Genomic DNA, 68,370 nt, shown 5'->3' with positions numbered 1-68,370 from the left:
AGAAATATACTAAATTTTATTTTAACTACATTTTCAACCTGTTATGACAAATGAATCAACATACATACCCTCACAGGACATTTTTTCTTTTTTAGGTATTCCTCGCTTGTGCTGGCTTGGACTCTTTTTGGCGTACTTTTAAGATGCTGGAAAGATTCCTCTGAGATTTTGGTTCCTATCAACAAGACAGCATCACACAGATGCTGCAGATTTGTTGGCTGCAAAGCCATGATTTCAGTTTTTCATTCCACCACATCCCACAGGTGCTCTTTTTGACTGAGCTCTGGTGACTGTGGAGACCATTTGAATACAGTGAACTTATTGTTATGCTCAAGAAGGCAGTTTGAGATTGTTTGAGCTGCCCATTCCTTTATAGCTGTGTTTGCAAAGGGGTGGGCATTGTAGCCAGTGGCATTTTAAGTTGTACAAAGTTGTCAAAAAATATCCCTCATATCATTACACCAACACCACCATCAGTTGATACAAGACAGGATGGATTCCCGAGAACTGTCGTTCTCTGGATATTTTCTGTTTTTCAGAACATTCTGTGTAATCTCTAGAAGTGTTTGTGTGGGAAAATCCCAGTGGATCAGGAACATCACTGAGGTGCAGGTGAGGCATTCCTTTTCTTTCCGCTTCTGGCCACCTGTGTCTCAATGTTATTCCACAACTTAGATGCTTTCATTACCTACACTTTAATGACACATACATATAGGGCTTTGGGGGTGGGCATACTGAATGGCATCCAGAGTTAGGTCTCTTCATTCAGCCACATACGAGCAGGCGGAGTGAGGCACGGGGTCTTTTCACACACACTTTTGCACTCATATACCCATATGGAAAAGATATATATAAATTTTATAAACTTTGTATCTGTCTTGTGTGAAACTTGTATGAAAAGCATACAAGAGTGAAAACAGATATAAGATCCCTTGAAAAATCATATAAATGAAACTTGTGTTTTGGATACTTCCTAAAACAATATATGAAAGTAATGAGAAAGTGGCCACTTTCGTGAGTAAATCATATAAACCTTATATGATTCACTATATGAAGTAGGCCACATCTTATGCAAGTCTTTTATAAGGTTTTTCTATTTGTTTTCCATATGGGTAACTATGCACGTGACAAATAAAGAAACAAAAATCAAAACAAAAGGCAATACACAGCTGTTGTTGACACTTTTACAATCCCTTATCACTTCTTACAGTCACTGATCCCCTGGTCTCCTCCCCCACCAGAAATCACCAGTCTGACGGCGTGAATAACGTGTGAACCTGAAATGCTAAAACGAAGTGGCATCAAAGCACTGTACTAAGACAATACATCAATACATAATGAAAGAAATTCCAATACACATTTAAGCAATGGTACTGAGAGTACAAAGTTGGTACAAAGATGTCAAAAAATATCCCTCACATCATTACACCAACACCACCAGCAGCCTGAACTGTTGATACGAAACAGGATGGATTTACACTTACAACACAACAACTGAAAGAGGAAAACACAGGGCTTAAATACACCAGAGAGTAACAAGAGAATGGAAAACGGGGAAAGCACAGCTGGACCTAATCTGACATAACAAGACACAGGAAGCACAGCAGGATACACTGACATAGGACACGCACTATCAAAGTAAAACGGGAAGCACCACACAATTTACAAAGATGCAGATTAGACACTGAGATGTGGAAACATGACAGACTCTGGAACAGATGGACCATGAAGCACAGAGACAAAAGTAACTAGACGTGGAACATAGTTTTCTGTCTTTTTGTCTTCCCTAAGATGAAGCATACAACACACGGAGAACAGAAACAGAACAGAAACCTAGAAACCAGGAACAGTAAATATAATACAAAACAGAAAACCATAATTAATCAATTATTACTTAAACCAAAAATACAAAACACTGGGTCACCAACACAGGACCATGACACTGTAATGCATCATAAAATCAGCATTTTTGGATAAGTGGCCAATAGGAGGCTTCAGCAGCTACAACCTATAAACACACCTGCTTACTGCAAAGTAATATAGTTAAAAGTATGGCAGCATATAAAAAACATACCAGCAATCGATGGAAGGCTTCAAAGGAAATAATCCGCAGGTGATTTAAGAAAAACAAAAACAAAAACATGAGTACCACTAATAAAAAAATAACAATTCAGACAGCATGACTCCTATTATAGAAAGATGGAGAGGTCAGCTGACCGACGACCCGGATACATACAGCAACAGGTGAGCGAGTAACGGATTCTCAGATGGCAGCCACTATTTATGGTAGCACCATATATTGGTCACTAAACGGTGATTAACAATATGAAAGTATCAGGGCCGGTCAGAGATGTTTAAAGGGGCGGGTGCTCAAAGTTAAAAAGGGGCACATCGACCCAGGCTGAATAACAACAACACACATTCATCAAGAATCTAATATGGGATCGCATCATACTATATCACTGTTGTGAGGTGGCGACAAGGCAAAGCAAACGTAGCCTATGTTTTACTTGATGGGTACAATGTTGCTGTTGAGGGGTTTCTGCTGCTCCTGCTGCTGATAGTGCTGGAGGGCAGGGCTGTGTTGATCTGAGACTGTAGACATTAAAAAGTTCATAGGAGAGATGGTAGCTGATTAAACAAGTGTCGTGAGATAATAACAAAATGCAAAGAACATAACAAAATGCGCTTGGAACCATAAGGCAACAAAAAACTGTGAGAAATAAACTTGGCTCTGCCTGTGAATCACTCTGCTTCTCTTCTTCCTTCCATCCCCTCATCTCATATAACACTCTCCACTTGCTGTCTATCTGAGAACAAGGCACAACTTGCTTTTGCAATAAACTATAATTTAATTATCCACACCTAACAATTCTTGCACTTAATCTATAATAAAATGATGACAGAAAAATGTTATAGAAGCAAAACATTCCAGTTGTGCTTATTATTATTTTTATACTGGAATACCTCTCCAACAACTGGTACATGTGTTAATGTTACCCGTGCTCTTTGTAATCCAGCTGCTGAGGGATCCACTGCCTTTAGTAGCCTCACACAGTTCCTATTGTTTCCTCCTCATGTCCTTACCAGCCATGTCTGGACAATGTTATATCATGAGTACTAATTTAAAAAAAATCCATATAAATAAAACACACACATGCACGCACACACAGGGACATTTTAGACCTTCAGAATACTGTATATACATCATGGGCATCATGGAGCTGATCCAGAATCCTTCCCTTATTATTTATTACTAGAGCTACAATAATAAAGCAATGAGGGGAAAAAAGTAATAAATATGAAATAATGTATTTATGATGATTCCATTTGTTTCACTATCCACTCTGTGCAGGGAGAAAGCTTATTACATTTTTAAACTGTAGAGATACAATAATTTTACTGCTGCAAAATCAGCATTTTAATATATAAATCTAATATAATCTGTGTCTTAATGTATGTTCTTTAAAATACAGCGTATGTTTTTTAAATATTATAATTATAATAATTCATAATTATGTGGACATGCATATTAGATCGTTTTTAGTGAAATATAAGCCCTCCAGAAAGGCAGAAAAGCCCTGTAACTTACTTTAAAACTAAATATGTTCCCTAAAACGGTGGACAGAGCTATAGACCCATGACAGCCTTACACAGTCAGCCAGCAGCTATGACCAGCACTACTTGTGCAGTTAATAAAAGGACAGGTTTGTCGCGCTGTTACACACACAGCAAGCTCTTTTGTTTCAGTTCGTCAGTTGCAACAAGACAGCTTACCAACGTGTACGTAATAAGCTAATACTCCTGTGTGCTATACACTACAGTGAACAAAAAATGTCAAAGTTGGATACTTCATTCATTAACACCCGCTGCTACTGATTTTCCATCCAGCTTTTGTGTAATCTAGCACTCCTCAGCCTTTTCTTCCTTAAGAATGAAGTCTTAAATACACCCTTCCACTGAGACCATTTCTGTTGAGACTTCAGCGAACAGTAGATGGATCAGCTAAAGGTGCCAGATGCATCTCTCTAGTATTGTGTCAGGTCTTTCCTGGATTTGTTAAGGCTTCTTAAGGACATGACTGATTTGATTCATCGGCTGTAGTGTTTTAGGCCTGTCACTTCTTTGGTCCTCCACCTGTTCATTTTACTCAAATTGTTATGGAGACACTGCACACCATACAGACATGTGCCAAGTTATGGCCCGTCTAGGCATGGTCAGACCATAACATAAGGGTGATCCATCCCCGTCTGACCCAGGCAGCACATCACACAACTAATCCAGTTTTATGGTAGTTTGTTTACAAAGAACTGAATCGTGACAATAAAAACATTCATGACCGTTTGATTTAAGAACAAATGCTGACACATTTTTATGCATTGCTTTTGTGACTTTTTCCGTTTGGAAAAATGTTCCTGAAACAAATTCTGTGTACAAAACACACTTTTGTGCGTCAAAACAAACTCATCAGCCAGGAGTGCCGCATTAGTGAGAGATGTCACCTTTTTGTTCATTTAAATAAGTCACGATCCGATTCCTTTTTAAACTCCTCCAGCAAAATAAGAGCTTTCAACTCCTCAACGGTTTTAACTTTACATGAACAACACCATTTCTCAAACGACACATTCTTTTCTCGCTTAGCAGTTTTATTAAGATTCCTGAATTTTTGTCGATATGCTTCAGGCACACGTTCATATGCCTGCAACACAGTTTTCTTAAGAATTTCGTAATCTAAACTCTGTCCAATAGATAGGCTTGAACACACTTCTTGGGCTTTTCCCACAAGTTTACTTTGGAGTAAAAGGGACCAAAACTCGCGAAACGGGGGAAACAATATGATGTGCTTATATCAAAACTAGCAGAAGTAGAAACACTCGTGCTTGAGGATGTTGATGTACCTCTAGCTGTTCAAGAGTCAGTTCAAGAGCTCTGATACGGAGGTGCAAAGCTTGCACTTCAAGCTCCTTGTTGCGGGTCTCCACCTCTTTTATGCGGAGCGTGAGGCGCAGGTCCTCAGTAGCCGAACCTTCACTAGGTTCAGATATCTGATCAGCCTCCGTGCCAGCAGCAGATGCATCAGCTGCGTTAGCATCCGCTTCAGTTGCAGCGTCATCTGCCTCTTCTACTGGCTTTTTTTCAGCATCCCCTCATGACAGAAATACACCTTTCTCCACCAGCTTTTTAGCCAGTGTTTCATTCCACTCTGCCTTGCAAGCACTTTAAGACACTTCCACATTATAAGAGTTAGCCACAATGACCAGGTCCGCTTTCTTACATTTCTCAATTTTTTCCCATGAAGGTGCCTCCAGAAAATCTTCAAGTGAAAAATCCATTATCACACACCTCCACACAAAGAAATAAAACTGCCAACCAGAACAGGATACACCAACCGAACTTACCAAACAAAGCGAGAAAGGATCCCGGACGAGCCCCCCAATTATGTTATGGCCCAATTTCCCCTCGGGATGAATAAAGTATGATCAATCAATCAATCAATCAATCAATCAATCAATCAATCAATCAATCAATCTAGGCATGGCCAGACCATAACATAAGGGTGATCTATCCCCGTCCGACCCCAAGCAGCACATCACACAACTAATCCGGTTTTATGGTAGTTTATTTACAAAGAACGAATGTAAAATAAAGGATGGGAGCAAATTATAACCTCGGTGGACCACAGGCCAAAATAACAAACAAAGTTATTTCCTATCTCAAAGATAAATCAAGCTATTCTATTCAAAAGAATTAAACCAAACGACAACAACTAACCTTCCTAACTAACAAAAACAGGAGAAAACTGTAATCAAACAAAAAGGCAGTCCACCCCTACATGCTCCAGTAGCAACAAGCATTAGGGAACACACAGTCTGCCGGTTGCGATGGCCCGAGGATGAATGACTGGCCGCCCATGGCGGTGTCTTCTTATATGCTGCCTCCTGGTCATTAGCCAATCGGTATGATCCGTCTCCCTGGATTCACCAATCATGGAGAGGCACCTGAACACTCAGATTTACATATTAAATAAAATTACACCAACAGTCGTAACATCAGCCAACAGCACTTTGGAAATCACCTTGTTGCTGCAAAAATACTATTCTATATCTGTCAAAGTGTGTTATCTTGGGAATTTGCAGATTTTCTAAAGAAACAGTAAAAAAACAATGTGTTTTTGAGAAAGTCTGCTAGTAACAAAGTGACTAAAGATGCAATTTATATTTGGTTCTTTGCTAAGTTGGCAGTGTTGTGTCTACACTGGTTCTTTCCCTGAATTGAGCTGCCTTTTTATGCTTGAAGCATCACTGTTAGTAAGTTACTCCAAAGAAAAACTTTGACAGGCCTCTATCTCAAGACTTCTGCACGTACTGTGCAGGATAATTTTTAAATTATTCTAGCTGAATAGAACAAACACAGAAACTTTAAAATGACTAGAAAACAACAAAGACATGGTGCACTTTATGCTGGATTAGGATGTGATTACACAACAGTCAGTATTACACTTTGGAGTCTAAATAAAGTTTACAATCTTGTATGTTAACATTTTATTGAAAAAATAATGCATATCCTGCCAACAAGGAGATGGCAGCCATGGGACTCAATGTGTTTAGTTAAAAATAACAGTTTAACTTCTGATCCCACAAAGTTAAAATGGACATTGTCATAGTGGAATGTATTAGAAACATACATGTTTAGAAAAATGCATTTCGCATTTCACAAAAATTCTCAAAATGTACTAAAAAAGTTACAGGGAAACACGGCAAAACAATCAGACGATGGGCAAAACAATCGCACGACTGCTGCTGATTGGTTGAGGAAGAATAAAGTAGTCGTGGTAAACCAATCACATGACCAATTTAAAATGATATAGCAACAAGATGCTATATACCAGTTTTTAAATTGTGGCCACGTAAAAACCAGAGTCATGATAAAAAATGATATGAAAATAATAATTTAAAAATATACGCTGTGTTTTTCCCTGAATACTATCGTCACGTTTAATGTCTAAGGACAACGCTAGTAGACACTCTCTGCTTATGACAAAAAAAAGAAGAAAAGAAAAAACACCATTTTCCTATTGGTGGAAAAATGACGACCAATCAAAAAATTATATGGCAACATGCGGCATTTGGTTGTTTAGGAAGAGTTTTAGGAGTGATGGCAATGAGAGCGCTAAAGAGAGAGCAAGTTTTAAGATGTGAATGGCTTGTGACGTTTAGCGTGTTTGGAGTGTGTAGTTAGTATGTAGAGTAGTAGATTTTGTGTGTCAGAACAATGAAGCGACAGGTGAATGTCACAGGTGCTGCCAAAAAGGCACAGAAGGCAGATTGCAATCTAAATGCTGTTTCCAGGTGGAAAACAGGAGGAGTGATACATTTCCTGTTGTCAGGCCTGCTGGCATTAGGCTTGCGATGTTCTCCTTTATCTCAGACCGGACAGAAATAATTTTTTGGAGTGGCACAAATAACTCGTGTGGCACCTTTTTTGATGCAGAACACTTGATTGTTCTGCAAATAGTTTATAATAGTTATAACACAATAGTTACTTTTCCTAGTTATTAGTTACTTTTAGAATATTGTAACTCAGTTATTAACTCAGTTACTTTTTTGAAGAGGCAACTAGTAACTGTAACTAATTACTTTTTCAAACTTTTTCACTTGCCTAACACTGACCAGCATATAGTTGCAGGGATGTATAACCTACTCAAATTACTTTGGAGCACACATAAATTGATCAGTATGGGGATTAATGATGATTAATAATGTGTTATTATAATTATGTGGATGTATACTTATATAAAACTCCAAAGTATGGCATTGGCAGCTTCCTGTGACAAACAAATCACACAACTCATGTTGGGGATACTTTACACGGACACACACACACACACACACACACACACAAGGTCCGTCCTTGCCAATCCCTTATTGTTTCGCTTCTCCTGCTGCATCACACCACCAAATCGAGTGCAGGTACGTCACTGATGTGCAGTGGGGGCATTCCTTCTCTGTCCCCTTCTGGCCACCTGTGTCTCAGTTTTATTCCACAACTTAGACACTCCCATTACCTACACTCTAATGACACATACATATAGAGCTTTGGGGATAGGCACAGTGAATGGCATCCAGAGGGAGGTCTGTTCATTCAGCCTGACCTCTGGTGCCGGTGCCCAGTTCTCAGCTTTAAACTGCATACAGACATTGAGGGTTCAGGGGAGGGGCCAAGCTGACATCAGCTGTTGTCTGGATGAGGGTCATTGGCACCATACCCCCCTGAAAGCTATGCTTTCAAAGTAGCTCCGGAACATACACACACTAAGACAGTTTTGTCCACTCACTACTTTGCAACAGTAAACTAATTCATTGGTCTGAACACAAAAAATAAACATGGATAATATTGTGCTTATATTTGACATTAGAAGACTGGTTTCATTCATCTACTGAAAGCTGGAGCCATACATATCAGCGAGGCATTATTATTACTTATGGTCCAGTGTACAAATAAGATGCTGTGTCCAAATTAAATGCTGCAAACACTTCTGCTCCATGTTGACATTGACTGCATCATAATTTAGTCATTGTTTGTCAAACCTGTCAGTGTGCTCATCCACTCCATTAACACTGTTATTATGAAGCCGTCCATGGATTTAGTTTAGATCTTTACAACTTAAAATAAAAGGTTAACTGCTTTCACTTTCACCCTTAGCACTAATTATAATATATCGACCCTTATATAAATATAGCATATAAGACAAGAGTTTGTACAATTTTAATGGCCTTTAAAGTCAATACCTGGTATGACCACCTTTATTCTTCAACACAGCCTTAACTCTCTTTGGCAAGCTTTCTTGTTATTTCTTTAAATAGTCTCCAGGAAGAGTTTTCAAGGCTTCTTCAAGGACATTCAAAGCTCTTCTTTAGATGTTGGTTGTGTTTTGTTCAGTTCTCTGTCAAGATGATTCCCACACTGCTGCTGAGGTTTGGGCTCTGAGGAGACCAATACATGACTGATGGTCTTCCACTGTGTGTTTTTATATCTAGGTATGTTTTTAGAAATGTACATGTTTAAAATGACTTGAAAACATTAAATAAAACAAAGAACATTTACTCAACATTTTATTGAAGTTCATATTCTGCCAACGAGGAGATGGCAGCCATGGTACTGAATTTATTTAGTTAAAAAAACAAAGAAGTTTAACTTCAGATCCCAAAAAATTAAAATGTACATTGTCATATTGGAATGTATTAGAAACATAAATTTTTAGAAAAATACATTTTACATGTACAAAAATTCTCAAATTTTATTTAAAAAGTTAAAAGGAAACAAGAGAAATGTTTCTGTGCCTGAATGCTACTATGTTGTGACTGACATCAGACTTGTTCACCAGCAGGCTCCACACGCTATCTCTGGTTTGGCACCACATTCCTGAATCTGAGATCTGTTTGAATACATTACAAGGTAATAACAAGAGGTCAGTTGGGTTTTGTGTGGACAGATACAAACAGGTCGTCGGCTCCTCTAAAACACACATGTACTTACTCAGACACGTCTTTGCAGCTGTATGTTATCCCTCTATCTAGCACTTGCGTCAAATTCTTCAAGGATGGATCTGTACAGTTTGATCTGAAGAAGTTAGAAACAGAACAGAAGCAGTGAATATAGGATCAATATTAAAAAATTGGAGGCACATTGTGGTGACAGATTTGTGTATAAAGAGAAAACCTTACCTGGCGTTCTTCTGTATGACCATGACAACATTCAGCTTCTTGACCCTAGAGGCTTTAAACCTCGGCACCTCAATGCTTGCAAAAGCACTGAAGAGAAAAAAAGAACAGCAGCTTACAATACAAAATTCTACTAGATATTGCTATCACCACAACACACATTTTTTTTTAATCTATGTGACACTTGAGCCTATGACACACTCTTACAGAATTTCTACAGTACTAAAAGGATCAGTTGTCACCTCGGATAATTATTCTCAGTGCAGAATGCCTTATGTTGCAGTCACACTAGGGAAAGCAAGGGTTGTAGACCGTGGCATTACCGGAGGTATTGTGACTCTCTACAATGAACTTGAGCCATGAGACTGCTTTTAAAATGGCTGCTCTTAAGATAAGAACAGGTCTGTGACCGCTTCCTGCTAGCTGCCATCTTCAAAGCAGCTCTGATGTATCAACACGGCGATAAAACAGCAGTTAGACAGGATCAGTCTGCTATCAGTTTGTGATTAAATGAGGCCAATTTGGCAATTACAAGCAATGTGTTTGTGATAAATTAATGAAAATCACAAATCTCTTACCTTGTGTTGCTGTCAGCACACACAGCATTTTAGGTTAGACAAAAATCTTTATTAACTACTTATATTCAGAGTTCAGCCAGAATTTCATAGATTTGCAAAGTGATAAAAGTGACCATCAACTTTGCCTTTTTATAATCCAGAACAAAACCCTTGGGCAGCGAGTCGAGTCGAGTCCTCTACAGTAAAGAGACAGACTGACTGCAGTGTGTTCAATCTGTCTGCGTTCATAAGTTAGCTGGTACTTATTTATTGTAGGCTCTACTTTACAATATAAAGCACCTTGAGGCAACTGTTGTTGTGATTTGGCGCTATATAAAAAAAATTGAATTGATTTGAATTGAACCGAATTGAACTGAACTGAACTACTTGAATTTGGTTGCTGATTGCTAAGAAAATTCAATGCAGTCAACTCTTCAACTGCAACTTCAACTGTGCTGATTTCTTTCTTAGTTGCAAGGATGCTGCAGTCCTAGTTTTACTCTAGTGTGACTGAGACGTAAATGAAAATGAAGCAGCCCACATCAAAATGACCCAGAGTGGAAACAAACATTTAAACCTGATTTGGTTTGTAGAGGAAGAACATATTTTTCACAACAACCTTTGACCTTGTGCAACAAAGACAATGATAACTGTTTTTTAATAGCACTTCTTTTAATCTGCAATGACAACTTAACTCTCAGCACATATATCACTGTTAAATTGTTTGGTGGCTGTAAATTACCACTGAAAGAAAAACATTACTTTACTCAGTAAAAGTCATAAAACTATGGGAGAAGCAGAAGCAGTCCTACCTTGTAGGATTGAATGGCGTGTTGATGGATCCGTTTAGCATTGCTGTGACATCACCACAGGCAACATCTGCAAACTATACAGACACACAAAGGGGATTTTGAAGAAACACTCAGTCATCTTGTAAGAAAACACTAAAAAGTAACACAATATTTTCTCCCAAATTTAGACTTAGGTATTTGTGTCTTCCTGTAAAGTGAGCTTTATCAATCATGAAGAAGTCACTATTGATGTGATAATGGAACATTGGACGTTTCTAAAGTCCCTTACTCAGAGAAATGACTGCACTTCTTACTCCTCAGATCAATATTATGTGAACATCATTATATTCATAACAGGAAGTTTGAGGCTGCAACATATCACTGAGGTTTTACCATTATGATGCAATGTTGTATTTAAAATTATTTTACTGTCCAAATGTTGCAATAATTTCACAGATGTCATTTTTAATGCGACTGTGGTCGTTTTTCCATTTTTTCCATTTCTTCTAGAGATCGAGACCGACACAAAGCCTCATTGACAGACTACGAGACAGCGTGAACATTTCTTTTTTCCATCACTGTCATTTACACTCAGGGGGATTTGCTGCACTCTGCGGTCCACTTGTGTGTCATTTTAACCAATGCACGACCTGAGGACTATACTGTTTAACAGAGAGAAAGAAAAGCGAGCAAATTAATGTTGAAAACTTACAGCAGCAGAGGAACGATTCCAAAATGAGTGAACAGGGTTGTTTTCACACTTTGACCATTCGGGGCACCCAGTAGTGAAGGTATCTATGACAACAAAACGCATATTTGCTTGGGTTAGCTCCTCAAAATAAAATACAACAAAGGAAAGAAATCTCACAACATTACATAATGACACAGGACAGAAGAGAGAAAAGAAAAAACTAGGGCACACAGCCGCTTAATCAGAGGGTTGACTCCAAATCTTCTCTGAGTAGCTCAAATGTAAAATCACTTCTATAGTGTGTTTGCATCAATTACTAAAAGAATAAAACCTGAAAATGCTGCTTTACTCAAAGCAAATTTTTCATCAGTTATTTCCAAAACTAGAAACAAAGTTAAACCTTTCACACCTAATAGGGAACACATCCCTGATGACCAAGCTCATGGAGATAACGTCTTTTCACAGAAGCATAATTTCTATCTTGAAGATAAACTTATTTTTTTTTATAAATATATTTGATAAATGATGCTTGTCTACATAGGATGTGTTTGTCCAATTTGCGCTGAAACCAAAAGTTAAAAAAATCTTCATTTGGGTGTAACAACCTTGACTTTATTATTACGATTAATTGATATAGTTATTATTACATCATTGAAAGGGCACAGAATTTCAGCTCTGGTGAGCTGAGCTTAAACTATTAGGAAAAGTTTATCTTTTTAAAAAAGAGGAAGCTAAAAAGATGCTCTGCTTACATAGAAAGTATTGTAGAATTCTATGTTTCTGTTTTCTGTAGCCTGATTGTGTTTAACTTCACAAGGTTTCTTGAACATTCTCAAGTGATAGCTGTTGTGTGAAAGCTGCGATTTTCTCAGAACAAGTGAGGGTCGAACACCACAGTTAAAGGTTTATCTGATCTGTGTGTGAGTGTATTCTTCAAGTGACAAGTTTAAGAAATTCTCCTTAAATGTCAGGGCTCAAATCCTTGACATGACTTGACTTGCTGTTGGTATGTAAATGTAACAACAGGCCACACAAATAACAAATCATGTCTTGCATGACAAATTACATATATTTTTAGATTTTAGCATGACTTATATAAACTACTCTATATAAACTGTCAGTGTTCTTTTGCCAGTGTCTAGATTTTTATAGCGCTCGAATAATAAACTTTAAAACTCTTATCTGCTGCTTTGAGAGTGTTACCGTTGCTGCCTTCTTTTCCACACCAGGTCAGATTATCCAGGACAGATCCCAACAGAGTGTCCTCCAAAGTGACAAAACAATCATTTCTCTTTGCAGTTAAACCATGGACCACACCATTTGTTTGGCTCCAGAACATCGTCTAACCCACAAACATAGATAATTATGCATTGTTAAACAAATAATCCATGATTATGGCAGATGGGATGATTGAGATGGTGTAATCATTGATTATTACTTTGTTGCACTGATGTTTGAAGGGGGCTGCAGCAAGCAGGGGATCATAAGCTTCCACTGGAACTTTACATGGATCCTTGTTCACATAGGCCTGCTGAAAGGCATCCCATAGCTTTTGACAGTCATATCTGAAAAATTAATAAAGTTTGTTAATGTTTAAGTGTGTTTATATTGTTTAATGTTTACATGTATTTTGATTTAAAGAAATGCTAAGTATGTTAAATACTGTAACACATTCACATAACTCTTATATATTTAATTAAAAAAAAACTGGTGTCAACAAAACCAGATGATTAAAGATATTATTGAAAGAAATTCATGGCGGGGAACTTGCCATGGGGTTAGACTGTGGACGCTGAATGTGCACTTGGTGATATCGTGTTTTGTAACTTGTTTCTTGCAAAATTCAAATATCACAAAAATATCACTAAAGGAAACACGCAAAAACACCCGACAGACATAATGCAGTTCATATCTCCATTTACTCAATGCACATTATCATTATGTCTACGTGCTGATAATGTTAAGTTTACGTGGATTTAATGATAATGTGCAGTGGTATACATTATTATTAGATATTAACAATGTGCAAACCAGCTGGCTCGATACAGAACGTTAACAGATCAATCATTGACTGATTGAACTTCTCACACCTAGACAAAAATGTAGATTCAAATGCACTTTTGAGAGTCAGTCCCAACACCACGGCGCTGATTGCAATAAGGACAACGATGACAATTAATATTACGCAGCGCTTCCCCAGTCGACGAGACTGCTCATGTTCCATTATAAATGCGTAAAAAGTCGTAAAAATTTAGACATAACAAAAAGTGTAAATTAAAAAAGTGTTGAAATATTATCACTTACTCTGTAAACTTCTCACACCTAGAGAAAAATGTAGACTTAAAATTCCTCCGACCAACAGTCAGTCCCAATGACAAGCAGACGATTAAAGTAATAAGAGCAGTGATGCCATCCCCAATGAGTAGTTTCTTACACAACCCCATTTAAAATGTGTAAAAAGTCATAAAAATGTAGACGTCTGTAGAAGTATGGCCAACAAAACGTTCGAGCGAGCTCGGACGTCTATTTATTAAGACGCGGAATGAGCGCGCACACAAACTATTCAGGCTCTCTCCAATCAGAAGTCCTGTACAACCATGAAGGAGGTAAATGCGCAAAAGGGTGAACCGCAGCAAGTGCTCATTTAAAAGTCTGCTGGACTTATGGTACAACCTCAACCCATATATAAACTTTTATTTCATATAGTCTGCTCAAAATGTTGTTTACTGTCACTATCGTGCGAGCGCGGACATCAATTTATGGAGACACAGGATGACGGCGCTTTCTCTCTCTCTCGCGCGCGCGCTCCATATATATATACATATATATGTCAGATAAAAGTTTAAAACGTTATCTTTCATGTAATGAAACAACAGAAAGGTATTCCTCGCGTGTGCTGGCTTGGACTCATTTTGGCGTAGTTTTAAGATGCTGAAAGATTCCTCTGAGATTTTGGTTTCTATCAACAAGACAGCATCACTCAGATGCTGCAGATTTGTTGGCCGCAGAGCCATGATTTCAGTTTTTCATTCCACCACATCCCACATGTGCTCTTATTGACTGAGCTCTGGTGACTGTGGAGACCATGTGAATACAGTGAACCCATTGTTATGCTCAAGAAGGCAGATTGAGATTATTCGAGCTGCCCATTACTTTATAGCTGTGTTTGCAAAGGGGTGGGCATTGTTTGCAGCAGTTATATAGCCAGTGGCATTTTAAGTTGTACAAAGTTGTCAAAAAATATTCCTCACATCATTACACCAACACCACCATCAGTTGATACAAGACAGGATTCCTGAGCACTGTTGTTCTCTGGATATTTTCTGTTTTTCAGAACATTCTGTGTAATCTCTAGAAATGTTTGTGTGGGAAAATCCCAGTGGATCAGGAACATCACTGAGGTGCAGGTGAGGCACTCCTTTTCTATGCACTTCTGGCCACCTGTGTCTCAATGTTATTCCACAACTTAGATGCTTTCATTAGACTCTAATGACACATACATATATGGCTTTGGGGGTGGGCATACTGAATGGCATCCAGAGTTAGGTCTCTTCATTCAGCCACATACGAGCAGGCGGAGTGAGGCACAGGGTCTTTTCACACCCCTGTTCTCTCTTCATTGTCTGGGACTGGATGGAGGAGGAGCTGGCCGTCCAGTCAGTGTCTGACTGGTGCTGGTGGACTAGTCTGCTGCTGTGGGGACCATATCCTTGGTCTGGGGCAGATTGCCAGTGTTGGGGTATTGGTGCCTGGACCTGAGTGAATAGAGGGTGTATGGGAGTGTGAGTGTGTGTACAGCATTCATTTTGGTGTGTCTATGCTGGGCGACTGGGTGAGTATTTGTATATGTGTAGATGAGTGTGGGAATCATGTTTGTGTCTTGCGTATGCCCGTGTGTCTATGTTCATGTTTCAGGTCAGGCCTTAGACTCCACCTCTCTTAGAACATCTCAGGCTCTTTGAGGTGTGGGGGCCTATTTCCTCCCACCACACACCCCACCAGTGGCTGGTGTCCCCACCAGTGGATTGATGGTTCTCAGTGTCAATGGCTGGCTGCTCAGGTTTGTACTGGGTCACTCCTGGTGCCTTCCTGGTGGGGCCAATTATTTTTGGCCTTCAGACAACAATTTTATACATTGCCAAATGTCAAGAAAAAGTTACTGGTCATTGTCTGTACAGGTCAATAAACTAAAATTTTCTTTGATTATTTTCTAATTATTTACTTGAATTTGTTTGGATTTACTTAATGAATTTCACTTTCATGTTAGAAGTCTCGTCTTGTTTCAGGAGGATTCTAAAGAACAATCTCCAAGCTAAAGGCTCACTGACAAAACCCCATGTTTCTACCTGTGAGGTAAATACTTTAAAGATAATAAATTTGTCCTCAGTGCAGTTTTATTGTATTTTTACCCACTATAGCACTACTATGGTCCAAATAAGATGCTGTGTCCAAATTAAATGCTGCAAACACTTCTGCTCCATGTTGACATTGACTGCATCATTATTTAGCTATTGTTCATCAAACCTGTCAGTGTGCTCGTTCACTCCATTAACACTGTTATTATGAAGCCGTCCATGGATTTAGTTTAGATCTTTACAACTTAAAATAAAAGGTTAACTGCTTTCACTTTCACCCTTAGCACTAATTATAATATACTGACCCTTATATAAATCCATCTGATGTTAAAATATAGTATATAAGACAAGAGTTTGTACAATTTTAAAGACCTTTAACCCTTGGATGCACAACCTACTAATACCTACACTCTTCCACAAGTGGGGTCAAAAATGACCCCAAATAGAAACAATGCATTTTGCTATAAACTCGGTTGTTATTCTTCAAAATCTTTAAAACAAAGAGTTGTAATATTTTCATATTTGAGGTATTCCTCATAAAACATGTTTGTGACATGAGGCTCTTTGCATTTTTATTTATTTTTTCATTAATTTTAAGAAATTGCACTTTTTGTATCACTTGTATCACTTTTGTATCCTTGCGCAGCATATACTGCAGAAGCTGGGTCTTCCCTCTGAAAGGCACAAGTTGTTCATCCACTGTAACACAATCACTGAGGATGAATTTCTGCCCGCAGTTGACCAGGAACAGACCCCATATGTAGCAGAAAGCTGCCATGTGGTTTGTTTTCAGTCGGTAGGCTGTGGTCCTCTTGTCATCAGAGTGCAAGAAACGGCGAATATCTTTAAATCTTTGAATTGACATAGTGGCCTTTTACAATGGGTTATGCAGAGGACTCCCAAAAAACACACCGACTGGTACATCCCAGTTCTTCTCACTTCCTGCAAGAATGGTCAATCAAATGAAGGCTTGGAGCTTATGTTTGATTACATTTTTCCACTCTTTTCCCCTGTCTGTGGCGACTCTTCGTGCCTCCATGTTTATGCATGTCAGAACCTCTTCTATTATATTATCAGACATGAACATCTTCCATGCATTTACTGGGGAGACAGTACTAAACCCAGGTGCAAGTCCTGGCCGACTAATTCAGAATATTGTGGCTAAAGCAGTAAGAGGGGCTCATTCTGTTAGACTCAATATCCATTTCCTCTTCAGAGGACTCATCAGAGGACTCCTCTGTATCTGACTGGCCTTGTTCAGTGGGGGGGGACAATAGTCTGGGTCCTCTATATCTGAGATGTCAGATTCTGAGTCAGTGCCTCCGATGGGCTCTTCATCCCATCTGTCCTGGATCATTTGTAGGTCTACAGGGATCCTAGCTGGCCTCATATTCAGCCATGTTAGTTTAAATATTAAAAAAAACATCAGAAAGGACAATGTTTGAAATGCACAGGAAACTATAAACAGGGCTGCACATAAATGGTCCGCAGGTGCACATTCGATGTCAAAATAAAAGACGCTGCACCAGATAAGAAGTTGGAACGCTGTTTCCGTTACATTAGATGTTCTGGAGGAGGACAGACATTTGTTCAGAACTCTTAAAGATGTCGAATAAGCAAGCTCTGTAAGCAATTACTTTGGTGTTCCTCCACCGCAAAAGAAGCGCGTATTCTCTGAATTTCCGAGAATACTTTAATTTTGACAGCGAATGCACACCTGCGGACCACTTATGTGCAGCCCTGACTATAAATCATGTATGTTACTGTGTAAAAATTAATTCTTGATCCATCAGAAGTGTAAGTGTGACAGTCAGAGTTGCTAAGAATGAAAGTTTCATAGAAGATTCCATAGTAACTGCTTGGGGTCATTTTCGACCCCACTTGTGGAAGAGTGGGGTAGTGATACAAAATCTGCATTTTTTTTAAATTAATGAAAAAATAAATAAAAATGCAAATGGCCTCATGTTACAAACATGTTTTATGAGGAATAGCTGGAATATGAATATATTACAACTTTTCATTTTAAAGATTTTGAAGAAAAACAACCCATGGGGTCATTTTTGACCCCACGTGTGCATCTAAGGGTTAAAGTCAATACCTGGTATGACCACCTTTATTCTTCATTATAGTCTGAAGTCTCTTAGGCAAGCTTTCTTGTTATATCTTTAAATACTCTCCAAGAAGTGTTTTTAAGGCTTCTTCAAAGCTTCAAAGCTCTTCTTTGGATGTTGAGTGCGTTTTGTTCTGTTCTCTGTCAAGATGATTCCCACACTGCTTTACTAATGTTGAGGTTTGGGCTCTGGGGAGACCAGTCCATGCCTGATAGTGTTTCGCTGTGTGTGTGTGTTTTTTTTTTAATCTAGTTATGCTTTTAATGCATCAACAGAAGTGTTGGTCAGATAAAAAAAGTACTTAGTTACTAATTACTTCTCCAAGAAAGTAATCCAGTTACTTTACTGATTACATATTTTCAAAAGTAATTAGTTACTTAGTTTAGTTGCTTTTTAAAATAAACATGACACACAACCTGAATAGGTAATAAAGCAATAAACCTTTCAGCTCAATTCAATTTTTCTACATAATCCATCATATAAAATTGAATCAAATGAAAAAGTCACTTTTAAAAAATTGTTTTATTAGTTTTAATCTTTTAACTTTATGCACATGGCATTAAGCAAAAATTAAATTATATGCAACTGTCTTTGACTTTAAAATTTGTTTAACATTTGAACCTATTTTCTGAATATTCCAGCATATAAAATTAAATAATGTTTTGTGTTTACACTCACTCTTTCAAATAGATGCAATTAAAACACAGCAAAAAAATCAATAAAATCAAAGACTCAGCAGCACTGAGTCCTGTCACATTTAAATCTATTTTTCACCTGTTTAGAAGGTGTGGAGCAGGTGGAGGTTTGCCCGGTGCAGCAGCGGTCATGTCAGTGGAAGGATCTGAGGGATTCTCTGTGAATTTCACATTCCCGTGGCAGCATGCTTGGTGCTTGCTCAGATTTGAAGTTTCATTTTTTTCTGTAGAAAGAAGTTTTCTTCCCACGCAGTGAACAGTGGACACTGACGTTTTTGTCACTTTTTACAGAATCAAACTCAAAGTAATGTCAGTACTTCCAAGCTTTAAATGCTACATGGTTGTACTCTCTCCCTCACTCCATAATATCCATTGTTGATCTACACATGTCTGCTGCTACCACGCCTGTACGTCATTGTCATGAGACACTCTCACAAACAAAATCAAGGTTTAATAACCCAGTAAAGCAGCATGCTTATAGGAAAGTAACAGTAATCTAATTACTTTTTTTGCAATAGTTTCGCAGATGATGTGGTCCTGTAGGCTTCATCAGGTGATGGCCTCCAGCTCACCTTGGAAAGGTTCGCAGTCGAGTGTTTAGCGGTGGGAATGAGAATCAGTGCCTCCAAATCTGAGTCCATGGTCAGCCGGAAAAGGGTGGAGTGCCCACTTCCGGTCGGGGATGAGTTCCTGCCCCAAGTGGAGGAGTTTAAGTGTCTCTCGGTCTTGTTCACGAGTGATGGGAGAAGGGGGCGGGAGATCGAGAGATGGATTGGTGCAGCGGCTGCAGTGATGCGGATGCTGTACCGGTCTGTTGTGGTGAAGAGAGAGCTGAGTGTAAAAGCGAAACTCTCAATTTATCGGTCGATCTACGCCCCTACCCTCACCTATGGTCACGAGCTGTGGGTAGTGACTGAAGAACGAGATCGCGGATACAAGTGGCGAGAATGAGCTTCCTCCGAAGGGTGGGTGGCCTTCCCTTAGAGATAGGGTTAGAAGTTTCATCCATTTGGGAGGGGCTCAGAGTAGAGCAGCTGCTCCTCCACATCAAAAGGAGCCAGTTGAGGTGGTTCGGGCATCTGATAAGGATGCCCCCATCACCCCCATTGCCGGGCTTAAAAACTGGCACCTTTTGCACGTACGAGGACGCACACTCATGGACGCGCATTCACTCATCCGAAAAAGTGCCACTTCCGGGCCATGCGGTCCCACCATGCACGGAAGTGTCTTCTCCTAGCGGGGTTGAGTTTTAATTAGGTTTGTTATCCGCTGTGTGCATTTTGGCTTTTCATGGTAAATTTATACAAACAGGAATGACTTTGTCTTTGTATCCTAACACTATAGAAAGACTTGTTGTTAGACAGTCGAGGTGAAACGGCAAATGTCACATTGTTTCTAACAACTGCGCATTGTTGACTGTTTCAGACTTTAAGACACCGTGTATGTCAAGACTGGTGAATAGGGAGATGGAGTGCTTAGAGACCAAACTTTATGATATCCGTTTCATCAAATATTTGCATCCCCAAAAAACCTTTCACCTAACAACAGTGCTGTTAGTTCGCATAACTTTCCAGTTAAATTTAAAATTATTAAAACAAAATACACGTTGACTTCCCATGCCTTCATTAAAACACAGATGTGCAATGCATTATTTAATTAGGTTCATCAACCGCTGTGTGTGTTTTGGTTTTCAGTGTGAATCAAATGAATCAAAGCACCGCCAAAGGGTACACTAAGCAATGTCAATAAAGCAGAGTACATGCAAGCAGGGAAGATGTGCAGCAAATGTCACATGTAGGATTTGAACCTGCGCCACCAGATCTCACAGCAGCTGCTCATCCCATTGACCCAAACCAGTTCTGGTCTTAAACAAAGATATGATGAGAGAAAAAATGTTTACTGTGCAGAATAAGCTAAATGGTGCAGAAAAGAGGTGAAAATGCTGAATGTTCTGCAAAAAAGAGATAAGGAACCTGAAAATTGTGCTGAAAAGAGGCGAAAAAGCTGAAAAGAGCAGAAGAGGCTGAAAATTGTGCTGAAAAGAGGTGAAAAAGCTGAAAAGAGCAGAAGAGGCTGAAAATTGTGCTAAAAAGAGGTGAAAAAGCTTAAAATTGTACTGAAAAGAGATTAATCAGCGGAATTTTGAAACGGCAAATTGCGTGTGCAAAATAATATTTTAAATTTTTAGCTGGATGTCACACATATGATAGACTCTTGAGCATATTTATATAGCTAAATTCACAATAGTATAACCATGTTAAATCAAAGATGCCCAAGTGTGCACCAATGCACTCTAATGCAGGTCTTTGAACTTTATGTTGATAAGTACATGAAGTGTACCTCTACCTCTATAGCTGAAAAGAGTCTGTATCCATACTTTGTGGATCTGCTGATTTGTTTTTAATGTGGTACTTTTTTTTCACAAAAGGCAGATGATGAAATCCTCTTTATTTGAGAAAGTGTCCCTAAGCTATTACTGCTCATACTTACTGAGTTCCCTAGCTACTTCTTTACTATGTCAGTAAACTTTTTGAACAAGAAAGGTATGGTAGATTTAAAGACACATCTTAATTGAAGCAAAAGGCAAAAATTTGAATACATTTTATGTGGCTCTTCATATTAAATCCAACAAAGAGTGAAAATCAAAAAGCTGCTGCAATATTTTGTATTAATGATCTCTCTCTCTCTCTCTCTCTCTCTCTGTGCGTGTGCAATGCTGCGTGTGCTACTATGTGAGTGTGTGCGTGCTCACAGAAGGAAGGTCATGGCAGGAGCTTTTTTTTAATGCATTTCCAATTAGCTTTTTTACAAGAAGTGTAGATCATACATTGGAATAAATGTATTCTTTTCGATACTTTATAAGTATGAAACTAAAGATTTGAGTTCATGCACATTGTGAAACAAGAATCTAAATCTTTGTGTCACAATGATTTCTATAAAAACATGTTGTTTATGGGGATGATGTGACCAATCTTTTGTGGGCCCTAATAATGATCAATGATGATTGAAGAGGAAGCTTGAACGCTGGCTCTGGACATGTTTTTAAAAATGTAAAAAAAAGCGTTTTTGTTTTTGTATATAAAAAAATGTTGATGTTGTGCGACAAGATTGTGTGCTTGAATTGTGTAGATTGTGTGCTATGCCTTCTAAAGCATGTATAATGTAAACAGAACTGGTCTTAGCACAGAAGCCCGTGGAGCTTTATAATTAACCTCAGTGTGTGAAGAGGACTCTCCATTTAATAATAGCTGTAATAAAATGTTATGGGCAATGGTATCAAACGCTGCACTTTGGTCTAGCAGGAAAGATTTCAACATTTCAATATGAATGAAGGCTGAAAACTGATTAGATTAATGTCGGATGATGTTTTCTCTGCTTCTTCAAGTTTGTAACACCGAACATACTATAGGATGATTTAAGGTTCACAGGAACAGTTTAATTAGACACACGTTTACTATCTTTCTTTATATTCTTGTTTCCATCACTGACATGTTCAATATGATTACTATCAGGGGAGAAAATAAACCCTGTGTAGTTTAAAAACTTTAATTTAATCAAACTGAAATGTTGCTGAACTGTGATGGGTGTGTCTTTTAATCTTGTCAACAAAATCCTTAATCTTCTAAATTTGGCATTTATCATCTTGTGAAAAGTTCCCTCTGCTTCTGTTGCACATCTCCCCTGACACTCTCCTCTTCACCTCTCCTGTGCAGCTGGTCCAACCCCTGCCTCCTTAAACTGGTGTGTTTAAATCTCTTTACCTCTGTTGTGAACTTTACACAAATTTTGTGGTAACAAAATCAAACTGATGAAGATCTCCTTTGAAAAACACACACTCGCAACAAACATTCAAGCCATAAAATGACTTTTGAGAGCGGCTAAAAACCATTGAACAACAACAATGTTGAGCCTGTTTCAAAATTTGAATGTACATGTGCTGAAGGTACGGGTCTTGTTGAATTGTTAAACATATTTTCTTTAATCTGTAGAGCAACAAAAAAAAAATTATTTTCTTCAGCTTGAATATCGGCAGGTTCAGCAGGTTCTGAGGTAACTGTTTACAAGATTCTGTATCCTATCCAAAAGTTCTTTGCAATTTTACATTGAGAAACATTATCCTTAACATATTTGACCCTCATAAAGTACTATGGCCATCACACTGTCATTTATAATCGTTTAACTCGTGTCTTAAGTCATTCCATCATACAGAAAATAAAAAAGACGCATGGTTCACTTTTACATCACAAAATGTTAGAAATATAAGCCGTTCATAACAACCTGAAAGGTTGGGGGTTTGAAATGCAAACCATTGAAAGCAGAAGTAGAAAACTATAATGTCACAGAGCACTCGGTGTCTATTATTGTGCAAACATTTATAAATAAGAGCTTAATAGAAATGCTTCACTTCTTAAGAAATATGCAGACGGGGTGATCTTTATCAAAAGTGGAAGTTACATCTGTGGCTAAACCATTGTACACAAGAGCTTTAAAAATCTATAGTGTGTGAGGCTGTGTAAGTAAAGCTTGCCCTTCTCACCCGCGTGTAACAAACCATCTGTTGAGGGTTGTGGATTTGACACCTCAGCATTGTGAAAGTGGGGAAACATGGTTCTGGCTGGGCATAAGATTTCTGCTTAAAACTTATAATCTCAGTTCTAAATGAAATTTTAAAAAATGATTTTTGGAAGTGTGGCTAATGTATAATTTGACTTCTAAAGCATACACACACACGCGCACACACACACACACACACACACACACACACACACACACACACACACACACACACACACACACACACACAAGAACAACAACACAGGTGTGAGAGGTAAGGTGTGAGAGACTAAACCATTACACACAAAACTTCAAAAATCTAAAGAGTGTGTGAGGCTGTTAGCTGTGTCGTCCAGCAATATAATGTACTTATCTACAATGTGTTAGTAAAGAGTGACGTGTACTTCTCTCCCATTAAGGAACGGTTTAACAAATTTCACTGCAATCTATAAAAGGAATCTGGATTAAAATAGAACATAGTAGTGTTGGATTAAGTGTAGGAAACACTAGTATAAGGTGTCAATGGAACAAATCTCCTTTAACATTCACAATGATCAAAGTGGAGGACTACAGGCATTTCTCTCAGTCAACTTATTGTGTTTAGGGAAAAAGCAGCTAAATACAATGAGATTGCTCCACAATGTTAGTGAGTTAACTCTGGATGTCTGTGGGTTTTATCAAACTTGAAGTGAACAAAAGCAGAAAAACAGTAAAAGATTCAGACATTGAAAGTCTGGTTTATTTCATGAATACAATGAAACATTTTACAGTCCACAGAGCAAAATAGCATACATGATAAATGGACACGCATAACACGGACAGCGAGAAGTAAAACTCATCGTCATACCAGATGTTATATTCTGTAAACTTAAAATAAACCCCTGAAATTAGAGTTTACGTGTTTTAAGTCTTCTATTAAAAAACATGAGTCAACACTTCTTTCTCCCAGCAGCATTACTGGAGTGACACTTTAACGATGTTTCATATCACAGTGTTTATGATGAAAAAACATGTCCAGAGCCAGCGTTCAAGCTTCCTCTTCAATCATCATTGATCATTAATAGGGCCCACAAAAGATTTGTTACATTATGCCCATAAACAACATGCTTTTATAGGAATCATTGTGACACAAAATATTAGATTCTTGTTTCACAATGTGCATGAACTCTAAATCTTTAGTTTCATATTTATAAAGTATTGCAAAGAATACATTTATACCATTGTATGGGCTACACTTCTTGTAAAAATAAACTGATTGGTAATGCGTTTGAGAAAAGCTTCTGCTGTGACCTTCCTTCTGTGAGGGCACACACACTCACACTCACACACACTCACACACCTACACACACACAGAGAGAGAGAGAGAGAGAGAGAGAACATTAATACAAAGGATTGGAGCCGGTTTTTGGATTTTCACTTGTTGTTGGCTTTAATATGAACAGTCACATAAGATTCACTCCAATTTTTTGCCTTTGCTTCAATTAGGATGTTTCTTTAAATCTACAACACCTTCCTTTTCAAAAAGTTTACTGACATAGTAAAGAAGTAGCTAGGGAACTCATTAAGTATGAGCAACAATAGCTTAGGGCCAGTTTCTACAATAAAGAGGAATTCATCATCTGCAGTTCATCAAAAAAGTGCCATATTAAAAACAATTCAGCAGACCCTCAGAGTGCGGATACAAACTGTTTTCAGCTGTAGAGGTAGAGATTAACTTCATGCACTTATCAACATGTAGTTTAGAGGCTTGCATTAGAGTGCATTGGTGCTTGGACATCTTTTATATAGCACGGTTATACCATTGTGAATGTAGCTATATAAATATGCTCAAGAGTCTAACGTATGTTTGTCATGCAATTAAATTCAAAAATGTAATTTTTAAATGAGTAACTTTGCAAAATTTAGAGGAAATGTTTTTGGATAACAAATGTGTCACATTTTAAACAGGGTTTGAATAATCAGCGCTAACACGCAAACATTTATGCGCTGGGTATAACAGACATGCTTACTGTGTGAAAGGCCCTCGGATTTCTTGGAGCAGAGAAACACACTGTATTGTTACTTTTCTCTATTGTATAAGCAGCGCACGACTGTCAGAAACCCTCTGTGCTGGTAGCAAAGTGGGCTCCAACACACATCCAGGAATCCGTGTAAAAGAAAGGTGTCGCTGCAGCTAGGCTCTCAGGATAGTCAGGCTTTTATTTATATTTGCATTCTGGTGCGTTAAAACTAGCAGCCTCTGTGTCCTGCTTGGATCATCATTCCGAAAATTCTGATATTTAAATAAAATGGTAAATTGGCTAGTGATGAGGAGCCACTTAGATCCGTAAAATGAGGTTAGATTAAATTAAACTCTTATGAACAGCTATGAATTCTACCTCTCTGCTGATGTGTTCCAAACAAACAATGTTGTCTACATGTCCAAACTGTGTGCTAACTACCTCACACCACTGTGTCTGGGATCCGAAAAAATAAAAAGTTAAAACGCTATACCTTGCGGCAGTTGTGAAGTGCTGAGGAAAATACTGTGTGTCTGATGGGGTGTTTTTATATAGGTGGATTTGGTTTCAGTTGGCCTCTGACATGATAAGATAAGATAAAGGATAAAGGAAGGACAAACGCTGTTGTGACAGTGATGTACACTGTCTTGTTGGTATATATGCATGATTGCATGTCATGTGCTTTCAACATCGCTGTCACAACAGCGTTTGTTTTAGTTCAAAGGCTTTATGGTTTTTCCTATAATACCTGGTGGTGTAGTCGGTGATTTTTTGTCAGTTGAGCTTTATATATTATGTTTAACCCGAGTGACCACCCGGTCAGCTGGTGGGTCACTATGGCGTTATTTTTGTGCCACTATTCTGAGCGCACGTAAAAAAAAAGTTGAGCCCGTCCCATCTCGATCAAGTGACGAGGACAACGATGTGACCGTTTCAGGAGATGATAAAATATTTCTTAACACCCCGATAGCTTGCTGAAGAACTCGAGTTTCTTCTCCCCCTCCATGCTGTCAGACACTTGAAAGTGACCAGCGTGCTTCTCAGCCAATCACAGCTGTACAGACACCCAGCCTTCCGTTTCCATTAAACTCCTTCCGTTTCCACTATACTCTTTCATTCACATACATTATTCTCTTGCATACATATATTTTCTTCAGACATGTATGCATTCTCTTCTTACATACATATATTATTTGTGAAATTAAATGCAAACTGAATGCATGTAAATGAGAGCAAAATGTAGGAATGCATAAATGAAAATGCATGTATGTTAGAGTGAAAATTTGTAAATATGTACATTAAAATACATGTATAAGAGAGAACAATATTGCAATGTGTGTGTTAAATATGTGTAAACATGAGAATAAAAATATCTAAATATAAAAATTAAAATAAAACTATATGAGAGTGAAAGTATATGTATGTGAAAGAAGAATAACTGTATGTGAGAGTGAGAATACGTGTGTCTGACAGAAGAATATATGTATGTGAGAGTGAAAATATATGTATGTGAAAGAAGAATGTATGTGTGTGAGAGTGAAAGAATGAATTTTGGCTTGTACGGCCCCTCATAGAAACATAACGAGACACAGACATGACTCAAACTTGACAAACAAAGAAAACTTGGACATGAAACATGACAGATAAACACATGAAGACTTAACATGACAAGCTGACACGGAAAACTTCACACAGAGATGAGACAAATGGGGAGCTTGATAAATCATGAACTAAAACTGTAACCTGGCCATGACAGTATGTAACTAGATAAACTGAAATGAAACTAGACTCAAAAGAATAACAAAGACATCAAGGAGCTCAGAATACTGGGTCACGGCTTCTTCAAGGACATTCAAAGCTCTTCTTTGGATGTTGGCTGATTATTGTTCTGTTCTCTGTCAAAATGATTCCCACACTGCTTTAATAATGTTGAGGTTTTGGGCTCTGGGGAGACCAATCCATGCCTGATAGTGTTCCACTGTGTGTTTTTATATCTTGGTACGCTTTTACTGCAATAGCAGCAGTGTTGGTCGAGTTAATTGAAAAAAGTAATTAGTTACAAATTACTTCTCCAAGAAAGTAATCCAGTTACTTTAGTGATTACTTATTTTCAAAAGTAATTAGTTACTTTTAACTAAGTAACTTTTTAAAAACATGACACACAACCTGAATAGGTTATAAAGCAATAAACCTTTCAGCCCAATTCTATTTTCTCTGCATAATCCATCTTATAAAATTGAATCAAATGAAAAAGTCACTTTTTAAAAATTGTTTTATTAGTTTTAATATTTTAATTTTATGCACATCGCATTAAGCAAAAAAATCAATAAAATCAAAGACTCAGCAGCACTGAGTCCTGTCGCTCTTAAATCTATTGTCACCTGTGTAGCAGGAGTGGGGCCAGTGGAGGTTTGTCCAGTGCTGCAGCGATCATGTCAGTGGAAGGATCCGGGGGGTTTCTGTGAATTTCACACTCCTGTGGCAGCGTGCTTGGTGCTTGCTCAGATTTGAAGTTAAATTTTTTGCTGTAGAAAGAAGTTTTCTTTCCATGCAGAGTCTACAGCAGACGCTAATGCTTTTGTCACTTTTTACAGAATCAAACTCAAAGTAATGTCAGTACTTCCAAGCTTTAAATGCTACATGGTTGTACTCTCTCCCGCACTCCATAATATCCATTGTTGATCTACACACGTGTCTGTTGCTATCACGCTCGTACGTCATTGTAATGAGACACTCTCACAAACAAAATCACGGTTTAATAACGCAGTAAAGCAGTGTGCTTATAAGAAAGTAACAGTAATCTAATTACTTTTTTGCAATAGTAATCCCTTACTTACTTAGTTGAAAAAAGTAATTGATTAGAGTTTGCAGCAGGGGCGTCCAATTCCAGGCCTCAAAGGCCGGTGTCCTGCACGTTTTGGATATCAACCTAGGTGAACACACCTGAATCAAATGATTAGTTCTGGAGAACTTCAAGACATGTTGAGGAGGTAATTTAGGCATTTAAATCAGCCTTGTTGGATTAAGGACACATCTAAAACCTGCAGGACACCGGCCCTTGAGGCCTGGAGTTGGACACCCCTGGTTTACTGTAGTGCCTAACTTGTAACACCTTACTGCCAATCTCTGATTTGGATTCTTCCTTCATTAACACCCATTGCCACTGATTTTCCATCCAGCTTTTTCTTAATCTGCCAAACAATTTGTAGATTTTTCTAAATAAACTGGAACAAATGATGCATTTATGAGAAAGTCTGTTAGTAACAAAGTGCCTAAAGATACAATTTATATTTGGTTCTTTGCTAATTGTCAGTGTTGTGTCTACACTGGTTCATTCCCTGACTTCAGCTGCCTTTTTTATGCTGAAGGATCACTGTTAGTAAGTCACTCCAAAGAGCGTCCGAAGAAAAACTGACAGGCCTTCAAAAAAAGCCCGGAGAATTATTGTTGAAGATCTGAAATAACAAGAAATCCTGCCTTCTTGGAAGCAAGAGATAAATAAAATAATCTCAAGACTTCTGCAGCATACATTTTTAAATTATTCCTGCTGGACAGGAATTTAAAGTCTTTAAAATGACTAGAAAACAACAAAGACATGGTGCACATGGTGCTGGATTAGGGTGTGATTACACAACAGTCAGTATTACACTTTGGAGTCCAATAAAGTTTACAACCTCGTACGTTAACATTTATTTTGACAATAATACATATTCTGCCAACCAGGAGATAGCAGCAGTATTAGAGATGTTGATTAGACAAATATATTTCACATGTACAAAAATACTCAGTGGTATTGTGTTGTGTCTGATATAATCAGACATCTTCACCAGCAGGCTCCACACGTTATCTCTGGTTGGGACCCGCATTGCTCAACCCGATGTCTGTTTGAAAGGATTACAAGATAATAAAAAGAGATCAGTTGTGCTTTGAGAGGACAGATGCAAACAGGTCGACAGCTCCTCTGTAACACACATGTACTTACTCAGCCACGTCTTTGCAGGTGTATGTTACGTTTGGATCTAACTGATTCTGTAATTTCTTCAAGGATGCATTTGTACAGTCTGATCTGAAGATGTTAGAAACAGAAATGGAACAGAAGCAGTGAATGTAAGATCAGTTTAAAGACATTCATGCGCCGATTGGCTTCACTGATTTAAATCAAACAAATAAAGGACAACATTGTGATGACAGATTTGTGTAAAAAGAGGAAATCTTACTTGGTGTTCTTCTTCAAGGCCATAACAACATTCAGGCTACTGACCCTAAGGGCTTTAAGCCTCATCACCTCAATGCTTGCAAAAATACTGAAAAGAGGAAAAAAAACAAACAAAAATTTAAACCATAACCAGACCACAATTGTGGCTGTCTACAATAATCTTGCAGTCTCGTTGCTTTTAAAATGATTGCTCTGAAGATTAGGATCGTCTGTGACCGCTTCCTGCTAGTTGCCATCTTCAAAGCAGCAAAGCATCAAGACGGCGATAAAACAGCAATAAGACACAATCACTGTGCTATCATTTGCTATCAGACATTTCTTAACTTTTCTACTAAAAGTCATGAAACTGTTAGAGAAGCAGAAGCAGCCCTACCTTGTAGGATCAAATGGTGTGGTGGTGGACCCGCTTAGCATTGCCGTGACATCACCACAGGCAGCATCTGCATACTATGAACACACAGAGGGGTTTTTGAAGAAACACTCACTCGTCTTGTAAGAAAAAACTAAAAACAAAAATCTTTCTTCCAGTTTTTCTTATAGTTCACCTTTGAGTTTACCCAGTCTTTACTGGTCGATACACTCTTTAAGAAACAACAAAATCATTCCAAGAATAATTCTAGAGATTTGCTAAGATTATCATGCACATAAGGAAATGGTAGACTGATGAGAAAAACATAACAAATTCCAAGCATAACAATAAAAGCCCTCGATTGTCTTGGGAGAGGTCACTGTTTAGTAGGCAAAAACAGCATTTCATTCATAAAAACATTTAATATATTCTTGCACTCAGCTTTATCTCTTCCTTACTTTATGGTATGTGCTCTCTAAATTAATGCCAAAGTCAAAAGCTACTTTATTTAAAGCTATGTAGGCCTTGCATTTGCACTCAAATGCATTCAACTTATAAATTCAAGTTTATTATACACAGTGGAGCATGTCTACCAGGGAGCTGAATCTGTTTTAGGGGGGATATTCCCTTTAACTATTGAAATGCATAGCTATTGGTCTCAGGGCTCCTTTGAATGTGGGCTGCTGCTCACTCAGGAGAGCGCTCCATGGAGACCGACACAAAGCCTCATTGACAGACAACGAGACAGCGTGAACATTTCTTTTCTCTTTCACTATCACTTATACTCAGGAGGGATTTGCTGCACTCTGCAGTGCACTTATGTGCTATTTTAACCAATGCACGACCTCAGGAGTATACTGTTTAAAAGAGAGAAAGAAAAGCGAGCAAATTCATGTTGAAAACTTACAGCAGCAGAGGCACTTCTCCAAAATGAACGAACAGGGTTGTCTTCACACTCTGACCATTCGGGGCACCCATTAGAGAAGGTACCTGTGACAACAACATGCATATTTTCTTGGATTAGCTCTTCAAATAAAACACAACTAAAAAGAAAAAAAAGTAATCTCACAACATTAGATAAGACATACATATTACTATTGATTCTCATTATCATTTTTATACTATTTTATTATTGTCTTTGCTATTTATGCTAATTTTATTTATTTTAATGTCATTTTAATAATTATTTTTATATATATATTTTATTTATTTTTATATTTTTTAACATGTTCAATGTATCACTTTGGCATGTCAAGTGTACAGCACTTTGGGTTCAGCTGGGGGCTGATCTGAAAGTGCTATATAAATAAATTGCTTGCTTGCTTGATTGATTCATTTATTATTATATATCACTGTGAAATAGTCATGCATCTTCCAACAGTATCTGTGCCCTATCTCGTGAGCTGTTTCCTAATGTTTCTGCTTTAATATTCAGTGTACAGATATAATGGCAAGTATAACTCTCAGGGAGAATGAAAACATGTGTTTCTCAAAACATTAAACTATTACAAAAAGTTTATTTGAGAAAAAAGTGCTATTAATGAATCTTGATATGTCTGTTCTACTGTGGTTTGAATTATTCTTTTTAAAAGGGGAAGCTAGAAAGATGCTCTGCTGACATAGAAAGGCTTGTAGAATTCTATGTTTCTGTTTTCTGTAGCCTGATAGTGTTTAATGTTAGAAGGTTTCTTTCTTAAAGGACAGCCTAGTGCTCCAGTATGATTTATATAAACAACTGTCGGTGCTCTTTAGCTTGTGTGTAGTTTGTGAACTGTTCAAATAATAAATGTTTCTTATCTACTGCTTTGAAAGTGTTACCGTTTTTGCCTTCTTTTCCACACCACATCAGACCATCCAGGACAGATCCCAACAGAGTGTCCTCCAAAGTGACAAAACAATCCTTTCTCTTCGCAGTTAAACCATGGACCACATCCTTCATGTCACTCCAGAACATCACCTAACCCACAAACACAGATATCTATGCATTCTTAAACAGATCATGCATGATTGTGGCAGATGGGATGATTGAGATGGTGTAATCATTGATTATTACTTTGTTGCACTGAGGTTTGAAGGGGGCTGCAGCAATCGGGGATTATAAGCTTCCATTGGAACGTTACATGGATCCTTGTTCACCTAGGCCTTCTCAAAGAGATCCCATAACTTTAGACAGTCATGTCTGAAAAATAAATAAAGTTTGTTAATGTTTAAGTGTGTTTATACTTAAAGAAATGCTAAATATGCTAAATGGATGGAGATGGAGATGGAAATTAGCCTTTGGGCTATAATTTGGTATGTTTACATTCATGTAATTTTTTTACATTTATGTTCATTAACATGCAATGTCCTAAATAAATAAATTAAATTAAATAGTGCACTGCATTTACATAACTCTGATATATTTGTTCTTAAAAAACCCAAAACAAACCAAAAAAACAAAAACCTGCTGTCAGCAAAACCAGATGATTAAAAATATTATTGAAAGAAGTTCATGGCAGGGAAATTGCCATGGGGTTAGACCGTGGATGCTGAATGTGCACCTGCTGATATCATATTGTGTAACAAGCAAAATTCAAATATCACAAAAGGAAACAGACAAAAACACCTGACGGATAACCTGCAGTTCACATCTCATTTACTCAAGACACATTATCATTCTGTCTATGTACTGTATGTGCAGTGGTATACATTACTATTAGATATTAATGTCGTGCCAACCAGCTGACTGGATACAGAACATCAGCAGATCAATCACTGACTATAATACCGATCCTGCTGTTAAGCAGAGCAGCCTTGCCACTTGATGAGTTCAAATGCAGTCAATCCTGCATTTGTCAAGACCGCTCAAACATGCAAGTGCACATGTACACATTCATTGAGTAATCCTTAACTATTTGAATATTTTTAATAGATATTAATGTATTGATAATGTGTATTGTATCATATGTGCATGCATGTGTGTGCGCTTATCATCAGGCTGAAGCTGCCTTTCTCTTTACAGACATAATAAAAAATGTAAATAAAAAAAGTGTTGAAATATCATCACTTACTCTTTAAACTTCTCACACCTAGAGAAAAATGTAGATTTAATTTTCGTCTGACCGAGAGTCAGTCCCAATGACAAGGCGAGGATTAAAGTAATAAGAGCAGTGATGCCACCCCCAATGAGTACTTTCTTCCACAACCCCATTTAAAATGTGTAAAAAGTCATAAAAATGTAGACTTCTGGAGAAGTATGGCCAACAAAATGTTGTTTACTTTCACTATCGCGCGAGCTCGGACGTCTATTTATTGAGACGCAGAATGACCGCGCACACAAACTATTCAAGCTCTCTCCAATCAGAAGTCCTGTACAACCATAAAGGAGGTAAAAGAGCAAAGGACACGTACCAAGTGCTCATAAACGCATGTCATAAAAAACAGTAAAACAGTTAATCTTATCAGAAATATACTCAACTTATTTTATTTCTACTACATTTTCAACCTGTTGTGACAAATTAATCAACATTATTAGTGTCCAACCCAGCACCAGACTCTGTTTGCATTCAGAACTGCCTTCATTCTTCATGACATACTTTCAACAAGATGCTGGAAACATTCCTCTGAGAACGTGATGACAGCATCTCACAGTTGCTGCAACTTCCATGATTTGAATTTTCTTTTTCACCACATGCCACAGGTGCTCTTTTAGACTGAGCTCTGGTGACTGTGGAGACCATTTGAGTGCAGTGAACTCACTGTAATGTTCAAGGAGCCAGTTTATATTATTTGAGCTGCCCATCCCTTTACATATGGGGTTTAAGTGAGGCTCAGTACTAAGTTGTACAGTTTTGGTACAAAGTTGTCAAAAATATCCCTCACATCATTACAGCAACACCATCAGCAGCCTGAACTGTTGATACAACACAGGATGGATTCACACTTTCATGTTGTTTACCAGAGAACTACCGGTCTCTGGATAGTTTCTGTTTTTCAGATCACTCTGTGTAATCTCTAGAAATGTTTGTGGGGGAAGAATTCATAGCTTTTATATTTTCTTTGTGAGCCCTTAAAGATAGATACCCAGAATGGTGTTTCAGAGATTACAATGCTGAGGCACCCAGTGTCAAAAAAGAGGTTATTGAACCCAGTTAAATCAAATATACTTTTTTTCTATGCCATGAATATCTGTCTTGTTTTAAGACAGAGCGCTAGTTTTCACTTTTCAGTTAAATTAACACAACCCTGACAGTGAAACAAGAAATTTTGTCTTCAGAAAGCACACTAACCCTGCTAATTAAATGGGATCAGTGCAGTTCAGGGGGCAAAGGGGATTGGAGCACACTGATTAACTCGCAGGTTTTAATTCTACAAATAGACGAACGTTTCTAATGAAGTCACAGCAGTACCAACCAGTGTTGGTCAAGTTACTTGAAAAAAGTAATCAGTTACTAATTACTGATTACTTCCCCCAAAAAGTAATCCCGTTACTTTACTGATTACTTATTTTCAAAAGTAATCAATTACTTAGTTACTTAGTTACTTTTTAAAAACACGATTTACAACCTGAACAGGTAATAAAGCGATAGATCTTTCAGCCCAATTCTACTTTTTCTGCATAATTCATCATACAAAATGTAATCAAATGGAAACGTCTCTTTTTAAAACTTGTTTTATTAGTTTTAATCTTTTAACTTTATGCATCAAGCAAAAATTAAATTATATGCAACATTCTCTGACTGGAAGAAATTTGTTTAACATTTAAACCTATTTTCTGCACATTCCAGCACATAAAATAAAATTTTTTTATGTTTACACTCACTCTTTCAAATAGATGCAAGTAAAACACAGCAGAAAATAAATAAAATCAAAGACTAGCGGTCCTGTCGCTCTATTTTCACCTGTAAAGCAGGACTGGGTTAGGCGGAGGTTTACCCTGGTGCAGGTGTGCTGCAGCGGTCAGTGGAAGAATCCATGAGTTTCTCTGTGAGTTTCACATTACGTCGTAGTGCACTCGGTGCTTGCTTGGAAGTTTAGGGTTTTTTTCGCTGTAAAAGAAGTTTTCTTCCACGCACAACGGACACTAATGTTTTTGTCACTTTTATGGAATCAAACTCAAAATAAGGTCAGTACTTCCACGCTTTAAACGCTGCATGCTACACTCTGTCCCGCACTTCGATATATTATGATCTGCAGACAGCTGTTGTCACGAACGTCGCACTCGCTTACGTCACTGTCATGAGACGTTCTCGCAAAAAAATCACGGTTTAGTAACGCAGTAACGCAGCGTTCCTACGTGAAAGTAACGGTAATGTAATTACCGTTTTTGCAATAGTAATCCCTTACATTACTCGTTACTTGAAAAAGTAATCAGATTACAGTAACGCGTTACAAGTAACGCGTTACTGCCCATCTCTGGTACCAACAGATGAGTCTGTTTGCAACATTAAAGGTATTAGACTAAAGTAGATTAATCAGTTCTAAGGATGACAGTGTTTCCAGTATTCATTATTCCTTTTTTTGGATTTACTTTGAAAGTGACACTATAACCTCTGTGTAAAAAAAAAGTAGCAATAAAGCACATTTGATGACTTATACCGCATAGGGTTAACCAACAATTGTCACATGATATGATGCTTTGGTCTAAGACCACTATTCCAGATTCATAATTAACTTTGATGTCATGAAACTTCCAAACACTGAACATTAACACTGGTCATTGTCTGTACAGGTCCAGTGAAAACCTCTGGATTGGAGGATTTGGATCAGGTCTACAATGGATCCTTGACTACATGACTCTCTGTCAAAGAAAAATAAAACAACACAAAAAAATAAATAAATTGTGAAGCGCTTTGACTTTTTTTAAGGATCAACACTATTAAGTTGCAGTGACCTTTGACCTCTCAGGCCCACTGCAACTTTCTGATAGGTTGCTATTTACAAGCTTTAAAGGATAACAATTTCACTAAGCAATAAAAATCATATCAGTTATTTGCCAAACTTAAAGACAACCTTTGGGCTCTGAAAAATAGTTATCCTGTCTATTTCAACTGTGTTGCCATTATACAACTGCATGACAACATCGTCCGGTCACCGAGCTCTAGTGCAGTCATAAATGATGTGTAACTGTGGGTTTCAAGTTTCAGTATGTCGTCCTAACATTTAACAGTTGAATATGTTCGATCTTTTGCCTTTGACACAGCTGATCATGGTCTCCTGATTGAGAGACTAAAAACTTCTGGGAATCTGCTTTTCAGTTTGTGTCATCTTCTGTCACTTTGTCTTGTGGTGTGCCCAAAGGTTAGGTCCTCAGGCCCATCTTATTTGCCTTGTCTATGCTTTCACTTGGACACAACTTCAATAACTTTGAAGCCATCTCATACTACTTTATTTATACCGATGATATCCAGTTGCAAATGTCATTCAAACCCCAGAATATAGCTGCCCTTTATGACTGCATTAATGTTATAAAGAAGTGGATGACAGCCGAGTATCTGTCCTTCTTATCTGTGCCTGCGCAATTTCACTTTCAGTTTTATTAACTGTCAGAAATGTTGCTTTTGATCAGGCAGTCAGCTTTGATAAGCATCTTTACTGTTTTGTAGAAACAGTTCTTCTCTTTTGTGCAACATTGCCCATCTTAAACATAGCACTGTGGAAACAATTATTGCCCCCTTCCTGATTTGCATATTTGTCATACTTACGTTTCAGATCTTCACACAAATTTTAATATCAGAAAAAGGTCAACTCTCAGCTCCCAATCGTGCACCGTTGCCAACAGGCCAGGCGAGGTGTTTCGGACTGGTGCTGCTGGCTTCTCCCCAGCTTTTATAAACGTGACTGTATTCTTTACTGGGCAGACGCTGTTATTGTGACTGATCCCACTGCAGATGGAATCCGGTACAGCCTTCAGGACTCGATCGTGTCGCCAGCGATATCGCCCTTCGCCCAGGGCTTTAACGTAGCAACTTAAAATGTGCTCTAGGGTTCCTCTCTTCTTCTTTTTTTTTCCCGCCTGTCCCGTTTGGTTCTTTTGCCGTCAGAATTATTGTCTAAAGGCAAAGAAAGATGCCCAACGGATTTACTTTACCAGATGAACCATCCCGGCCTTGCCGTATTGGTCTATTTGATTCACCTTTGCTTTTATTGTTTATTTTGTTTTATTTTCACTTGCTACACACGGGACAGACATCACTGGGGGAAAGAAAAGGGAGAAAAAAAGAGAGGTAGGGAAAGAAAAACAGCGGGGAAGAGGAACGGTGATAAAGGGCAAAAAACAAAAAACAAAAAACAACAAAACAAACAGACAAAAAATACATATATCAATCACCTGGATCACATGTTGAGAAAGAAAAAAGAGAAAACAAGCAAAAAAAGAGAGCAATATAATAAACAACATCATCGCGATAATCTATGTGAATATAACAGTAAATAAATACTAAATATTGAATATTATTGTGCAGCACGTAGGATCGACAGCGCACAGTGTGCTTTGAGGTAGGAGCCAAAAAGGGTGTAGTTTGTGTCTGTGAGAACCCGTGTGTACACCTGTGAGCATGAGCCCGCTTGTATTTAAAAGGTTCCTTCATGTAATGATCTGCTAGAGGGTGTGGGGAGCCATAGCCCCGTCCTCCAGGGCATGAAGCAGGTATGGAGGAGATCCAGGCTCCAGACATCCAGAGGCCCCCAGAGCACAAGAGACCAAGGAAGACCAACTGGGGCAACCATGCCACTCTCCTGGAAAGAGCTGAGGAGAGCCCCAGATGAGGCGTCACTCAGCAGCCGCGGAGCAGAAGCCAGGGGGGGTTGCAGTGACGTGCCCGTGAGCTCCGCCGGCAGCCAGCTGTGCCAGAGTGACCCAGCCCCAGGCCGAGAGGCCGAGGGTACCCCACCCCCCGAAGGAGCCCGAGCGAGCCCTAGGCTCCAGGCACCAACAAACAGCCACCAGGAGTGAGCCGGTGCGTACCTGGACGCCCATCCCCGGACACCAAGAACCACCAATGCACCGATGTCTGAGGGCGTCTGCCACTGGCAGGGGGAGTGGTGGGGGGAGATCCACCCCCATACCTTGGAGGGTCTGAGATGTCCTTAGAGAGGTGGCATCTGATACCCGACCTGACATATAGACACAGACAAACAGGCACACACAGATACAAACATCCATTCCCACCCCCATGCTCTCATATGCAATTGCTCAGCACTCACCCTACGTGGAGACAGACATAAATAGACACTGTACACACAATCACACTCCCCAAGCGTACTCTATACCCCAGGTCTAAGTACCCTTGCCCCTGGAGGGAGAAACTGCACCCAGACCCAGGTAGTGTTACCCTCTTCCCTGGGGTGGAGAGAAGCAGACCGCCCCGACTCCACAGCAGCAGGGAGGCCCTCTCTTCTGACAGAGAAGACAGCCTGGTGTCTCCACCTTCCCCCACGTGAAGAGATTCGATGGACTTGGTAGCACATCATATACCGCCTGGATCAGGAATTTTATCCGCTGGGGTTCAGCTTTCCATAGCTCATTCTATGTGACCTTGCGCTCTACAGCTTGCTCCCATGTTGCTCCCATCTTGTCCAAGCCACCTGTTGCCTCAATTGCACCATTTGGCTGGCTCGCGTCTCCTCAACTCCTGCTCGCACCTCCTCAAGGATCAGCGACCGCCTCTCTTTTCCTCATGCCTTGTCATAGTTAGGTGTTCTACTGCTACCCTGCTACCTCTCCCCTGGGCCACTGTACCCACCAGCACCCTTTGCTGTAGCCTTGATACTGCAATGTCTACAGGCTCAGCAGCTCTCCACTTCCGCCCCGTCCTAACCTCTATTCCAGCCAGTGCGACCCAGGGGTCACTGAACTCCTGATATTGGAGCAGCTCCCTGGACTGACTCACCATGAATTCCTCACTTAGGCTGCTAAAGGGGAGCTTCAGCTTGTTGTTATAACCATACAGAGCAATGCTGCTCAGGCTTCGTGGCAGTCCCAACCACCTGTGCAGAAACCTGCTGATCCTCATCTTGAAGCCTTCCACTGTTGAGATGGGAACTTCGTAGACTAAGAGGGGCCACAAAATTCAGGGCAGAATTCCATGCTGATAAATCCAGGCCTTAAACTTGCCAGGAAGGCCAGATTTATCCACTGCAGCGAGCCAGGTCTTGAGGTCTTCGTTGGTCGCTTGTATGGAGGCTGCATGTTAAATACCTTACCTAGGCTCTTCATGGGCACCTCAGTAAGTGATGGTATCTTGATGGTGCCTAGTGAAAACAAATATTTATCAGTAACGTTTCCTTTCTTCAGCATAAGAGACCTCGACTTGGTGGGTTTGAACCTCATGCGTGCCCAAGAAATCATCTCCTCAAGACCCTTCAGTATCCACCTGCACCCTGGAACAAATGTAGTTGTCACCGTCAGGTAGTCCATGAAAGCTCTGATGGGTGGCTGCCTGACTCCAGACTTCGTGAATGGCCCTCTACACTGGACTTCTGCAGATTTAACCAACATGTTCATGGCAAGAGCGAAAAGGATGGGCGAGATCGTGCATCCAGTGATGAGCCCCTTTTCAAGTTTATGCCAGTCAGAAGTTGTTGTTCCGGAAGAGACTCTCAGGTGGAAGTTGGCGTAGTAGTCCAGGATAAGGTTCCTGAGCTTTTCCGGGATGTAGTACCGGTTGAGTGCCTGTTCTACCAGCTTATGGGGTATAGATCCATAGTCATTTGCGAGGTCGAGCCATAGTACTGCCAGGTCCCCTCTGTTCTCCCTGGCTTCCCTAATGAGCTGTGTGACCACGCCTGTATGCTCCAGGCACCCTGGAACCTTCGGGATCTCTGCTTTCTGGACTGAGTTATCGATGTAAGAGTTCTTCAAAAGATTTTCTGTCAGTTGCTTAGCGACGACACTAAAGAGAACCTTCCCTTCAACACTCAGCAACGAGATGGTCCGGAACTGATCGATGTTTTTGGACCTTTCCTCCTTTGGGATCCACACCCCCTCCGCTTGTCTCCACTGGTTTGCTACTTTGCCCCTCCTCCAAATCACCCTCAGGATTTTCCAGAGCCTAGTCAGTAGCCTCGGACAGTTCTTGTAAACTTTGTAAGGTACCCCACTGGGTCCCGGAGCGGAGCTTGCTCTTGCTCTCTTTACCACTTCCTGGATCTCCTTCCAGCTGGGCTCCTCCCCATCAAATTCCTGCTCTGGTGTCGATGGGTTGATCAGGGCTTTACACGGACCAAGATCTTGCTCTCTACATTCATCACTGTAGGTCTCCTTGAGGTAGTGGTGGACCTCACTTTTAGGGCAGACAAGATGCCCACTGCACTTCTCTTCTAGCAGGTGTTTTGTGACCCCAAAAGGATTCGCTAGGAATCTCCTGGCTCTCTCCTTCCTCCTGTGCCACTCAGCTCTCCTCAAGGTCAATAACCTCTTGCGGATTATGCTACGTAATTCTGCAAGGGGTCCCCTCTCCTTTTCACTCGCCACCTTGAACTGCTGCCTTAGGCTCTTCAGTTCCTGCCTTAGCTGATGTATCTTGTTGGCTCTGTTGTTCAAGGTGTAAAGAGGCTTTGCCGTCTGCTTCTCTTCTTGTCCAAACCTCTCTACAGCTAGGCTTACTATTATTGTGGTCATTGTCTTTAGGCGTTGTTCAACTTGTCCTTTGGCAGTTGCTTGCAAGATGGTATCAACGTCTTCATCGAAATGATGCCACTCATTCTCCTTGTGAGCTTGAGGCCACTTCACCCGACGATGTTCTGATGACCTGTGAGCTTCGGGGCATGCATCACCTGGAGGCTTCGTGCACTGTGGGGTGACTCCGGGCCTGGTTCCTCCTTCGTCTCACCAGGCGTGTTTCCTGCGCGCTGTGATGCCACATAAGCACTCACTACTTTGCAAAAATAAACTTGGTTTTAATTTAGCCCATTTAACCTTTTCATTGCTCTGCATACAAAAAATAAACATGGAAAATATTGTGCTTATATTTGACATTACAAACCTGGTTTCATTCATCTACTGAAAGCTGGAACCATAAATATCAGCAAGGCATTATTATTACTCCAGTATACAAAAACATGCTGTGTCCAAATTAAATGCTGCAAACACTTCTGCTCCATGTTGACATTGACTGCATCATAATTTAGTCATTGTTTGTCAAACCTGTCAGTGTGCTCATCCACTCCATTAACACTGTTATTATCAAGCCTTCCATGGATTTAGTTTAGATCTTTACAACTTAAAATAAAAGGTTAACTGCTTTCACTTTCACTCTTAGCACACATTATAATATATCAACCATCTGACATATGTATATATAAATTACTGGGCGAGTTCCTACAAAAACACGCATATCAACTTCTAAAACAGGGTAAACAGATAATCTTATCTGGATGGGAGTGACTGGCCACTAAACCGTGATTAACAATATGAAAGTATGGTATTCATTCTGCTATATTTACAACTTTAAAGGTCAACTGCTTTCACTTTCACTTTCACCCTTTTTGCATTCATTATAATGTAATGTAACCTTTAATGTAACCTTTAGATAAATACATCATACATTCAAATACAATATATAAGGCAAGAGTTTTTACAATTCTAATGACTTTGAAAGTCAATATTTGGAATGACCACCTTTATTCTTCAACACAGCCTGAACTCTCTTAGGTAAGCTACTTGTTATTTCTTTAAATACTCTCCAGGAAAGGTTTCAAGGCTTCTTCAAGGACATTCAAAGCATTTCTTTGAATGATGGCTGCCTATCATTTTGTTCTCTGTCAAGATTGCCACGCTGCTTTAATAATGTTGAGGTTTGGGCTCTGGGGAGACCAATCCATGACTGATGGTCTTCCACTGTGTGTTTTTATATATCTAGGTACGCTTTTACTGCATCAGCAGTGTGTCACTTCTTTTGTCTTCTTTTGTGCTCCACTTGTCCAGGTTCCTCAAATTCTTAAGGACACATTGGCCCACCCTACAGACATGTTCCAAGTTTGCTTTGTGAATCACCTTGTTGGTGCAAAAATACAATTATATTTCAGCCGAACTGTGTTATGTTTGGAATTTGTAGATTTAATATAAAAATAAAAATAAATGGGAACAAATTATGTGTTGTTCAGAAAGTCTGCTATGGGTACTTTGGTGATCAGTGTTGTGTCTACACCAGCTCATCCCCTGACTTAAGGTGGCTTTTTTATGCTTGAAGCATCACTCTTAGTAAGTGGCTCCAAAGTATGTCCAAAGAAAAGCTCTGACAGGCCTTCAGAAAAATGGAAAATTATTGCTGAAGAAATAAAGAGAAATTCTCCCTTCTTGGAACGAAAATTAATAAATGAGGGGAGTCTCAAGACTTCTGCACAGTACGGCATACATTTTTAAATGATTCCTGCTGGACAGAAAACACCTAGAGACTTTAAAATGACTAGAAAACAACAAAGACATGGTGCACTTGGTGCGGGATCAGGATGTGATTGCACAACAGTCAGTATTACACTTTGGAGTCCAAATAAAGTTTACAACCTTCTATGTTAAGATTTTATTTTTAAAACACTGCATATTCTGCCAACCAGGAGATAGCAGCAGTATTAGAAATGTTGATTAGACAAATATATTTCACATGTACAAAAATACTCAGTGGTATTGTGTTGTGTCTGATATAATTAGACATCTTCACCAGCAGGCTCCACACCCTATCTCTGGTTGGGACCCGCATTGCTCAACCCGATGTCTGTTTGAAAGCAGTACAAGATAATAAAAAGAGATCAGTTGTGCTTTGTGAGGACAGATGCAAACAGGTTGACAGCTTCTCTGTAACACACATGTACTTACTCAGCCACATCTTTGCAGGTGTATGTTATGTTTGGATCTGACTGATTCTGTAAATTCTTCAAGGATGCATTTGTACAATCTGATCTGAAGATGTTAGAAACAAAAATGGAACAGAAGCAGTGAATGTAGGATCAGTTTTAAAACATTCATGCACCGATTGGCTTCACTGATTTAAATCAAACAAATAAAGGACAACATTGTGATGACAGATTTGTGTAAAAAGAGGAAATCTTACTTGGTGTTCTTCTTCAAGACCATAACAACATTCAGGCTACTGACCCCATGGGCTTTAAGCCTCGTCACCTCAATGCTTGCAAAAACCCTGAAGAGAAAAAAAAACAAATAAAAAATTCAAACCACAAACAGATGTATTGTGAGTGTCTACAATAATCTTGCAGTCTCGCTGCTTTTAAAATGATTGCTTTGAAGATGAGGACCGGGTCTGTGACCGCTTCCTGCTAGTTGCCATCTTCAAAGCAGCAAAGCAGCAAAAATATTTACATTAACTACTTACATGCAGAGTCCAGTCAGCCTTGCTTTTATATAGGAACCCAGAACAAAACCCTTAGGCAAACATGTGAGTCGAGTCCTCTATTGGAAAGAGACAGACTTACTGCAGTCTGGTGAGAATCCATCTGTGTCCATAAGTTAGGTGGTACTTATTTGCAAACCTTTGCCCTCTGTCTGAGTCTGCGACTGTTTAGAGTCAGGTCAGCCACCAGCTGGTGACCTTTGCTACTGCATTTCAATCAAAATTGGTCCCCTAGAGGTTGTGGACTATTGATTGATTGATTGATTGATATACCTTTATTAGTCCCACAAGGGGGAAATTTCACAATTTCATGCATCCTCAACCGTCAATCCATGTAATTATTTCCTAGACGCTGTCCTCTTTTTACTCTAGTGTGACTGAGATATAAAAGAAAATTTCTTCTCATGTAACCTAAAAGCAAAACTGGACCATAGAGATAGAGCCCAAAGGAAGCAACATCAAAATGATCCCAAGTGGAGACGGAAACATTTAAATCTGACTTGGTTTGTAGAGCAAGAACATATTTTTTACAACAGCCTTTGACCTTGTGCAACAAAGACAATAATAACTGTTTTTTAATTGCACTTTTCATAATCTACGATGATAAGGCAGACAAGAGTTATTTTTTTGCACCTAGTCATTGAAAACAATTGTGGAAAAATAAATTGATGAATAAAGAACTAAGTACAGTTCAGAGCAAATCCTTGCGATAACTTAGCTTAAAACTTGGCGCATATGCCAGTGTTACATTGGTGGCTCTAATTATGATTAAAAGAAAATAAATTTCTTAACGTTTCTCACTAAAAGTCCTGAAAGTATTAGAGAAGCAAAAGCAGTCCTACATTTCAGGATCAAATGGTTTGGTAGTGGATCCGCTTAGCATTGTCGTGACATTACCACAGGCAGCATCTGCATACTATGAACACACAAAGGGGTTTTCAAGAAACACTCAGTCATCTCATAGTAAACAACTAAAAACAAAAAAAATTTTGAGAATCTCTGAGTTCATCCAGGCTTTACGGGTGTGTATGCTCTTTAAGAAACAACAAAATCATTCCAAGAACAATTCTAGAGTTTTGGTAAGATTATTAAACACACAAAGATTTAGGAGTAAAATTCCAGTATAAACCCTCTCTAATCTCTGGAGTGGTCACTGTTTAGTAGTAGTGGTATAATCCAACAAAAATAGCATTTCCTTCATAAAAACATTTAATGAATTTTTTTACTCAGCTTTATCTCTTCCTTAATTTATCGTATTTCTGTACTCTCTGAATTAATGCCAAAGTCTAAAGCTACTTTATTTAACCTGTTAAGCCCCAAAGCGTTTCTGAGCTTCTTGCCGAAAAATGAATAGACTATTTCTCTGCAATTACAAACTCTGTGTAAACAACCTTGGTATCAAAATAAAGCTAACACTTGTGAGATTTCATCAGAGGGACTGCACGGCGCTAATGCGTTGACGCTGTGCAGCCCTCGCATATGCGATCCACGTTAACTCGCTAAAGGAGATTTGACGTGTTAATGCGGTTATGGCGTTAACTTCATTTTAACGAGATTAACGCTGACAGCACTAACTAGGCTAAATCTTGCTTGTGCTGGGTTTTACACTGTTTGCATTCAGAACTGCGTCCTTCTTCATGACATACTTTCAACCAGATGCTGGAAACATTCCTCTGAGAATGTGATGACAGCATCTCACAGTTGCTGCAACTTCCATGATTTGAATTTTCTGTTTCACCAAATCCCACAGGTGCTCTTTTAGACTGAGCTCTGGTGACTGTGGAGACCATTTGAGTGCAGTGAACTCACTGTCATGTTCAAGGAGCCAGTTTAAGATTATTTTAGCTGCCCATCCCTTTACATATGGGGTTTAGGCGATGCTCAGTACTAAGTTGTACAGTGTTGGTACAAAGTTGTCAAAAATATCCCTCACATCATTACAGCAACACCATCAGCAGCCTGAACTGTTGACACAAGACAGGATGGATTCCCGAGAACTGCCGCTATCTTGATATTTTCTGTTTTTTCCGATCACTCTGTGTAATCTCTAGAGGTGTTTGTGTGTTAAAATCCCAGTGGATCAGGAGTTCCTGAAATACTCAGACTACTACTACTACTTGTCTGTCACCATGCCTAAATGCATAGAATTACTACCATGTGATCTGCGTTGCTATACAGATTTAAACAACAGCTGGGGTTGGTATTCATTCCTCCTTTTTGAACAATTAAATTAAAGCTCTGTTTGCAGTGGTAGCTGCAGCACTAAATGCGTGAACCTCTCATGGGCATTCAGTGTGAAACTAATTCAAAATGCACAAAAATGTGTAAGTAGGTAGGTAGGTTAATAAGAACGTTCATAGCAGCAGTTAAATGTCAATCATCTGCTGTAAGATGGTTATGGGCTCTAGTTTAGATGTCACAGAATAAGTGATACTTATAAACATGTTGGGAAATGCCAATGACCTTTGAGTACAAAGAAGGAAATTCAAAGGAAATGTTTAACAATGCAGAAAACCTCTTTGTCATCCCTGTTATGGGCGTATTGGCAAATAGTGGCAGACATGAATTGCCTACTGAATTTCTACATTGGAGCACACATAAAGTGATGATAAATGCAATTATATGTTAAACCGTGGATGTATACTTATATGAACACCAAAGTATGGCCTTGGCAGCTTCCTGTGACACAACAAAACAAATCATACAACTCATGTTAATGGGTGTTTAATGAACACTGAGCACGCTACACAGGCAAAATGCTAATAATGAAACCACAATTAAACAGTGCAATAACTTCATAGCTTTTTATATTTTCTTTATGATCCCTTAAAGATAGATGCACAGAATGGTGTTTCAGAGATTACAATGCTGAAGCACCCTGTGTCAAAAAAGAGGTTATTGAACCCAGTTGAATCAAATATACGTTGATTTCTATGCTGTGAATATCTGACCACATACAGGTCATCATCATGCGTCTTGTTTTAAGACAGAGCTCTAGTTCTCAGTTTTCAGTTAAATTAACACCCTGACAGTAAAACAGGAAATCTTGTCTTCAGAAAGCACACTAACTCTGCTGATTAAATGGGATCAGTGCAGTTCAGGGGGCAGAGGGGACTGGAGCACACTGATTAACTCGCAGGTTTTAATTCTACAAATGTACTAACGTTTCTAATGAAGTCACAGCAGTACTGACAGATCAGTGAAGTGTAGTGGGTACGCAAAACATTTACTTTGAAAAATATAGATTTTACAGCAGTCTGTGATTTAATCAGATGTAAGGCTGTTTCTGTTTAACAAAGTGTTTGCATATGTCTGGCAGGATGAGTGTTGCGGGTTCCGGATGCATTGCAAGATCATCAAGGTCCTGTGAAGAAAAAAGACCTGTTACTGATTGACGGTTTCATAAAAGTGTTTCCTGTTAAGGCATGGATCTCTGTGTAAAAAAGGAGCAGTAAAACACACTTGATGACTAACAACTGTCACATGATATGATGCTTTGATCTAACACCACTATTCCAGATTCACAATTAACTTAGATGTCATGAAACTTCCAAACACTGAACATCACGTACTGGTCATTGTCTGTACAGGTCCAGTGAAAGCCTCTGGATTGGAGGATTTGGATCAGGTCTACAATGGATCCTTGACTACATGACTCTCTGTCAAAGAAAAAATAACAACACAAACCTCTCAGACCCACTGCAACGGTTGCTATTCACAAGCTTTAAAGGATAACAATGTCACTAAGCAGTAAATCATATCAGTTATTTGCCAAACATAAAGACAACCTTTGGGCTGTCACACTCTGAAAAATGGTTGCTGTTATACAACTGCATCATAATATATTCTGGTCACTGAATCATAGTGAGGTCATAAATGATGGGTAACTGAGGGCTTCAAACTTTTTAACATGTCATCCTATCATGCTAGCAGTTAAGGTGCTAATTAATGGAATTTGGACAATGTGAACTCATCAGTAGTTACTTTTTTAAAAACACAAGAATATCCTTTTATTATCCTCACATATGGGGTCCGTCTAGACTGGTTACCACCTTGACGTTGACATAATTCACCCTTTGTGGATCCAGACTGTCCAGTTCAACACTTCCAAACATGCTGCATGAGAAAAAAAGATCGATTTAATATGTAGTTCAGAAACTGCACCAACCTACTGAATTATTCATTATTTCTTACCTTTTCCTATTGAAGGCATTAACAATAGATCCATTCAGTAAGATAGTAATGTTGCCACATGCCATCTCTGCAAACTAACAAATGGATGAGGAAAATCACAGAAGAGCAATAAAGCACTGCCGGTTTTGGAGAGGTAGATGATAAATAACACAGCTGTTTGCAGAACAGTTCCAGAGTTTGGATATTAAACTCACATTTTGTGAAGCTTGCCTCCACAGGGAATAGACCGGATGACTTCGACAGGCCGACCACTCCGGACAAGAGCTGAAATCAAAACCTGTGTCAAATTCACAAGTGTCATTACTTTAGATATGAGATATTCAAGAAAGACGTGCTGTGTTGACATGCAAGAAGACTAGTTATATAAGAAAAGTCTTAAAAGTTCTGTAAAACGTTTGGGAACACAGCTGCAGCTGTTTGATTTATAATGCTTTTGCTGAATCCCGTTGCTACCAAACAATCTTTCTTAATTTGTCATCATTCAATCCATGTAGCGATGTTTAAAGCAAGACTTTGATACCACTCTTATGCTTGTGTGGAAATTATGAATCTACACCCAGCAGTTTTCTAGCTTTGTTTATCTAAAAGTGTAAAGTGAAACAGCTAAACTAAATGCCAGACACATTTCATAAAGGGGCTATGAAAGCAGTGAATACAAATTCACCATCTGGAGAGGCTGAGACTGGGAAGCAAACATGGAAACTACCAACTTCAACACCTCATTGGCTGCTTTATTAGATACACCTGTTCAGCTCATTAATGCAAATCTAATCAGCCAATCACATGCTGCTCATCGTGCTGCCAGCAGCCACCATCTCAAACTGGCTTCTTGGACTCAACAATGAGTTCACTGTACTCAAATGGCCTCCACACTCACCAGATTTCAGTCCAATAGAGCATCTTTGGGTTGTGGTGAAGAGGGAGATTTGCGTCATGACTGTGCAGCTGACAAATTTTCAGTAACTTTGTGATGCTATCATCAAAAACGGTCTTTGAACAAGCTGTTATTCATCCGCTTTTGTAAAGCACAGCGCTGGCCCATCACCTCCTCTGAATTTTATATTGATAAATTTGCCTTTTATCTCCAGAACCAGCTTAGAGTGGCTGTAACTAAACATAATGTTTTAGATACATGTTAATTAACATCACATGCACTTTACTCATACAGCTCTAAGAAACAGCTCTTCCTAGAGTTTGAAATAAAATTTAATTACATAACGACACAGTTGAAAATTCTGTTTTTGTACTGTTGGATCTTTTGCTGCCTTTGACACAGCTGATCATGGTCTCCTGATTGAGAGACTAAAAACTTCTGGGAATCTGCTTTTCAATTTGTGTCATCTTCTGTCACTTTGTCTTGTGGTGTGCCCAAAGGTTAGGGTCCTCAGGCACATCTTATTTGCCTTGTCTATGCTTTCACCTGGACACATCGTCAATACCTTTGAAGCCATCTCATACTACTTTTTTTATACAGGTGATATCCAGTTGCAAATGTCATTCAAACACCAGAATATAGCTGCCCTTTATGACTGCATTAATGTTATGAAGACGTGGATGGCAGCCAAGTATCTGTCCTTCTTATCTGTGCCCATGCAATTTCACTTTCAGTTCTTCTAACTGCCAGAAATGTTGCTTTTGATCAGGCAGTCAGCTTTGATAAGCATCTTGACCGTCACTGCCCATCTTAAACACTGTGCTGTAAAAACGTTTTTGCCAGGAAGGGTCCCGATTTGCATATTTGTCATACTTACGTTTCAGATAATAAATGAATAAGGTGGCACTTTGCACAACACTCTGCAAGAATTGCAAGAACTGCAATCAAGCATTTGTGATAAAGGAATTTTGGCCCACTCTTCTTTGCAGAATTGTTTAAATTCAGCACATTGGAGGATTTTCCAGTATGCAATGCTTGTATTTTTTGTTTTGCTTGTTGGTTTTGCTGGTGTGTTTGACTTATGCTGTTGCGTAACTCAAGTGTGGTTGAACTTCAATTTACCTGATGGCCAGAAATCCTCCTTTAGGATTTTCTTATGGAGAGGATGGAGCCTCGCTCCATCACACCACCACCACCATGCTTGATCGTTGGTATGATGATCTTATTATAAATTGTTGTGTTTTCCAAAAAGTTCAATAACATATAGCGAGAGAAAATTCTAATATTAATATGTATGTAAAATTCAAGTATTTACTTGATTTTTTAAAATTTACTTGGACCAATTTAATGCAGTGGCACCAAACCTCGGAGAGGTCAAAACCTTTTATGTCTCTGATCATTTTTCTCGTGAAAATAATTACATTACACAATCGTAATGATTTCCCTCTTGTTGAAACAAAACAAAACAAAAAATACAATACAACACAAAAAACCAAAACACAAATGTCTACCAGAATCCTCTTCTTGGCCACACCAGATGAGGTCGTTGAACATGTAGCCAACCAGCGTGTCTTCCAGTGTCCAGAAGTGACGAAAAACTGCAGCATAGCTGTGCATCAGTGTCCTGGTTTTACTCCAGAAGAGGAACTAAGAAAAAAAAGGTAAATACAAAGCAGGTTAACAAAAAGACTTTAATTTAAAGTAGTATAATTATATTACTATAAATAAAAAAATGTATATATAAGGCACCAAAATGCCAACACAGCTCACGTTATCACAGGGCCAGATTTGTGGCATTGCGTTAAACATGTGAAAATAATCCTCGACGGTCACATTGCAAGAAGAATGACTGATAACAGCCTCCTCAAACTGCCTCCAGATCTCCTCACAGTCATACCTACACATAAAAACAGAATATGACTTTAAGCTTTTATTTCGAGATGTGTGGTTTTTAAAGGGACAGTTCGCTGAAAGTCAAAGTTTTTTTTATCATTGGCCTGTTGTGCTATTTTTTTCAGTTTACATGAATCCAGCATGAACTGCACAGCTTTAGAGATATTAGCTGTATATCTGTCACAGGTCTTTGTTCAGTCTTCCTCCCCTCACCCCCAACCAGTCGTGGCAGATGGCCAGCCCTCTGTGAGCCTGGTTGAGCCAGAGGTTTCCTCCTGTTAAAAGGGAGTTTTTCCTTCCCACAGTCGCCAATGTACTTGCTCAAAGGGGCTCGTCTGATTGTTGGGGTTTTCTCTGTTTTCTCTGTATTATTGTAGGGTCTTTACCTTACAATATAAAGCATGTTGAATTGTTGTAGTGATTTGGCAATATATAAATACAACTGAACTGAATTAAACTGAAATGTAGGACTTCTCTTGAATACAGTGGAGCCAAGTTTACAATGGCACTTTCCTTGTAAACTTGGATGCATTAATTAATATGGTAAACAACTGTATGATTCATCAATAATGAAAATAACAATCTTTGATGGATCTGTGCCATGATTTGGGAAAAAAATGAGTCTTATTTGCAATTCACCTGTACATTTTAAATGATTTGTTGACATTCAATCCACATCCCTTCCGAACAACTAACTATTTTATTACTTATGTGGGATTCTTTTTGAAATGAACAAAAGAAGGAAGGAAGGAGAGCCAGCCGTTACTGTGGCTGTTCCTTTATTCACAAGGGTTCATCAGGAAGCTCTGCATAGTTGATTCGGTGAAATTTTTACACAGATGTTCTTCCTGACACAACCACAGAGAGATTAGCGTTTCCTCCTGGGATTAAACGAGGATGTTTTGCTTGTTAGGCAACTGTGTAAACAGTTACGCTATGAAATTACACAATGAACAAAATGCAAACAAAAATTCAGTAACAGTGCTTTACACTGCTAAAGCGTAATCCATGTGCCTCAGCCTTTTAAATATGCCGTGAATAGCCTCAATAGCGATTTGTTTTTGTATGCTTTAAGTAAGCAGTGAAACATATTAGGAATTCCCATGAAATTTCTTTGCAAAGCACGTATATGGCCTTTGTCTCGGCTTCTTTCATCCTTTCTAGAAAAGTCAAACCGATAAAAAGAAAGGAACTCACTAAACATCATTTATTGAACCTCACATCAAAACTTCCCTTCATTTGTACTTGAGCACTAGCCTCATAATGTGCTGTCGGTGACAGCCCAAACTCTTTTGCTCTGGCCTTTAGGAGCAAATCAGATCTTTCAAGCTCTGAGGCTTGACTCAAATCACAGATAAGTTGTGAATTTATGACGAATCTGCAAACTGATTCCCAATCAAGACTGGAAATGTTATGACATGACAACAGATGAGTCCACATTTACCTTAAGCTGGGGTTAGCTAGTGTGGTGTAAGTGTAACACCTCCCAACCACAATGTGTTTAATGTTGGGGGTTGTCCCGAGCTGTGCTCTGAGTTGACTCGGACAGAAGTGAAGCATAATAAAACCTTTGAAATGGAGAAAGAGATAAAAGAAAATAGGGTGTAATCTATCAAATTTCGGAGCAGCACATTTAAAGGAAGACAGAAAAAAATGTAGGAATATCAGAAAGAATTGCTTACAAATTGTGACGCTGGTTATTGCAAAGGACACAGATGTTTTTGTGACAGTGACAACTTGCTGTGCTTCATTGCTCTTCAGAAGAGATTCGTGTTTATACATTTTGATTTTCCGCCTATAGAAGAGTCAAAATAAATAAATAAATAAATAAATGAATAACTTATATCACCTTTGATGCAAACCAACCTCACAGAACTAGTTCTATGGTAAATGATCTTGTGTAATGCACAAAACAGCTTCCCCTGTCAAATCTTAGACAACAGTTATATCAGTGGAACAAACTGAGCAGCACACTGCTAAAAGTAAGTCAAGCACTGACTCACCCTAGATTAAATTTCTAAGAAACAAGATAGCTCATGTTAAGGCAACTCTAAATCTATATATTTAAATATCACACACAGTAAGATCATCACCTACAGGCTGTAGCGACCATCTTAAAACCTTGTGTGAATAAAAATGAAAAAGCGTAGACATGCTCACTTACTTCTTTCATTGCATAAAGTCAAACTGCAACAAATGGCTCCATGACTGTGATGCTGTCGGTTGGCTCTGGTCGGATTTTTGCCTAACTGGAGTCAGAATGTATCCTCTTTCCACAACATGCTCAAAAGCCTGGTCTTAATGGGTCGGCAGCCCCATCCCTTCTACAATTGAGAACCTTTTTTAAAAAAATAGAGATGTGCATGTGTTTTTTCCCCTCCAGGCTCCTCTTGTGAAGAGTAGATCCACATGACTCTTATTATGGTGGCGTTAGGAATCTTGATAAACAGAGAGTGCACTGTTCTCTGTGGCATGGTTCCCCTGTGCTAGAGGGCAGAATATGCTGCTGTTTATGTTATTGGACATATGTGAACTTAGTTGTAAGGGTTTAAATAAGCTTTTCTCAAAATAAGCCTGACGTAAGAAGTATAAATAACTATCAAATGGCCAGATGGGTGAAACTTTTCTGGCAAACAGATACAGAATAAGAAGCTTTATTAATTTTCGGAAACTTTGATCTCTCAAGAGTGTGCAGTTAGTTGTCTATGGGGTGTAACATAATTTTAATTTGGTCAAGAGAAACAGGATGTCTGTGCTCTGTGAAATTATCCTCACAGTATAAGAAAATAACATCAGTTGCAACATAAACGTCTGACGCTTCTCACTGGATAGTGCAACAGTTATGAAACATGGGAACATTGCAAATACTGAAAATCTACTGCAATGTAACAGTTTTGCAGTTTACTACTAAAAAACATAAATGAATAAATCATGCAGAACCTAAAGATAAAATAGTGTTTAATTCTGTTGCAATGCTGCTACTTTTATGAATGTAAAAACATAACTTTATTGCCTGGTTTTGTTACTGATTCATGATGCTTACAGTTTGAGTACTTTACAGTTTTTATTAGGCCTCTTGGTCTGACTGAAGAAGGAATGTAAAGTATGTGGTTAGTTCTCCATTTCTGGCAGTAACACCCACTTTACTCCAGACTGAAATATCTCAACAACTATTCCCCGACTTTACCTTTATGAGTCAGACATCTGTCACTTCACTTGCCAGCTACTTGGATGGACTGACATGAAATATGCTGCAGTGTCCAGGTTTTTTCATTTACTTACTTTTCGGGTTTTTTTGCTAACTGGAAAATTCCACCAGCTAAACACGAACATGACTGTCATCATGAGCCCAAACTAGCCCAAGTTACTGTTGTACCCATTTAAGTTTGGAACCATTGTTCCAGTTTATATGAGGAACTGATGCATTTCACTTCTGTTCCCATACTGTTAGCCAAAGTGACATAGTACAATTAATATTAAAACCATAAATACATGGTGCAAAAGTCTTGAGCCATCTCCCATTTCTTTATATATTTTCTTCCAGGAACCCAAACTTGAATGTATTTTTTTCTAAAGTGTAGCCATAGTTCTACAGAATTTCTGAAGGTCCTTAAGTTCTTCTTTGGACACTGGTTGCTTTTTAATTTTCAGCCCAGTCCTTTTAAAGTTTTTTTTAAGCCAATTAACACTGACCTATGAGTGATTCAAGCATGAAAAGGGTACCTAACGTGAGAGATGAAAATGTTTTGTGCCTGCAAACATCCCATTTAAAATTTATCTTTAGGCACTTTGTTATGTGCAGCTTTTTTTTTAGTTGGATATATAAATAAGCACCATAGTGGAGGTGTAAAATAGTATTTTTGCATCAGTATTGTGATCCCCAAAGAGCTACTAGCAGAAAACTTGGCACATCTTCACATTTTTTCTCAGTGTGTCCTTAAAAATTGAGGTAATTGAACAAGTGGAAGACAAAAGAAGAGATTTCAGGTCTAAAAACCATCTACAGCAGATAAACACTATGTGTAAGTCGTACTCTTAAAAATAAAGAAAAACCCAGCAAAGACCTAACGCACGACTCGAGAGATGCATCTGGCCTTTCAGCTGAGCCATCCATCGTTCACTGAAGGCTCATCAGAAATGATCCCAGTGACACCGTGACAATGGTCCCAAACACACTGCCAGTGCAGTAAAAGCGTATCTGGGTAGAAGTGATGGATTGACCTCCCAGAGTCCCAGTGTCAACATTACTGAATCATGGAAAAAAAACAAAAGAAACCTGCAGAACTATTCCTGAAGACTATTTAAAGAAATTACAAAATAGCTTGCCTAAAAGAGAAAGGCTGTTTTAAAGAATAAAGGTGGTCATATCAAATGCTGACTTTCTGCTTGTTACAACTCTGTTTCACTGATTTTTTAAATGACCTGTTTGCTATCAATATTGTCAAATAAATGAACAGTCTTAATGGCAATCTTCTTGTCTTGTACACTGAACGATGTGAGAACTTCCAACAGTGACACACACTGATTCTGTTTAATATATGCAGCATCCACAGAAAATATGTAGGGAGCTGGAAAGTACAATGCATCCCTAACTGTTGCCAGACATTCACATTAACTGCTTAAAGAAAATGATGATTTTCAATTTCTGAGGAAAGGGTCACTTAAGGTTAAATCTTTAAGACAGTATGAATGAGGTTGTGCCCTCGTGCCTCTCGAGCTAATTGCACTGTTAGCACTCTGCACGTGACTGCTTGAGCTTAATGATCCAAAGAAAGAAAAATGCTGAGAAAATGATGCTAAACAAGGCCTAAACCTAATCCAGATGTTAAAGTAAGAGCTGTGAGCTGTGAAAGCAGCAGATGAAGAGCAAGCACTAATTCCATTCCTACATTAAATGTGCCAATATTTCTTAAAGCTTGCTAAAATAAACGCAGACCAAAATAAATATTATTAAATACAGACTACTTCCGTCTGTGCTGCATTTAAAACAGAATACAAAGCAGAATAATCTGAAATCTCTTACATAGATATAGAAAGTTGAGTAAATTATCATATTTTATGCCATGTTTTGGAAAAATTAACATTTTAAAACTGCTCTCTCATCAACTTGATGTGGGTTGTAGATTCTGTAACAACTCACAGAAATATGTCGGTAACAGTTATTTGCATGCAGACAGTCAGTCTAGCGATAGCTCATGAGACCACAATTTGTATTCTCGATGCATTCCACTCCCCCCAAGGAGGACGGTATTATTTGGCAATTTCTTGCCCTCTTGAGGTAAGGGGCTCCTATCTGAGAATGTGAGTTAGTGTATGGAAATTAGCTGTGGGCTAGAGAGGAACCAGTGCTATAAGGAGACATTATCAGCTGAGTAATTTACTGGCTGACAGGGTGCAAGGGTTGAAGTGTTAACCTGTGTCGAGATGAAGTGTCACCAAGCATGACGCTGAAGTCTAATTTGATCTGTGTTTGCTGCCCTCTTCAGCAGTGGACCTACGGGAAGTCCTATTAAGTATGCTCTTCTTCTTCTCTCTTTTTCTGTTTATGCGTGAAACTGAGACTCAAGACGCACGCCCTGGACTTCCGAAAGTGCTACTGCTAGCATAGTTAAAAAACTTTGCGAGATGCAGACAAGCAGACATTTCCTTAGATGTATGAGGCTGCCAATTGTTTTGGATAAGTAAAGCTGTTTCTCAAGTTTGAATGAGAGGAATTGCATGCAGATGTACACCTTAAGCTTTTCAGGCCAGACTAAACAGAATCTGTTGTGGACCATTAAATGTAATTCACAATTAGAATTTGCATGCAGCTGAAAAACAAAAATAAACAAACAATTGAAAAAAAAAACCCTTAATGTTTGAGGAGTCTACCCTTCCTCATGAGAGCAAGTGCTCTTGCTGGTTGCTACATCACTTAGAGCACGTGTCAAAGTCAAGGCCCGCAGGCCACATCCGGCCCGGCGTACATTTATATCCGGCCCGCGAGATCATTTTATATAGATATATTATTATTGTTATGCATGGCCCGGCGATATGAGGCGCTAATAATATACAAACTACAGATCCCATAATGCAGCGCTGCAGCCTCCTAACTGGGAACATTCCAGCATCAATCAAGTCAAACTTCTGTTATTGCGAAGCTAGCCGCTCACAATGGTGGAGAGAAAAGTTGATTCTGAAAGCAGAGCCTTTCAGCGCCAGTGGGTGACTGAATATATGTTTACAGACAATGCTGGTAAACCCGTGTGTCTTATTAGTGGAGCTAATGTGGCTGTAATTAAGGAATTTAATTTAAGACGGCACTACGAGACAAAACGTCAGGATAAGCTGAAAAACCTAAATGCAGAGCAGAAACTACAGAAAGTAGAAGAGCTAAAGAAGAATCTGACATTTCAGCAGACTTTTTTCACCAGAGCAAAATCACAAAGTGAAGCTGTTGTGAAAGCAAGTTTTATTGTAGCAGAGGAGCCAAATCAGCCCGGTACCACTCTGAAGAGCTGCATGATGAAGCTGTGCGACGTCTTGTGTCCAGACAAAACACAGATTTTGGCAAATGTGAGCCTGAGGAGAAATACGATTGCTGATCGGGTTTGTGAGATGGCCACTGATTTAAGAACACAGTTGTGTGAAAGAAGCAAAAACTTTATTGCATACTCTCTTGCTGTGGATGAAAGTACAGACATAATGGCCATTGCACAGCTGGCCATCTTCATCCGTGGAGAGGAAATATTGAACATTAAATCGATGCACGGGACAACGACAGGAAAAGACATTTTTGAAAACCCACGTCAAAGTGTAACCGACATGAAACTGGGACAAACTTGTTGGATTTACAACAGATGGAGCGCCGGTGTTGTGCGGTGAAAAAAGCGGACTAGTCAGCAGGATGCGAGTAAAGATGCAGGAGGAGAACTGTACTGAACTGTGAGTTAACAGCATATATACACCAGGAAAGGCTGTGTGATAAAGTCCTAAAAATCGAGCATGTAATGATCACCGTAACGTAAACCGTAAATTTTATCTGAGCTAAAAGTTTAAATCACCGTCAATTTCAGTCTTTTATGTGGGAAATAGATTCAGAATTTGCCGACATTCCTTATCAAACAGAGGTCCATTGGCTGAGTTGGGATAAAAGTTCTCAATAGAGTTTTTGAGCTCAGCAAGGAAATCTGTCAGTTCATGGACAAGTATGATGTATGATGTATGATACGCATTTCAAGTGAAGCTGTCACAAATGCACCAGTGCAACCTGCCTCACTTTCCCTGTTGCCAAGTAATGTTGAACCAAGTCAGCGGACTTTGCTGAACTGCACCTGTGCAGATTCAGATGGAGCTGCAGTGTAACTCTGACACTGAATGGCCCGCACAGTTTATTAGTTCCATTCCTGAAGCAATGCCCCAGCTCTGTCTGCATGCGGCTCGAACCTTGTGTATGCTTTCATTTATTTTTTTTCTGGGGTTTTTGGCAGCATGTTCATATTTCTAACTTGCATAATTTTGACAGGATATATTTTTATGAAGAGAAAAATATTTAAAGTTAAAGTTTATTTTTTAAGTTTATTTATTCTCGAATTATATTCCTGTCTGTTTTTATTCATATTTATGTTTAAAAAACATTGTTTTAGTGTGTTCAATAAATGTTTATCTTGTTTGGCCCGGGACCTAAAGTTTGCCTTGAGTTTTGGCCCCCTGTGCAATTGAGTTTGACATCCCTGACTTAGAGTGTTGCTGCTGCCACCTTCTGGCCTAAAGGGGCGCTAAATATTTATTGGCTATGATCGATACTAAGAGTTTAACACCACGTCAGACTTTCAGAATAGTATTATAGTCAACTTTTCTGCTTTAATGTATTTCGCAGATATTTCCAAAGATCTAGGTCCAGCACCTGACCAAATGGTGTTCAGACAACATGGTTCCGAACACCAGCAAGACTAAGGAGGTCATTACGGACACATGTTGTGTTCAGAAAGAGACAACATGCTCCTGTCTGTCCTCAGACACAGGCAGGAGGTGGAACAGGCGAATAACACTAAGTTCCTGAACATTCACATCACAGCTGACCTGACCTGACCTAGCCTTACATTAATATTGCTTATACTATTTCCCTGTTATGTGATATTATTTATTGTATGTTTGTGTATTGTAAATGCTGTCTGTTTTAAGTTGAGAAGTAGTGCAAAGAATTTTGCTATGTGACTCCATAATGACAATAAAGCATTCTGAATCGGTTTACCTCCATTAAAAATAAATAAATAGAAAGTGAAGCTGGGTGTAAGAAATGTGATCCCACATCAATTTGGAGGGAAATGACACTATTTCAACTGACTTTTCGCTGTCATTTTGCATAGTGAGTTTTATTTCGCGTGAAAGCAAAAGCACCTTGAACTGTGTTCTTCAGATTTAGCAAGTATTCGTTGTGCCTTGTTTGCAGTGCTTCACTGCCTTTATATTTTGTAAGCCGGCGAGGTCAGTCTGGGGAATTGTACTTATTTACAGTTATTATTTATTTTACTTTTTTGTCAGTTTGATAAATTTTCTTTGTCTTCTGAATCTCAAATCCCAAATTTCAGCCATTATTGCTGCCTCTTCTGTTCAGGTTAGAAAGTTGGGTGCTCGTAAAGACATTTTCCTTTCTCGAGGAGACCCACTGTTTCCTGTAACAACACGACTGAAGAAAACACATGACAGCCTTCTAGCCAATGACAGCGAAGATTGTTAAATCAAACGGCACAGATTGACCAATTAGGCTGACAGTTTGGTTTAGCCCCACCTTTCAGTGGCGAAATGTCATTGCTGAGAAGTCATTCATCTCTAGAAGTCCGTTAAATTAGCTCCCGGTGTTCTGACAAAACGTCCTACCTGTAGGAAAATTTTACGGTGTCCTCTGACAAAACGTCCTACTTTGGCAAACCGTCCTACCAGTAGGATAATTTTACGCTGCCTTATGACAAACTGCCCTACTTTGGCAAAATGTCCTACTGTACGTAATTTATGCACATTTCTGCTGCCACACAATAATTCCAGCACAAATTTAAGTAGGTATGACGGTTTGCCACTTAACTTTGCCCATCAGAGTATGTTTGTAGCTGATATTCATAAAGCCAGTACGGTTTGACACTTCTTTTTACCCATTAAAGTGTGCTTGTAGGTCACATTCACAAAGGTAGCATGTTTTGGCACGTAATTCTTCCCGTCAGAGTATGCTTCTACTTTATAATAACAAAGGTAGCATGTTTTGGCACGTAATTCTTCCCGTCAGAATTATGCTTCTTGCTCTTATTAACAAAGGTAGCATGGTTTGGCACGTAATTCTTCCCGTCAGAGTATGCTTCTAGTTTATAATAACAACGGTAGCATGGTTTGGCACGTAATTCTTCCCGTCAGAGTATGCTTCTAGTTTATAATAACAACGGTAGCATGGTTTGGCACGTAATTCTTCCCGTCAGAATTATGCTTCTTGCTCTTATTAACAAAGGTAGCATGTTTTGGCACGTAATTCTTCCCGTCAGAGTATGCTTCTTGCTCTTATTAACAAAGGTAGCATGGTTTGGCACGTAATTCTTCCCGTCAGAGTATGCTTCTAGTTTATAATAACAACGGTAGCATGGTTTGGCACGTAATTCTTCCCGTCAGAGTATGCTTCTTGCTCTTATTAACAAAGGTAGCATGTTTTGGCACGTAATTCTTCCCGTCAGAGTATGCTTCTTGCTCTTATTAACAAAGGTAGCATGTTTTGGCACGTAATTCTTCCCGTCAGAGTATGCTTCTAGTTTATAATAACAACGGTAGCATGGTTTGGCACGTAATTCTTCCCGTCAGAGTATGCTTCTTGCTCTTATTAACAAAGGTAGCATGTTTTGGCACGTAATTCTTCCCGTCAGAGTATGCTTCTAGTTTATAATAAGAAATAAGAAATAAGATAACCTTTATTAGTCCCACACGTGGGAAATTTGTTTTGTCACAGCAGGAAGTGGACAGTGCAAAAGTTATGAAGCAAAAATTAGAATAAAATAAAATAAGAATAAATACAGTACACAACTGTACAGAATAGAATAAAATAAAATACTATATACAGTAGAATAAAATAGAATAAAATATACAATAAGATAAAAATAGAATACAAATGCTATATACAACTGAGTAAAAATACAACGATGCCAGAAAAGATTATTGCACATTAGTGTTATTGCACATGTGTGGATGTGTGTGTTTGATCAGCTGCAAAAGTCTTTATTGTGGAGTCTTACAGCAGTGGGGAGGAAAGACCTGCGAAATCTCTCCGTCCCACACCGTGGGTGCCGCAGTCTCCCACTGAAGGAGCTGCTCAGTGCTGTCACAGTCTCATGCATGGGGTGGGAGATGTTGTCCAACAGGGATGACAGCTTAGCCGCCATTCTCCTGTCACTCACCACCTCCACTGGGTCCAGAGGGCATCCCCATAACAACGGTAGCATGGTTTGGCACGTAATTCTTCCCGTCAGAGTATGCTTCTAGTTTATAATAACAACGGTAGCATGTTTTGGCACGTAATTCTTCCCGTCAGAGTATGCTTCTTGCTCTTATTAACAAAGGTAGCATGTTTTGGCACGTAATTCTTCCCGTCAGAGTATGCTTCTAGTTTATAATAACAACGGTAGCATGGTTTGGCACGTAATTCTTCCCGTCAGAGTATGCTTCTTGCTCTTATTAACAAAGGTAGCATGTTTTGGCACGTAATTCTTCCCGTCAGAGTATGCTTCTAGTTTATAATAACAACGGTAGCATGGTTTGGCACGTAATTCTTCCCGTCAGAGTATGCTTCTACTTTATAATAACAACGGTAGCATGGTTTGGCACGTAATTCTTCCCGTCAGAATTATGCTTCTTGCTCTTATTAACAAAGGTAGCATGGTTTGGCACTTGTTTGTAGAAGCAGTCTGCATGCCAAGGTGCTTAAGTTATACAGCTGTCACCATTGAAGTGATTGGAACACTTGACTATATAAACTTTGACAATGAACTCACTCCATTATAGTTACAGTATATATTTACTGAATATATTTACAGATATATATATATATATATTTGATATTTACAGATCCAACAGAACACAGGGAGAAAGAAGTGGAAAAGAAACAGTATTCATAACAGTTATGCACATTTGTCGCACAAGTACTTGACCAGGCTGCTCTCATATTGAGCACATCCAAAATGTGCCCATCTGAGACAAAAAGTCACACTGCACCTGAAGAGGGAGAAGGGGGTGTAAGTGTGTTAACCAACATTACGAATTTCATGAGAAAATAATTACTACAGTGGCTTGCAAAAGTATTCGCCCCCCCTTGAACTTTTCCACATTTTGTCAGATTGCATTCACAAACATGAATCAATTTTATTGGAATTCCACGTGAAAGAACAACGTCTCTACCTGGTAGAGGCATACCCTAAAGGTCTGGCAGCTGTAATTGCAGATAAAGGTGGTTCTACAAAGTATTGACTCAGGGGGCTGAATAATTACGCACACCCCACTTTTCAGTTATTCATTTGTAAAATTGTTTGGAATCATGTACGACTGTCGTTTCCACTCCTCACGTATACACCACTTTGTATTGGTCTTTCACGTGGAATTACAATTAAAATTGATTCGTGTTTGTGGCTGTAATGTGACAAAATGTGGAAAAGTTCAAGGGGGCCGAATAATGTTGCAAGCAACTGTATATTGCATTTGTGGTTTATTTGTTTTACCATTTCAATCATACTGGACTCAGGATCGGCTTCCAGCATGGAACAAACCACACAGTAGTCATCAGCATTACCTAGAAACACACCGGCATTCAACATAACAGTTTTAAACAAAACTGAAAGTGCTATTGCAATACAAAAGCACATGACTCAACTTACTTTGATGTTCTAGCAGTTCGCAAGCAATTTCTGTGCGTTGCAGCCCAATGGCTTCTGGAGTGGACAGCACCCTAGTAACCTCTCCACTCATAAGGTAGTGTTCGCAAACTGTAAAATATGTTACAGTAATTGCAATTGATTAACTTAATTCTAGTTAAATACAATAAATACAATTAAATACAATGGATGGATGGATGGATGGCTTATTAAATACCTTCAACACTAAAACTCCACAACTGCTGGAGTCCATCTGCTTGCTGTGTGGCAGAGTCTCCATTTTCCAATCCACTCGGGACTCTTCCTTTCCTTTCATCTTCAGAAAATTCCTAATAAAAATAAAACAATTTTTTAAAATGTAGCCAGCATTTTGCTCTAAATATAAAAAAAACCCCACAAACCAAACAACCCAAAACAGATAATTAATGAATGATGAATACCTCCAGTTACGCATAATTTTCCTTTCATAACAACCTTCATTTCCAAGAGGGTCTAACAGCAGTACAGATCGTGAGGAGATTTTGACAACCTAAAATAAAAATTGTATTTAGTAGAATATGTGTAGCACACTAACTTAAGTAAACATAATCAGTTGTAAGCATTTTCAAAATAAGAATATGCTGCTAAAAAGAACAATGTACCACAAGGATCCAGTGTGCACCGAAGTTCAGTGGGCACAACCAAATGTCCTCAGCCGGAAACAACATCTGTGGAATATTTTTAAGTTTATAAAGGTTTAGATTCATTTACATAACATGCACTATATGACCTATATAACATCTACATTACCTTGGTGACACATTTAAACTTCCCAGAAAACAGAGAGGTTGCAACAACGCAAGACAACTGATACACGGGTTCCTGAAAAATGCAAGAGTTTTTTTTAAAAGATTACATAATTGTATAAAATGCTTTTGTGAAATAACCGGCATACGTTCTTACTTGCCTTTTGTTTCCTAATGAGGCAGTGCAGGTATGCATCAATGACCTGTTTGGATTAACAGAAGGTTATTTTTACAGACCACCACTAGGACCAAAAATAATTACTTCACTTACCTCATCAGAAAGCCACCCACTGTCCTCCAGTGTGCGAAAAGAAGAGTCATACAATTTGTATGGCCCAACGACTGCCTCCACACGCCCGGTGTCTTTTGCAGCCCAAAGCCACTTCACTAAAAAACAAAATATGATAAGTTTCTTTAGTAATAACAGTTGCCATTTGAAAATCACGGTCAATGGCCAACGGGCCACAAACAGACAAGGGCCAACGGGCCAACAACAGACAAGGGCCAACGGGCCAACAAAATAACCATGCCAGAGGGGAGAAATTAGCCAAAATTGGACCAACAGGTCAAAATTAGCAAGAGGGGAGAAAAAAAAAAATTCTATCCATTCGACTAGCCAAACTGGCAACAATTGACCAACCGGTCAGAATGAGATTTTAGCTATGCCACCTTTTTCTTGCGTGCTGGGTTTCTGGGGGTCACTGGTACAAGCTCTTCTGGTGCTTGGACTGATGTTACCTGAGCTATTTTTGGTGCAAACTGTATGACAGAGGGTCTGTTATTTTGCAGCGCTTCAGGATGATGCTGAGGACTGCAAGACTGCATCTCAGAAGATGGGCTACTCTCAACAGGTTCAGTTGGAGTTGAGACTTGGATAGGGTGGCTTGTTCTATAAGGTTTAATGTGGTCAATACTGTATAGACTTTTTAAAGTATTTCCCTCAGCGTTTTTCAGTCTAACACATTTTCCACTGATGTCATCAATTGTGTAGGGACCTGAAAAATCCAGTTCAAGTCTTCCTCCTTTTCGCCCACGTTTCCTCATATTTAGAAGCAGAATTTGATCGCCTACATTGTACACAACATTTTTGTACTTTTTCAGGACCCGCTTGGCGTATGCAACCTTTTGCTTGTCTTGTGACTTCGCAATGTTTTCTTGTGCAGTTTCTTTAACTGCATGTTGTGCTTCACTTTCAGACTGTACATAGTCACTGTACCTTTTGTCGTCTGGCAGAATGATGTTGGAAATCTAAAATTTTGTAGATATTAGCAATTAAAACAAGATGATATCATATTCATAAAGACATTACTGGGTTTTTCACTTAAATGGTTTCAATTCTTAGTTCTAACATAGAAAGAATTTGACAAACACTCACCGGCACTTGAGCAGGCACTTCTGATGGAATTACTGCCTCTCTTCCATACATCAGAAAAAAAGGTGAGTATTTTGTTGTGGTGTGTACTTTTGACCGCAGTGAAAACAGGGTGGGATCTAGATACAGATCCCAGTTATTCTGCTGGTCATTCACCAGTTTTCGGAGGGCTCTAAATGCAGGCATCAAAATATGTAAAGACAGTAATGAAAGTTTAATTAGAAGTAAAGAAATTAATAAATTATTAAGTAACAATTAAGTTTGAATAACATAAGTAATGTTATTAAAAACTGATAGATAAAAATTAGGCATACCTTTTTATATTGTCATTGGTCTTTTCATCTAGACCATTGGTCTGTGGATGGTATGCTGCTGTGACACTTCTTTCAATTTGCAATAACTTGCAAAGATCAGAGTTGAGCTTCAACAGATAAGGACAAGGTTCTTATACTTCTTATACAAGCACACAAGAAAAAATCTTTGACCCCAGTGAAGTAAAGTTAAAAAATGTAACGGAAAATTATTTAACACTTACTTCATTCACAAACTCTCTGCCTTGGTCTGACAAAATCCTTTTGGGGCAGCCATGTCTATATATAATGGAGCACAAGTGCTGGGCTACCTCAGATGCAGATTTCGTTTTTAATGGGAAAGCTTCAACCCATTTTGAAAAGTAGTCAGTTGCAGTCAGTATATACTGGAAGCCGCTTGACGTTTTAGGAAGAGGTCCAGTAAGATCTATACCAATAAGTTCCCACACTTCAGACACCTATCAAGGACAAATTAATAATTTGAATAACAATTTGTATAATTTACACATTAACATCGATGGTTAAAATTAGTTGGCAAACACTCCTGCCTTCATGAATATGAGCTAGAAGCATAGTTTGATGGGTAAAAGGGGCATAATATTTACCTGAATGCACTGCAACGGTTGCACAGCAGTCAGTGGTTTCCCAACTTTTTGACACTGGTCACATTCCAGAATCTTTAAGGTAAAAATATTTATGGAGTTCACGTAAATGTTCAACATTCTCATTTATAAAAAAAAAAAAAAAAAAACATCATTAATGATATATTCTCTAACGAACAAACAATTTAGCAGCAAAACTTTGTGTGTGTCTTCAAATCTCTGCCAGGCCTACAGGTTATTACTGTAATATCACTAATTAATCATATTTATTTATATTTTGCAAGTGTGCAGTTTCTCTTTTAACTGATATCAAAAAAAATTTCTTATTTTAAACGGCATTTAACAACAATGCAAACAGTTAATACATACCCATGTTTTAATGTCAACTGTCATACCAAACCAGTAAAATCTGGAACACACTGCATTTAGCGTTTTGTGTGTGCCAGTGTGTCCTCCAATTGGAGATGAATGAAACTCATGAAATATCTTCCTGGCATCATCCATGGTTTTTACCACTTTTCTGGTTCCAACAAAGAGTTCTCCATCTGCAGTAGAACAATATATATTTATAAATTAATTTAACCACATATATGAGTTGTTAGTATTAACAATAAATTACTGACCCTTTTGTTGGAATTTTGAGGCATATCTTCTGAGGTTTTGCCTCTGAGCCTTGTCATATCCTGAAGGGTAGGAGCCCGCAGAAATAAACGCAGTAAATCTCTTCCCACTTCTTCTCCATATCTACGAATGTAAGTAAACATTTTCTTCTGAGCTTCAATATGTGCAGTTAACAATGCAAATAATGTAACTTATTAAATAACGACATTACCGAAACAGCCTTAAAACACCGAAGCTGCGGATTCAGAAGTGTTGTGCAAATACCACGTGTCCAGTAACTTGACAGCAGACTTCACCGAAGCTGCAAATTCGACAGTTTTGTGCAGAAAGCAGATAGCGACTTTACTTTAATATTGACAAACAATCACAAAGGCTTAAAAAAACTCAAGTATCAACGTCAATAAAAAGTACTAATACTTACTACTTACCTATTTTCCTGCAAATATGACAACGGGGTAGCATTAAATCACAGCCGGATGCGCTTTGCTTCGCTTTATGTGTTGTGCGCATGCGCGCACATGCTCAGGAACAACGGGTAGGACGGTTTGCGGGGTAGGAGAAATTCCCAGAACACCGGAACTGGTATGCTACTATATCTTTTTTAAAAACACAAATTAAAGTAATGATATTGCATTGTAGCAAAGCCGTCAAGCTTATGTTTGTCATTAGGTATCATTAGCGTTTCCTCCTGCGTACATATCCCTCTCTCCCCCTTTAAAAGCTAGCATAGAGGGCTAATTTATGCTATTTGACACTAGCTTTCCAGCAGCTAACTCGCCTCATATGTCAGTAATTGCAACGTACCGTCATATGCCGGTATATAATTGCACCTTGCTATTGTAAATGACGAAAGTTGTGCTTCTTCCTACAGCTTTCTTCCGTCCGTATTTCCGTTCTGAATATCGCCTCATCTTCCCTTTATCAGTATGAGTGATCCGTGGCAGGAGTGCATGGATTATTGCATAGAGGTCACTAAACGGGCCGTAAAGGTAAGAGGTCCATGTTACCATTGCAGGACTATTTTTTCCTTCCACCTATGAAAATGTATTTTAAAAAAAATAATCCATGCACACATTACTAAAACACACGTTTGTTGAGTCACACATTCTGTGGGATAACATGTAAACCCAGCTGTCAAAAATATTTGAAATGCAATAAAACTGTTGGAAACCCCCCTAAATGGGATTTTTATTTTGTTTCTTGTCCCAACTTATTGATTACCAAACTTCTACCCAAAAAATAAATTTAATATAAGTTACAAATTCAATTTTTTGTTTTGATTCTGCTGACAATTTATTATATTTCAAAAACACAATTTTAAGAACAGTGATTAAATTGCACTGCAAGTTGAGTCCCATTATCAGAGGTGGGTCGAGTATCCAAAAATTGTACTCAAGTAAGAGTATCATTACTTTAAAATATTATTACTCAAGTAAAAGTAAAAAGTAGTCGTCAAAAAAAGTTACTCGAGTAAGAGTAAAAAGTACTTGGTGAAAAGGCTACTCAAGTAAGAGTATCTAGCGAGTAACTGTTTGAAATGTCCGATTTTATAAATAAATGCTATCAGACAATCAAAAATAAATAAATATACAAATTTTAGTATTTTCAAAAGGAATATATGTAAAAGATCCACAAAATAAGGCACAACAATTCTAATTTCAAGATTTCAGTTTTCACAACATAAAGCTTTTTCAAGCAAAACCCACAGTGAATATATTCGCATTTACAGCAGCCTCAGAGAAAACATTAGAACGAGGCAACTTCAACATAACAGACTGCAGCTGATGCGCCAGAATGTCATACTAGGGGTGGTTCTTTTAAATACAAGGAGGGATTAAGTAAATCAGAAACAAATGACAAAGAGATGCAACAGGTATAATCAGGAAAAGTTTATTCCCAAGGCAGGCAGCAGGAATAAAAAAAAAACAACAAACAAAAAAACACATCTGTGCTAAAATTCCATAAGAATAGACATTCTAACAAAACTTATTCTGTATACTAAAATACCCTGAAGTATAGACAGTGGATTAACACAATGTAATATGTAAAATGTAAAAACTACACTCACAAATAAACACTGAAATCAGAGTAAAACTAATTATAAAAGACAAATACAAATTTCCACTATGTGGATGTTCGTATGTGTATGGCTCACTTTACCATAAATTATTTCTTCAGTGAAATGGTGGTTCAGCTTCAGCTGAAAGATTAATTGCCTCTGTTTTCAGTTTTGTTCAAAAAAGAATTACTTCATATAGGGAAAAATATATATCACATATGCAGGACACCTTAAACTAGTTTTTAAATTAAGCAGCAAGGCAGAACAAAGTCGGGGCTGTATCAAGACACAGGGACTAAACCCCAATTCAACCAGACCCAGAACTGATCTGGAATTAAAACAGGACTACAACAGTTCAAAATCAGGACTACTTAGGATTTAACCAAGACAGAACTAGAACCAGAACTAGATGATAGT

The 68,370-nt window shown here is 38.7% G+C and overlaps 3 protein-coding genes, 2 long non-coding RNA genes and 1 pseudogene across 6 annotated transcripts; all 6 read right to left on the bottom strand.

Annotated features, from left to right (window-relative positions):
* Positions 1-9,106: 9,106 nt before the first annotated feature.
* LOC116329633 (ADP-ribosyl cyclase/cyclic ADP-ribose hydrolase 1-like) lies at positions 9,107-14,265 on the bottom strand. The gene is made up of 8 exons (XM_039617681.1): positions 14,066-14,265; positions 13,200-13,326; positions 12,965-13,103; positions 11,783-11,865; positions 11,092-11,165; positions 9,726-9,812; positions 9,538-9,621; positions 9,107-9,436 (listed from the first exon to the last, which is right to left on the bottom strand). Exons 1-8 carry the CDS (start codon positions 14,203-14,205, stop codon positions 9,379-9,381), a joined length of 792 nt encoding a protein of 263 aa, XP_039473615.1. The 5' UTR covers positions 14,206-14,265; the 3' UTR covers positions 9,107-9,378.
* Positions 14,266-29,235: 14,970 nt separating this feature from the next.
* On the bottom strand, positions 29,236-34,981 carry LOC120441989 (ADP-ribosyl cyclase/cyclic ADP-ribose hydrolase 1-like). Of its 2 annotated transcripts, none has more exons than XM_039617683.1 (8): positions 34,922-34,981; positions 32,095-32,220; positions 31,860-31,998; positions 30,949-31,031; positions 30,066-30,139; positions 29,694-29,780; positions 29,459-29,542; positions 29,236-29,357 (listed from the first exon to the last, which is right to left on the bottom strand). In XM_039617683.1, the coding sequence occupies exons 3-8, from the start codon at positions 31,993-31,995 to the stop codon at positions 29,300-29,302; spliced, it is 522 nt and encodes a 173-aa protein (XP_039473617.1). In that variant the 5' UTR covers positions 31,996-31,998; positions 32,095-32,220; positions 34,922-34,981; the 3' UTR covers positions 29,236-29,299. The 2 variants fall into 2 exon arrangements, with proteins under 2 accessions (XP_039473617.1, XP_039473616.1); XM_039617682.1 differs by lacking the exon at positions 34,922-34,981 and adding an exon at positions 33,092-33,284.
* Positions 34,982-36,735: 1,754 nt separating this feature from the next.
* On the bottom strand, positions 36,736-41,990 carry LOC120441829 (annotated as a pseudogene).
* Positions 41,991-42,534: 544 nt separating this feature from the next.
* LOC120441677 lies at positions 42,535-43,893 on the bottom strand. Its single transcript, XR_005614178.1, has 3 exons — positions 43,070-43,893; positions 42,835-42,918; positions 42,535-42,733 (listed from the first exon to the last, which is right to left on the bottom strand). It is a non-coding gene; the product is annotated as an uncharacterized LOC120441677 (long non-coding RNA).
* Positions 43,894-46,074: 2,181 nt separating this feature from the next.
* Positions 46,075-52,729, bottom strand: LOC116329643 (ADP-ribosyl cyclase/cyclic ADP-ribose hydrolase 1-like). Its single transcript, XM_039617172.1, has 10 exons — positions 52,492-52,729; positions 52,010-52,122; positions 51,772-51,895; positions 50,205-50,331; positions 49,946-50,081; positions 47,755-47,837; positions 47,561-47,634; positions 47,390-47,482; positions 46,939-47,025; positions 46,075-46,730 (listed from the first exon to the last, which is right to left on the bottom strand). The coding sequence occupies exons 2-10, from the start codon at positions 52,107-52,109 to the stop codon at positions 46,631-46,633; spliced, it is 924 nt and encodes a 307-aa protein (XP_039473106.1). The 5' UTR covers positions 52,110-52,122; positions 52,492-52,729; the 3' UTR covers positions 46,075-46,630.
* Positions 52,730-65,988: 13,259 nt separating this feature from the next.
* On the bottom strand, positions 65,989-66,469 carry LOC120441682. Its single transcript, XR_005614183.1, has 3 exons — positions 66,323-66,469; positions 66,106-66,195; positions 65,989-66,017 (listed from the first exon to the last, which is right to left on the bottom strand). It is a non-coding gene; the product is annotated as an uncharacterized LOC120441682 (long non-coding RNA).
* Positions 66,470-68,370: the final 1,901 nt, after the last annotated feature.

Source organism: Oreochromis aureus, linkage group 9 (genome assembly GCF_013358895.1).
Source record: "Oreochromis aureus strain Israel breed Guangdong linkage group 9, ZZ_aureus, whole genome shotgun sequence".
Classification (NCBI taxonomy): Eukaryota; Metazoa; Chordata; class Actinopteri; order Cichliformes; family Cichlidae; genus Oreochromis; species Oreochromis aureus.
This window is presented reverse-complemented; position numbering and strand designations above follow the sequence as displayed.

Bases quoted from the DNA above. Each gene is read 5' to 3' on its own strand.
- LOC116329633 (XM_039617681.1), bottom strand. From the start codon at position 14,205: ATGGGGTTGTGTAAGAAACTACTCATTGGGGATGGCATCACTGCTCTT. The intron at 9,813-11,091 runs GTAGGACTGCTT...TTTTCTCTTCAG, and splicing joins ACGCCATTCAATCCTACAAG to TGCTTTTGCAAGCATTGAGG. The intron at 9,622-9,725 runs GTAAGGTTTTCT...TAACTTCTTCAG, and splicing joins GTCATACAGAAGAACGCCAG to ATCAAACTGTACAGATCCAT.
- LOC116329643 (XM_039617172.1), bottom strand. From the start codon at position 52,109: ATGTATAAACACGAATCTCTTCTGAAGAGCAATGAAGCACAGCAAGTT. The intron at 47,635-47,754 runs GTGAGTTTAATA...TCCATTTGTTAG, and splicing joins GGAGGCAAGCTTCACAAAAT to TTTGCAGAGATGGCATGTGG. The intron at 47,483-47,560 runs GTAAGAAATAAT...TTTCTCATGCAG, and splicing joins AATGCCTTCAATAGGAAAAG to CATGTTTGGAAGTGTTGAAC.
- LOC120441989 (XM_039617683.1), bottom strand. From the start codon at position 31,995: ATGTTCTGGAGTGACATGAAGGATGTGGTCCATGGTTTAACTGCGAAG. The intron at 30,140-30,948 runs GTAAGTTTTCAA...GTGTGTTCATAG, and splicing joins GGAGAAGTGCCTCTGCTGCT to TATGCAGATGCTGCCTGTGG. The intron at 29,358-29,458 runs GTAAGTACATGT...CCTTTCAAACAG, and splicing joins ACCTGCAAAGACGTGGCTGA to ACATCGGGTTGAGCAATGCG.